This window comes from Chlamydotis macqueenii, chromosome 7 (genome assembly GCF_036417535.1).
Source record: "Chlamydotis macqueenii isolate bChlMac1 chromosome 7, bChlMac1.mat, whole genome shotgun sequence".
In the NCBI taxonomy this organism is placed as follows: Eukaryota; Metazoa; Chordata; class Aves; order Otidiformes; family Otididae; genus Chlamydotis; species Chlamydotis macqueenii.
In genome coordinates, this window is record NC_141562.1 from 10,857,464 (window position 1) to 10,929,552 (window position 72,089).

At 40.4% G+C, this 72,089-nt stretch overlaps 1 protein-coding gene across 1 annotated transcript; it reads right to left on the reverse strand.

The window, feature by feature from the left end:
- Nucleotides 1–39,273: 39,273 nt before the first annotated feature.
- On the reverse strand, nucleotides 39,274–56,400 carry TMEM26 (transmembrane protein 26). The gene is made up of 6 exons (XM_010127271.2): nucleotides 56,080–56,400; nucleotides 52,730–52,808; nucleotides 46,982–47,095; nucleotides 46,252–46,472; nucleotides 45,140–45,216; nucleotides 39,274–42,809 (listed from the first exon to the last, which is right to left on the reverse strand). Exons 1-6 carry the CDS (start codon nucleotides 56,268–56,270, stop codon nucleotides 42,394–42,396), a joined length of 1,098 nt encoding a protein of 365 aa, XP_010125573.2. The 5' UTR covers nucleotides 56,271–56,400; the 3' UTR covers nucleotides 39,274–42,393.
- Nucleotides 56,401–72,089: the final 15,689 nt, after the last annotated feature.

Below are 72,089 nucleotides of genomic sequence, written 5' to 3' on the forward strand. Positions count from 1 at the left end.
TCTATACAAAAGGAGGGGCTGGTAGTAGAAGTGTGGGTCATTCCTCAGTTCCAAATGATCATCTTTTCAAAGCTAGAAAAAGTTTATGTGTGGCATTACTACTCAGGAATGGACAGGTTTTGTCATTCATATTATCAGGTTTTTTAAAGTATTTTTTTTCATCCAGAGTTGCAGTAATTGAAACATCATTGTAGTCAGAGATTCCTGGGAATATCACCAAAGATTTTGTGTCATTATGCTCTATATGGACACTTCAAAGGTCAAAACACGCTAGAGTAGTCCGTGTGGCCAAGACATAGCACCAATCTATTTGTTTCAAAGAACAGAAGCTTGTTCTTTCCACAACTTTTGATACAGGTCAGTGATTCCATTAATGTCACCTGATAAGCAAGCCATGGCCTTTATAAATTAATGATCACATGCCCTTGGAAACTTAGTCCTCGTTTTAATCTAAAACAGAGGTTCTTTATTTCTGGGAGGGGCTTTCCCCCCTGTTTGGAAGCAGTCAGCTATGTATTATCTTTCTGCCATGGCAGTTCCTGAGTACGTCCTGGAAAAGATCAAAGACCTGTATTACTTCCTAGGTGTGATATACTTAACTATTTTATTGTGATTTGTTGGGTGGAAATATATGGTACATTCTTCCAAAAATAGATAAAAGCCAACAAACGCATAAAGAACCAGAGCATTAGAATCTCTAACCATTAGAACAGCACTGCTAGTATCAAGCAGTGAAACTGTTCCGTCTTCCCTAGTGTTCTCCATGTTTCAGCCTAGATGCTGGTAGGATTGGAAAGACATCGCTGCCTAAGAAGATGTAAATATGGAGTTTTTACTGTTTCTGCATTAAAAAAAAATACTTTTGTATCACTAACAATAATTAAAGGCAGCTTGATCCTTTGAGGAGAATTAGTACCTTTTCTAACATCTATCAAAGCATCAGTCTACCAATGTGCTTGAGGCACACATATAGGCATGTATAGCTGTGACTTTCCCCTGTTCTTAAAAACATATGCCAGTCTCACTAGGCTTATCTGTTCTTAAGAAAGGAACACTATAAAGCTGCTTTAAAGGAAAAACCTGAGTAACAGTGTATGATTTCATTTTGCAAATCTACAATCTCAAATCCTTAGTGATTAGGGGGAATTAATTTCCATTAGACCTGTCTTCTGCATAAAGAGACAGTTAAGCCATCTAACAGGCTGGGGTGGGGAAGTGAATTTAATGTTTCTGACAAGAAAACTTGGGCACAGAGATTGTTCCATTCAAGTCATGTAGAAATTAGTAAGATTCTGAAGTCTATTTCACACATACATGCAGCGTACCAAGCACTATCTCAAACCTGACATTCTGACTGATTTGGGTAGAATTTATGAATGGAGGGGTCAAATTCAGCTTTTTGATACAAGCCACAAGAATTATTGAACTCAACAGGAGTCATGTGTGGATAACGGATGAGTGGAGCACAATATTGAGGGATATTGAGTGCCCTGCCCTTAGTCTGAAGTGAGCTTGCTCTAGGACGCTCACCGTCTCCCTGTTGGATCCCTAGTCCATGTTACACATCAGCAGAAAGAACTGTCATGGTAAGAACTAGCACATTCAGATGAATCCCAACCTGACCTCTTCAGGAGGTGGAGTTGCTATTTTAAATCTTTCCTGGAGTGGAAGCTTTTGAGTTTGAAATTAATTTTTCTTCCAGTTAGTGAGGGGACTAGGAATATTTATCTTGGTTCTGACTTGCTACAAAGTTTTGAGGACATTGGAAAGTGTCTGTAGAGCCCAACCTGCCTCTTTCTCTCTCTCTCTCTCTCTCAAAAAAAATTCTTTTTCCAGGGACTGTGGCTATTCTTTGGTATTCCTCACCTAGACCTTATGGCTGATAAGAGATGGGGTAGTGTGACTTCTTATTGCATGTACCCTTTTATGCTCAGTATGAATTCCCCAAAAAGAAGTAGCATTATGCAGTTAGCATGCATCTGGTAGCTTTTTCTGGCTGCAATGTTAAATGTCCTAGACAATGCTAAATGTGTCCTGAATGTCATTTGTTTTGCTGATTGCTTGTGAAAACGAGCATCACGGGAGCTGAAGCTCCTAGCCTGAAGTTACAAGTAATGTTCTATCATATGTTTACAGAGTCATTAAAAAATAAAACAAAAATGCAACAAACAAACCAGACTGCTCTGAGAATGGAAGAAAACTGTGAACGAAATGATGGAATTGAGCCTTATGCTTTTCAGGGTAGCCCCCTGTTTACTGAATGGACTTTCCAATCCTTGATCATATCCATCTTTATTTATGCTTGATAATGCTTTATTAAAAACTTAAAGAGTATGCAAGTTAGCCTTATAATCTAAATCTGTTCTTCAGGCAAGGAAAATAGGTCTACTTTGGAAAGCTAGCCATGAAGTGTGGGTTAACCAGGCAGAGTGAAAAGGGATGCACAATCAAGTGTGTACAACTCTCTCACAAGTGGTGAACCTGACTGCTACTCATCACTCCTAATCCTGTGAGGTGCAGAGTCTTCTCAGCTCTCACTGAAACGGAGCTTGGAATACCTTGCGCACTGGGGTCATTACAAAGATGCTTTCAGACTGCACAGGCAGGTTCAGAATATCTTACAGCAATTTCCTGTGTAAGGCATTGATGAGACAATAGATCCCTTTATGAGGCTCTGTTTGACTACAGAAATGAGCAATTGTTCACATCATATTTAATAAATCCCTCGACATCCTGTTAAAAGGACCTATGTTTAGCTGAAGTCTTGGCATGAATGTACTTCCAGAGGTTTAATGACCTTTCACTTTTCGAGGTGTTCTTTATTTAAACTAATGAAAATGAGCTCCACTTAAAAGGCTTTTAAATGCCGATTAAAAATTAAATCAGCAGTTCATTATTCCCAGGTGGCCTTGTTCTAAGAGCAGTAATTCAGAGAGAGTCAAACAAGTAGTCTTTTTTAATGTAGCTAGATTTTGGGTTGGGAGGACTTTATTAGAGCTGTTTATTAATCACCAGACTTTCAATTTCTAATGCAAATGTGACTGCAAACACAAAATTTCTCCCCTCCATTTCTATCCCTTTCTTGTTAGAAACATGGAAGAAAATCAGGCACATTTCTGAAGCTGCCTTGTGCCATGTACAGCAGAGACGTAAACAGCTGTGGTGTTTTGCTAACAAACAAAATATTGACCTAGTGGGTGGCATCACATTAATAACAATAAACTGAGAAATTAGCTATAGAGAGTCTCACTTTACATATTTGATTATTTTGCTCTAGGGCTGGAAAAGTTTCAGAAGCATTTACAATACAAATCATAATGAATAATGATAAAGCCTCAATGGATTCGCTTTTTGGGGAGTTTGGAGATTTTTTTTCATTATGGCTGCTGACAGCACTGGCCTGAGATTTCAGTAGTTAAACATGATGTAAAAAGCTAAGAGAACAAAATCTTCAAGCTTATAAAGTATAATTTATCTGAAAAGCAGGAACACTCACTGCTTGAACACGAAAATTGTTTTACAGAATTTTTCATGTACTTTTTGTTACGAAATTTCACTGGATAGAGTACTTCCTGATCTTGAAATGCAAGCTTAACTAGTAAGAGATATACTTGGACAGAGCAAAATATTCATGATCACTTTGAGAAAAGGTAAGGCAGTGCATTTTTGAGAACATTTAGACATAAGAAGAAAGGAAACAGTGTAGTACCATGCAAAGCCCTGAGTTCCACCATAGATAACACCTTCCTTCTTGTTTTTTTATAGGCCATGTGACTCTTTGCTCTTTGTTACTTGTAGTAAAATGAATGCCAAAAGGTTGCTGGGTGAAATAAGCTGCAGAGTCTTAGGGGAGGTCTGCAGCACTGTTACCTTGTTTCTGCTGCAGCAGGAAGGGTGGAAAAACCAAGCCTTTGTCGGCCAAAATGTTTGAAATTACCTGCCTGGAACAGAGGCAGGGGCCTTGACTCCTATTTCTGTCTAGCAGAGTTATCTGTTAATTTGTCTGTTATGGTGGCTGCTTTAGGGATGCACTAGAAGTGTATCCTTGTATTCACACGTTGTTTGGAAAGTCTGGCCAGACTGAACAAAGAAGGAATACTGGCTCAGCGCTAGTAGGCAGGCATTGCTTCTTTGCCCCCTGCCCTTGAATGCTTTGTCTGGTAAAACTAGTAGGTGGCCAAGATGCTCTTATTCCCAGTTTTATCAACAGGAGAAGAAGAGACTACCCTGGTGATGTTATGAAGACAGGGTTGCAGAGATATGAATGTGTCCTACTAGCTTGTGGGTGATTTATGCAGTCACGCTCACGCGCCTTTCACCTCGTGACTTTCTAATGGGTTTTGGAATTGGGCACATGACACCAGGGAATGCAGTGTGTGTGTCTGAGGTAACAAGCAAACATCCCTAAATAGGATGCCTGGCTGGAGAAGTATTCAGACCTTGGGCAGTGAACCTTTAATTTCCCTCCCACCCCCCAGGTTAAAAGAATCTCTTTTTTTTTCTGTCCTTATTGGAGAAGGAACAATAATTTAATCATAGCGTGAGATTCAGCTTGAAATGTCAAATTCTAGGAATCCTTTCTGCTCCAACGCTAATGCAGAACAGATTGTAATACAGTGGTAACTACATGTCTAAAATAACAAAAACACTGATGTTTTGAAGAAAGTCCTTGGCTGATAACTGTATTTAATTATCTAATGTAATTGGAAGAAAGTTGTTTTCCAAGGTAATGAGTACGCTTCCTAAAAACTCCTACTGTTCCTTCTGGTGAAGAACCTTCACTATTGTCTGTGGAAGAAATGTGTTTGCAAAAAGAACAGTGCTTTGAAAGCAAAAAGCAAAAATCTGGAAAAGTGTATTAAAAACTACATGGATAGGGTAACCCTAGCCATCTGCACACGGTAGTATTGCTTGCAGTATTGTACCTGCAGCAGAGCTAGCATTCCACTCTTCTACCTGGCATGTAATGTTATTGGTCTTTAGCACGTGTGTAGGAGCCTATATGAAGACCTATGCCTTTTGGGACAAATATAGAGAAATGGCAGATATGCATAGACTAATAAATAAAAATGATAGCATAAAAGTTCCACCTTGAAATCCACTCCCTCTTCCTTGCTGTTTCTGATTCCAGAAAAATTCTGCAGATTTTTAGCCTTTTTTTCTTCCTTTTTTCCCCCCCACCCTCCCAACCTCCCCTCCCCGCTTCATTCTGAGTGACTATAAGAAATTGATGCTTCCTGTTCAAAGAAATGCTTTATATTCCCTCTACCTCCCCTGGAAAAGAAATGGTTGTTTTTCAGGGGAAAGAATATCTCTACAGAGAGGTCAGAACTGTGTTAGGGGAAAGAGATTTAACAGGCTCAAAAAGACGGGGAATGAGAAAATATTACTGCAAAGACTTGTGTTTTACACAGCACATCTCCAATCAGAAATCAAAGGTATGATCTTCTCCCCTCTCCTCAGCAGCTTGGTGCTTTTTCACAATTGGAGGGCACTGTTGTTCTCGTTGTTAGCAATGTTTTAGTAAAACTTCAGTACGGATGGAGATACCCCTCCAAAACTGGACTTTTTTTTCCCTCAAGAGTCAAGACTTTTGTAATTAGTTACAGTATGCGTTCTTAACTTTCCTACATGAGGACATTGCTAAATGAAAATGATTCTTGGCCCTTGCGCTAGATCCAAAGGTCTTGTGTTTTCAAGTGTTGTTGTGCCCTGCTCTAATGCGCCTTGTTTACGTACGGGAATAACTCACTGGCTCATGTGAAGCATGTCAGCTCTGCAGATGATGTATCAGGGCAGTTAGGAGCCGGTCATATTTCAGTTCACTGTACTGTCAACCTAAAGAGAGTATTCTCAGTCTCATTAGATGTCAGAAACAATCTAGTCAAAATAGCACAAAATGCTGGTTAGATTTATTCATCCTTCTCTGTAGAGTAAATTAGTCTAGTTGGAACATGGTGCTGCCTTAAGGACAGTGTAAGCTGAGCCTGAGTGTTTACCTGGACAACTGTTCCAGGCTGGGGTGTATCAGGCCAGTGACAGCAGCTCTGCTGACGGGTGGTAACGTGTTTAGTGGCTGTGGCTTTACTGCTTGCAATTGAACATCCCTTGCACATTAAGCCCAAAGCGTGATGCTGCAGCCTTCATAAAGTTAGAATATGTTCTTGCTTCCTTCTATTCTTTTGAGTCTACTCAGTGCTTATTTTGGCGTAGTTTTTACTTGGAAAAGCCAAGTTTTGGGTTTGATTTATTAGTTATATATTCCTTTAAACAATGTCAACACTCCTCTATGTGTAAAAATAATTACACTTGAAAAGCTGATGCAATAATTAAAGCTTTAGAATAATTATTTAGTTCAGGCATCCAAAAGAAGAGAAAAGACTGAGATCTAACCCTAGTCAAGCCTGGTTTTTACTGTTCATGCTATTGAAGTAAACTTTACTGGACAAGAGGATTCTGAGTGTACAAAGACATTTACCTATATGCTATGAAATAAATGCAGCCGTCATTAAAATACTCAAGAATATTAATTTTCCAAGTGGTTTATTAATATTGTGTAGGGAACAGTGAATTGGATATTGTTACTGATACTGGGAAAAGTAATAAAGAATTATTGCAAGTGGTTTTATAATCAAATCTTGAGGACAATTAATTACTTTGGGCAGAACTTAAGTTTAACTTTATTTAGCAGCAAGGAAAATCCATATCAGGCTAGGACATTCCTACTTCACTTTTTACTTGATTTAAGAGTCTGTGGAATGCCACAAACACAAGTCATATTCTGAAGTGGTAGAATCTACATTTACAGCTCTGATTTTTCTGAAAGGTGTGTAAAACCTTACGTATCTGAGTTCCTGTGAGCCTGAATAGGCTCCAGCGTAAAAATGATTGTTTCCAAAATCCATTTTGACTTAATTTCAGAAGATTGCCTATGGATCAGTCTCGTTCAGGAGACAGAATAAGAAGAATAGATTGACTTTGCCAGAACAGCCTGTTGTATCCCAAACCAGTGAGATTTTGTTTGATTTTCCTATTGCCAGCGTGGAGGATAAAGGCGTTCTTATGGAAGCCATTGTTGGCGTTTTAAAAAACAAATCCTGAGAGCAGGGAGGATCCTTTGATGAAGCTCCCAAAGTGAAGGCACTTGTGCCTGGAAGAACTGAAAAATGGTATTTGAAATAGGTCAGGCTATTTATATAAATGTAGGCAAACACACCCTCAAGTTTTCCATTGGGAAACTACAGAAAACAATCTCTTGTTGCTGTGGAATAAGCTTAGTCTCATGAAATAATTTTTAAGTCAAAGTCAAGACAACTGAAAACAAAGAGGGTGTGGAAGGAAGCTGCAAGCTTCATTCTGCAGAGGAAACAGGGATAAGATAGTGATAGTAATTCTGAGGGGACTGCTGGCAGCCCTTAGACCACAGAATCAGACTAGAACTTGTCTAAAATAACTTTTCCATAATACATCCTATGTGATCATCAAGTCCTCCACACTGTTTTGTTCTTGCCTTCAGTCCTGGCTTGAGATACTCTTGTCCAGATGGCAAAGTGGTAGGTGACTTGGAGAGCTGTTTTCCTTAGCTGAATACTTTAACACCAACCTGGAGTGCTCCTGCAAGCTCCAGTAAGTGACTTGCTGTCTCCTTTGGCTTCTTCTGTATATATGTGATCAATCGGTATTGAAGAAAGACTTAGTAAATAATTCCCTCTATCTATCTATCCTTGCTAATTCAGAAATGTTCCTCCAGCGCTTAAAGTGAATGTCCAGCTGAGATCATCCTGGAGCAGACTCCAGACATGCCATAAAGACAGCTAATGGACAAGATGCAGTAAATATCCAGCACACCAACCAATCCACAATTGGATTCCAGTTTATGCTACAAAACCTGTACTTGCTTCTGCAAGCTCATGGGTTTAATTCATTCAGAGACTGGCTTGTTAGCTGTATTTGGATTTGCTACTCAGTCAGTGTCAATATAAATTTCCAATGCTTCTGTAGAGGCATCTATAAACTATCCTGTAAATGCAGAAGAGTGAATCACTAAATAATATTCTTTCATCCATCAGTCTAGGAGTAGGTTCTGAAGATATATTGCTGGTATCTTAGGGATTGTCAAGGTGTTATTTTCATGAGAAAATAATTCCTGTCACATGTCAAATATAAGGATACAATATGTCTGTACAAATGCAATATGAGGCATAGTTATGTGAGAGTAACAAAAAAAATCACATGGACTTGAGTAATTAATCACTTGAAGGCTCTAACTCATTTCATTGCTCAGTCAAAACAAACCAAGCAAAGGTATGGAGAGTCAACCATCCTTAAAGATTGTTCAGAGATCTCTTAAACCTCATAAAAGAAAGGTGATTTACAGTAATAGAAAATCTTCAAAAAGTTGTTTCCCCCTCCTCTTTATCAGCTTGGAGATGTGTTGGCAGCTGAGATATGATCAACAAGACTTGTGACACTCCAGACTTTCTCCAGAACACTTCAAGCCAATGTCCCATTTCAGTTTTCTGCTACATAATTTGCCTTCATAAGTTAGGTGCACATCTTTAGGACTGAATTTGATGTTGTCAAAATCTTGTGGAAATATATAAGACTTGCAAATGTGGAATTTAAAAGTGATTTCTACATAGTGCTAAACACACTTGGCATTAAATGTTTTAGCTCAGATTTATTGCACTAAATTTACTACCTCTTAAATATGATGTAAGAGTCTAGGCCTGCATAATTAGAAAGGCAGAGTGTTAATACTCACATATTAAAAACATCTGTACCTAAAGTATGGGAAAATAGCAGTAGGGTAATATCTTGGCTGCAGTCTTCCAAGAAACTTAAAGTTCCCTGCGCTCTCTCCCTAATAACAAAATGTAACCCTGCTTATTCAATCAAAGGTTTGTCAAGATGTGGTTTCACAGTAGTTTCTAACCCATCACAGGAAGTCAATGTAGTTTTACTAAATCTACTGAAAGTTCTTCATGTAGTTACATTCCTTGATCCTTAGTTGCCTGGCCTTCTCTTAAGCCAGAGGATTTCTTGGGAATCTAGTTCTTTCTTCCTCCCCTTGGCGGCAGACATTCTGGCCTCAAATATATTCCCCCATCCCCTTTCCCCTGCTGCCTGTCTACAATGAGCAGAAATCTAGGCTGGGGAACCCACTGGAAAGGGGAGCAAAGAGCAAGCAGAGCTCATTCTTGACTGTGGAGATCATTCTGGATCCAGTAATACTTCCCTATGGCTTCCATGCAATCATGCTGATTCCTAGAATCTGCTCTACTCATTCAAGCAATTAACACATTAGATGTTTATCTTCTATTCTCTCAAATTAATTATTTAAGTTGCTGCTTGATGTGAAAGTTCAGGCCATTCATGTATTGGCAGTATTAATATTTAATGATCTAAGACATAGGGAGGAAGAGGGAAATCAGTATTTGTGCAGTGTTTTCCATCTCTTAAGAGAGCTACAAAATTGTTGCTCTCTTCTATGTATCCATGGATAGTACTAATGTTAATTGAAGCAAGTGGATTGGCTGGGTACTGAAATTGGGCTCTCAGTCTCATAGTTATTTCGTTCTAGCTGTTCTTACTGGTAGCAGGAAGCCAGAGGATGCCTGACTTCTGTAACATAAACACGTTAAAAATGTCAAAAATCTTCCTTCTCTGAAAAGGGGAAGTCTTTCTCTTCTGAAGTTTCCTGGTCTTGATAAACTCTCAAGTCTTTCAGGATTAAAAGTGAGGAATCCATTTCTAGCACACACGTCTTTCACAGAAATCAGTTTTTAAAGGTATAGAAGGAAGAGTGTAGAAGTCCAGTAACATATGGGGAAACCTTTGAGGCTTAAATCAGTTATGTTTATTTTCAGCAGCTCAGTAATCATTTGTCTGTCTTGAGACTGGTCTGTGTGGATGAGGTGTTCATTTCTTCATACACTCAGTCTTCCAGTAATGTAGCTGTTGTACAAGGATTCTGTCTTCCTGCTCATTAGAATCCACAAGGTGTAGCAAGCTGGATATGGATGGACTTTGTTTTTCTTTTAGTGCTGAGGAACTTTGGAGTTTAGTAGGAATAAAATTCTGTGGATGTACTGTGTTCTAGTAAATGAGAATGGGAACAGATACTAGCATTTGACAAAGCAAAAAGCTAACAAACTCTTGCCTTTACCACATTGTTTTGAGTGTCTTTGGGCTAGGAACTGTCTCCAAAGATAAAGTAAAGTTATTTTTTCAGGTTGTTGTAATCCTTGTAAATGATGAGCATAAATCTCAGAACAACTGAGAAAAGAGACAATTATCTATCTGCTATTCCTTGTGGATTAGCTGTCTGCATAAAAAAAAAACAGCTAGTAACAATACAGAAGAAAGTGTACTTTTAAAAAGGGACCTATATAAGTATGTTCATAATCTGAAGGAACTGTCTATCAGGCAGTAGGCTGAAAGGGTTCGTAATTTATACAAAGTCCTGCAAAGCCAAAACTGTGAGGTCAGCTGTTCTGTTATGCCAACTTGGATTTGTCTTTGCTGCAGTCCGTAGTTGAAGGATTTACATCTCATTGCCTACTTAACATCTAGAAAGCTAGCCAAACACCTTTGGGGACAGACATTATCTGGTTTCAGGTTTGCTCCTGTCTGAGTTTGGGGAAATCTGAATGAAAACTGGCTTAATCAGGACATTTAGAATCATAGAATGGTTTGGGTGGGAAGGGACATTTAAAGACCATCTAGTCCAACTCCCCTGCAAGAAGCAGGGACACCTTCAACCAGATCAGGTTGCTCAGAGCCCTGTCCAACCTGGCCTTGAATGTTTCCAGGGATGGGGCATCCACCACTTCTCTGGCCAGCCTGGGCCAGTGTTCCACCACCCTCAATCAGCTGAACTGATTTGTAGCAAGTCAGCCAAGATCTATGGCAGAGCTGTCCAAATGCTTCTACTGGCCAGATTTACAGACACCAGCTGGAGTGCGTTTGCTGGTTTTGTTTTGTTTTATAATGGATCTTTGGAGTAGCAAAGAGCTAGAACATTATACACCAGTGTAGATTCATGTCTGTATCAATTTCATTCAGAAAGGCACTAATGCATCTTTTCAAATTTGAGTTTTAGTATACGTAATAACTAAGAAAACGATATTTCAAACAAAGATTTATTCAAGTTAGTATTAGATGGAGTTATGCTTCAAGGGTGCAACAGAATTTTTACTCTGATGAGAGCTGGTCAATTATTCTGACTGTTGCTGTGACAGAGTTAGGTTGCTGCAATGGAGATGTGGAGCTGAATTATTCTTTACCTCCTCTGTAGAAAAGTTAACTTGGCAAAAACTTTGACTTTGGGATCATTAAATCTCGGGAATACTGGTAATGCTCAGTGAATGGTTCTGTCTTTTCCTCTCTAAGCAGGAGGGAAAAGTCAGATGTTGAAACAAAATATTTTCACAGTCAGGAAAAAGTAAATTTTGTTTCCTGAAGTTTTTCACTTCTCTGTGTATCTTGTCAGGAGCTGGGTCCACCAGCCCACCAGACTGGACCTTACCTTTATGACTCTGTGGAATATCTCCTCATGTATTGCTTTGTAGATCTCTGGTGACTTTCAGAACAATAAACTTAGGCTTTCACCAGTCTCTTCTCAGAGACATAGTCGCATTTCCCAACTGCACTGTTGGATCCTCAGAATTACTTGCTGTTGCAAGTGATTAGACCTGTGACATGAGTGTAACATCTTGGCTAATGCTTAGGAGAATTCCAAATAGCAGCATATGGGAAATTACTTCTTTTCATTATCCTGTGGTCCGTGATTAAATTCAAAGGAACTTTTCACAGTCTCTTAAAATACATCTGGTTGCGTAACTTTTGGGTGTCTGACTTAGCTTCTGGGGATCATGGAATGATTAAAAAAATTACCACTTGGGATTGCCAGTGTGTGTGATGAGACTGAACTGAACAATTTGGCCTCACACCCAAAAAATTTTTCTACTTAGAATATTGTCTTTATAGGGGACACAGCTTCCACATGAGATTTCCTCTAACCCCTGGAAAATCCACAATTTCCTTCCCTGTTTGTGACCTACATGTCAAGTTTTTCAGTGACTGTCTGGCTGAGCTGATTTGAGATGGCGAGGTGACAATATATGAATTGCTAGTCCTTCATCTTTCATCAGGAAACAGCTGGAGGAAGGAAACAGAGTGCAGTGTGTATCAATGGAATTGACGTTGGGCTGGAGGGAGCTTGTGAGCATCCTTTGTTCGTAAGGCCCAGTTTTCCTTAAGGTAATCTTCATGGGTATGGAGAGGGGCAATTGTCCTGTTAGCCCTGGGGCAATGAGAGATGACGACTAGCATATAATAAATTCTTAGTAAAATATTTCTCCAGAAGACGCATGTGAGAATAAGGAATAGAAATATATGTTAGGTACTGGAGGTCACTGGGGCCTAGGAAGTCATCTGAATGTTAAACAGGCAGCAAACACTGAGGTGACAGAAATACCTAAGCTCATTTTAACATGTAAATAAGTATTCCTTTCACACAGAGACTGGCTCTTTAATGGGAAAGCAGAGCTATAAGGATCAAATATTTTTTCTCTTATTGGGCTCAGATGTTTTCTGCTTATTTCTGCTTATTTCTGCCAAACGCACTGCATAGTTTCTTTGCTGCTAGGTTCTGCTCAGAGCTCCAAGTACCTTCAAGGCAGAGTGTCTTGAGAGGTGAGGCTGGGAGAGGTCCTATGGAGGCCCAGCCTAACTTACTTAAGGTACTGAGCAGCATTAAAGCAACCTCTCTCAGAGCGATGCCCTGATTCTGGGGGTGAATGAATCCAACTGAAATTAATGGGTCTTCACCAGTGTGGAACTGGCTGTGGGACTGCTTCACGTGACAATCTTCTGCACAGAGACAGCAATCGTGCCAGTTTCTCACACAGAGAGAAGGGGAGGGGAAGGTATCTAACATAAGTGGATGCTCTACGAATAGCATATGTTTTATATATTGGATTTAGGATGATGAATGCATTCTTTTGCACATGTTGACAGGATTTTATTTTAGACACGTGGTGTATGGTATCTCAAATTTTACGTGATTTGATGTAAAAATACTGTGTACTGACAGCTAGGGTCACAAGTGTGGTATATATGCTGATGATCTCTCAATTATATTAATTATACACATGTAGAGCCTACATATAATTATGGGAGTGCCTTGATCAAATGTATTTTCCTGCAATTTCACAGAAGAAATTTGTCCTCTAGGAACTATAACCTGATGCAAAATATAATTGCTCTGTATTTTTTGTCAGCCCTGTTAGTGAGGCTAGGATAAAGAGTACATTACTAGCTCAGTGTTCCTCCTCACATCCAGCATGTGAAAGAACTGAAAACGATGTTGTTGCTAATGTGAATAGTAACATTAGTCCCTGATTATTTTATCATTACTTTTAATAGCATGTGGAGCCATTATGCCAGATAGCTGATACAATTTTGAGTGTGGATTGAAGAGCAGTAAACCACTGATCATTCAGTCTTATCCTGATAGGAAGAACTGCTCCTACCAGGAGACCCCGCTGCCTGCCCTCACAGGTACGCGGCTGCAGCCCAAGCGCTCTCTGCAGGGTGGGTACAGTTCCCAGTGCCATCTAGTGGTGTTCTTCCTGAAAATAACGGGAGAAAGAGACAGAAAGGAATTGAATCTTCCTGTATAATTTGCCACTAGCTTGGTAAATTCTTCCTGTGTGAAATGGTTAAGAAACTGTAACAGGTATTGGTCTAAGCTCAGGTGCAGATTCAAAAAGCCTCCCTTTTTATACCCACTCATGCTCCTCTGCCCTTGCATGGGCCCTGAGGTAGCACTGGGATTAGGGAAAGGCTGAAGGAGTGGGAAATTGGAGGGATCAGAAGCATGTCAGAGTGCCTCAGGGGATGCTTATTTTCTGCACAGGTCTATGGTGTCTCCATACGCTGCCTTTCCATCTTTGTCTCATTCTTTGTTAGGAGCTAGAAGGTAGGCTAGCTGAAAAATAAAAGTCTAGGTGTTGCCTGTTTTCCTTTACCTGAAAATTTTAATGCGTTCATTTAACCTGATGAAACAAACAGCAAGAAAAGCCCAAAGCTTTTCCTCCTGCTCTTACCCCTCTGTCCCACCCATTCTGCCAAGGCCTCTCTTAAAAGCTCCCTTTTATATCTCACAGGCATATGTTTCAATTTTCACTTGCTGAGTGTGATATTTGGTAACATATGGATGAGTCGTATTAATAACTTATTGAATCAAAACATAAACTGCCCTCAATTATTGCTGGATGTGCTGTAGCCTTTGTTCTTGTGGTAGCACCTGTCCAGTCTTAATTGCACTGTGCTGTTTACTGCACCTAGGCTTTTCTCAAATGCATTAGATCTAGAAACCTTATCAGTTCTAGCTCCAGCAGGAATATCTCTCTACTCTGATTTCCTGAAGTGAATTCTCATTTTAGGCCAAGAAAGGGCTATGAAAATCTTTTAACACAAACCATCTGATAAGTCTCTTTTTAGAGCAACAAGTAATGAAAACTGTGGGATCCACTTAAGGAATATTTTTACTTTCAAAATAAAATATTGGCAAAATATAATCAAAATGTTAAGAAAACAAACACTGAAACTGTGTGTCATCATAGCCAGGTCTGCTATACAAAATATGCTGTAAATTGCTATAGTTCCCCAAGTCATAGAACACCATGAAATCTGTCTCCAGATGAGACAGGAGTAATCTCTTCTCATATGACCAAGTCAGAAGTCCTATCCTACAGTAAAGTCTATAATTTTGCCTACATTAAATCCTCCTGCCAGAATATAGTGAATCCCAGATCTTACTCACAATGAGATTTCAGCCTCTTGTAAGTCTCCCCTCACTGTTTCATGGCCAAGATGGCACGGAACTGCTTCTCCAGTAGGAAAAAATAGATTCAGTGATGAATTCCTGCCGATGCAATAAGAGCAAATGAGTTCGTTTTCTCCAGAAACACTTGACTTTTGTTGGATTATGAATTCCTTCACTGTCCAGGTAAACATCCTTAGTCCATGTCCCCATTTTGGTTACTTTCTTCCTAGTTGACCAGATTGTTCTCCTGAGAAGCTGTACCAGAAGCCCTCTGGCACTTATCCCTGCCAAAGCTTAGAGAAAGGAAGGAGCCAAGTGGTTGGTGCATTAATCCTTACAGATGTATTGCACATGATTTTCCACCAACAGGTAAATATTAAATCATTATGCTAGGACAGACTAGGGTATATAAGAGGATATACGAGCCGTTTGAGAACCCAGAAGGGAAACAAGCTGTTTTGGTAATAGAGAGACTCCTAACCCTGAGAGTCAGCTTCGAGTCTGATTGTTAGCAGGCAAATCAAAAAGGCCCAGGAGAAAGAAAAGAGAGATCAAACATGGTATTATTTAGATGAAGGAAGCTGCTCTCCTGAAAGGAACAGGATGACACTTCTGTTGGATACCAAAGAGGCAGTGTAGGTTATTGCTGCCCTGATTTTTTGCAGGATGGAGCTGCCATGTTCTTTTATTTGATAATAATTTGTACACAAAGTAAGCTATGGTATGCAGCATCCTGCTGTCAAGAGGCAGAGGTGGCATGGTTCTTTAACTTTACTCAATAGTTGTTTACTAGCTATGCCTAACCGAACACATAACAGTCCTCTAATCAGGATTAATATTTGCTTGCTTCTGTTTCCTTTTTTTGGATGTTTTATTTGAAGATTTTTTTTTTCTTTTGGCTCTTCTAAAGCTTTTTTAAGCTGTGGGATGTGGGCATTGTAGTATCTTGTTGAAACATCCCTGGGACTATATTTTAAGACAAATTCTTATTACATTAGTTTCTACTGGATTGAAGTTTCTTTGTATTTTATGCTACTAGAGCCAGTTCTTGTTTTTATAACAATATTGCTATAGTTCAGGACATAAAGCAAATGGAGTTTAGTCTAGATTTTCATTTTTAGTCTTTTCTTTAAAGCTTTCATTTACACAAAGGGAAGAGGAACAATTTATTGTTGGGCAGCAAAGTCATTTCAGCTTAGAATGGAGTAGTCCTAGCCTTAGTCTGTGAACTGACTGAAGGAGGAATATATTGCCTTCTTTTTGTGTAGAAGTGCACTCAGCCCTGACATTGGATACATTTCTGTTCTCTTTCGGTACAGCAGACATCTAAACCTGTTGCTGATTTAACAGTACTAGACAGATGAGTCTCATCTTTATTCTGCAAAGCAAGCCACTGCAGATATTTATATTTCTTTTAAAAAGATCTGGTTTTATGGGAAAAAAAAAAGCCCACACCTTTCCTTCCTCTTCCCTTTGAGCTTATTCTTCCATGATAAAGTGTTGAGTGCAGAATGTTCAGCAGTGCCGAACTCAGGCAACTGATGTGGTAGAATAAAAGTTAAAGAAATCACTTCCCCTACCTTCCCACCATTTAAGTAGTAAGAAGGCACAGTTGGATTTGGGAAATGCTTTCTTCACAAGGAAGCCTTTTCTTTATGGCCTTTATACCAATGATATTAAAAAAAAAAAAAAGCTCTAAAAAAAGTTAATTTCCTAAATACTGAAATGAACCCAAAACTTCCCATCAGCAGGCAGGTGTTTAGCCGTTTCCAGGAAAGCAGAACTTCATCACATAAAATGGTTACTTGGGAAGACAAATGCCATAGCTCCGAAAGACTTCGCTGCTTCTTTTCCCAGCTTTTATTGCTCAACATGACATCACATGGTATGCGATATCCCTTTGGTCAGTTGGGGTCAGCTGTCCCAGCTGTGTCCCCTCCGAATTTCTTGTGCACCTCTAGCCTGCTTGTGGGTGGGGCAGCATGAGAAGCAGAAAAAGCCTTGATGCTGTGTGAGCACTATTCAGCAACAGCGAAAACTTCAGTGTGTTGTCAACACTGTTTTGGTCACAAATACAAAGCATAGCACCATATGGGCTACTACAAAGAAAATTAACTCTATCCCAGCCAAAAGCAGTACAGCAAGGCTTGTGATTGCCATCAGGAGAACTGAAGGAATGAATGTCCCTGAATGCTATGTATTAACTCTCAGAATCAATTTGTATGTCCTTCTGAATGGTGAAAGATGAAGTAGGTTTGGAAACCACAGAGCCAGTTTCTGGAAGGATTGCTGCTGTGGTCCTGCTGTGCACCAAAGCTCCAGCTGGAAAGGAGTTAGCCCAGGGCTAAAACCCAGCACATATAGATCGTTCTTGAATACCATTATCAAGCAGCAATGCCTCGTGTAGGAGAATTAATCCAACTTAAGAAAAGGCATATCAGCTGCAAAGGAATAACCAAACTGAATCAAGGAGATGATCTGCTGTCGTAGTGAGAGTTTAATCTTTAATGACGAGGTCATTCCAGAGTGACTACGGTAGGTACCCATGGGATCTGAAACCCTAAGTGACAAGCAGGTTTCAAGTAATCATTTCAGTGGGCTAATTTCAGTCATATTTGCTCCTGAAATTTCCCTTCAGAAGGCTCAACTGTCAAGGCAAAATGCAGCATCTGAAAGCAAAGTTTTGAAATGCCTTTAAAATTATTTTTATCTAGCACATAGTGGTTCAGGAACAAAGAAATTATGTGCTTTCCCTGGGCTCTCTTGATGTAGAATTTTATTCGGTAGCAAAGATTGTAGTTATCGGTAGCTGTTGCTGAGGATGTTCATGAGATATTATCAGCTTCAAATACAAGAAACAACCTTTGCTCCTCCTTATTTTTGTAGGAAAAACGATAGCACACAACGATTGCTAGTCATCAGTGTGCTTTTCTGAAGGTTTGGTCATGTGGCACGCCTTAAAGAGAGAGATGCTTTTGCTTAAAGGGAATTCAAGTGTACATATATCCAAGTGTGATCTGTGGCACGGTGGAAAATAAACAAGAATTCAAAAAAGAGGTAGGACTTTTTGATTTGTGTTATCCCTGAAAGCTGTATGGATAACTAATGCTTTTTCAGGGTTTGTATGTGAAAGTTCATTTATTACAATTTCTTTTCATAGTATAGTAGATTCACTGTCTAGAAGTTGAGAGGAAGATTCCGTCAACTGGTGATGTGAATACAGGTATCAAGTGATGCAATATTGCCACTACACTTTCTAACAGTTTGTGTCTTCTGAAATCTGTGCTAGTAGTTTGAAAAAAAAAAAAGCAGGAAAAGATAATAAAAGATAATAAAAATTATAACAGCTTCTACTGTTCCTGTTTAATGTGCTAAAGTTACTAATGGATTAATGTTAGACATTATTTTACATTTAGAAGATGATTTGTTGCCATTTCAAAATCAATCTTTCCTGTTAAATTTGATCTGTTGTCAGTTTATTTAATCTGTACCACATAAACCAGCAGTAACAATCAACAAGGCGTGGATTAGAACGTGGTAAGTGTGTTTCCCAAGAGCCTTGGAAAATACTGCCAAAGCCTGAAACTCATTGCACATCTTAGAGCCTATAACTGTGCTTGGACAATGAAGCTTTCATTCAGGAGATCTTGTACTTAATTTTGTGTGTTTGGTTTTTGGAATGTCAATGTTTTGTGCATAATTAGTAAACTAACTCCTTTCTATTCTAAATTCTGCTTATTCATTCCATACACTTTAGGCTATTTGCTGAAAACCACATTTTAGTAGCTATTGAGCTGGGTAGGGAGTTAAGTTTACGGCAGCTTTTATGAAACAATTTCCCTTCAAAACCTGTGGTAACACTAAATGGCATTCGGCTCCTTTGGCCAGTCTGTCTTCTTTTGCAGATAGAACATGAGATGCAAGGCAGACAAAGCATATAGATTTATGTCATGTACACCTAGAAATATTTCCACCTGGAGAGCATGGGGCTTCACCTAAACCCCGGGGTAAAGACTGTTACTTCAGTGCTCCTCCATGACCCCCCCTTTTCACCTGAGCCTCCTGTTGTAATGCTAGCATAGACATTTTTATGGTCCATTCCCTTCTCTACAGAGGGATGAATGGAAACCAACAGCAAGCCCTTTCCCAATTAAATGGGTTTCATCAAACAGTATAAATTTACTCACAAATGAACATTTAGTGGAAACTATTTGGGTTTCAGAAAGCTTGGACCAAATGCCAGGTTTCTGGACAACATGCTGCGTACCAGTACCAGCTGGCTTGCTTGGGCTACTGGAAACCTTCTGGTGGTATAATATCCTTGCTCCAAGGAGCCTCACAACCAGGGATGATGATCTTGTCTTCATACTGAATACTCTGAGAGCCTCAGTTCAGTGAGGACTCTGAGGACTTCTAGGCTATTCTTACCACAGCATGGGAAAGGAGCTAAGAAGTTCCTTTTGTCCAAATATCCTGCATTGCTCCTAGTGTAGAGCAGCATAGGGAACCCCTGGAGATGGACAAACACATCCTCTTTTCCTCCACATTAAAAAAATAAATCCAGAATGAATGTTTTTCCACATTAAAAAGTTACTTTTAAGAATGTTTTGTGTCCGCAGGAATCTTTGAAATGTCAAACTTTCATCCTCAGCTGGAATTAAGACTTGGAAGAGTTTAAAGCACTAATGGTTATTATTATTGAGAAATAACAGATTCTCAGCACTGAGACATGATAAGCTCTGCTTTTCACAGATAGTTGTCCTGTCTGGAACCTTCCACTCCTTGATGCTTATTTATAAGGGCCCATACTAAATAACAGCCATCTTTCAGCTTCCACGAAACAAGTATTTTTACAGCTGGGAAACTGAGGCCCAAGAGGAATGTCTTTTTCAATGCCATGGCTTCAGAAAGCTTACTAGAAAGGCTGGCAGTATCTTGATCTGATCTGACTCACAATGCCTTCCACTTACTCTTCCACCCACACTCCAAAAAGGAGAGACTCCTCCCTCTCTCTAAGGAATAATGCTGGTAAAAGTTGTAAACAACATGCTCTACCTTGTACTCTTTTCCTTCTTCCATAGCTAATTTCTGGAGCCTTTTAGTGGCTCCATATTCCCATCACTTAAGTCTTTGGCACATGGAAAACCTCTCACTGTTATAAGGGAGAAGAGATGGGAGGAAGTTGCAACCACATTCTCCCTGTTACAATGAACGAAGTCTGCCTTTGGCTAAGATCTTTTTAATTCTTTCCAACTCTGGATTGTGTTTTTCTGGGAAACTTGCCTTTGAGTGCAACTGGCAGCAGTTTTTGCCCTTTGGTTCTTTGCCAAGGGATGAGTTTCCGCATACAGCCATGCCCTCAAACCTCAGGGTCTACCTGAGCCTACAGTAAGCTAACGCCTTGTGCCGCCCTACATCCAGCTCTGTGGCACTGATATGCAGTCAGGTTAAGAAAGGTGAGAGTGTAGTTCTGTAACACGAGTAGAGCATTTAAATACAGGGTTCTTTTGACTTTTTATTGTATTCATAAAAATGTTCAAGTGAAGGTACAATAAAAAAGAAGAGTGGCTTTATTAAAAGAGAAAAAATAAGTTTGTAAAGTTGTTCCAAAATCTCCTTACGATTCATCGAATGACCTGAAGGCAGAGGATTAAAATAAATGTGAAAATAGCTGAAATTCAGAGCTACTTACAAGATACAAAGAGAAAAGTACTTCTATGCATTGAAAGAATAAAATGCCCATTTTCTTTGCTGCAAAATATGCTATGGTTTGGTGTACCTGATTGGACCAGCTGTTGGGTGATGCAGTGGCTTGAAGCAGAGACCTGAGGAAAGCGTAACATGTGAGCTGGGGCTCCATGGAGAGTCTGTGACAGTAAGACACCTCTGAGTCACTTCTCCTCTTTGGCTGATCTCAGATGGGGGTGGTGTAAGAATTTGTTTCTGACTTAAGTGAGAGCAATGACTAAAATGCCTTTCTTTCATCAGTCCCTAGATGTGCAGGCTCCCTGGCTACTTAAGACAGTGAGGAGCCAGGACTCTCTCCACCCTTCCTCATGTGGAGCTTAGCCATTGGGTGGTGGAACCGTTGGAAGAACTGGCTTTCTTTTTCTATGCATTGATTTCCATCCTGAAAGCGGCAGAACTTATAAGACTCATTGCTTTGGGTTTTGGTGCTGGAGCGTTGAACATGCTGTGAGTTGTAACAGAAGCATATGCAACTACTCTTGTAGTTGATGCCTACTAGCGGAGCTCAAGTCAGAGGTTTCCCCTCAGTGTGTGCACTAATAGCATCTCCCTCCTTCAGCTTGCTGTTTGTTTTCATGAAACTTGTAGGAATTTTTCTGTTCAATTGCTATCGCAGTGCCAGGTTTAATTAACATTGGCTACTGGGTGTCCAAGTTATTAGGGGAAGAAAACGGTGGCAGCAATGCACAGGCATGCAAACATTTGCATAGGATGATCACACAAGTCTTGTTTTCTTATGTGTTCTTTTTCCTTTTTCTAAAGCCAAAATGTTTCTGAATTTGGCATGAATTTCTGGTGAGTTGGCCTGAAACTTAAATTTCTTTGTCAAATCAACTATTAAAAGATTTTCTTCCAGTTCCATCCAGCAGCCTTGGTCACTCCTCAGTGTAGGCTGGTAAACATTCTAGTGAAGAGTGGATCTCTTTTATTCCACCACGCAGGCATATAGCTCATGTTATAGTGTAATTCAACAAGCCTTTCATATCTCAGAATGGAGGCAAGGGTACCAAGACAGCACGTATCCTAGGAGAAGATTGTGCCTCCTGCAATTTTTTAAAAAAATTATTATTATTTTATTTAATCTAAAGAGGCATACAGTTGGGCAGCATGGCAAGGAAACAGGACAAAGAATTTGTTGAATTTTTTAAAAATCTACAAGAAGTTCATAAATGTATAGTGGCAACAAGATCCTCCTTTGTTCTTTTTACAATATGTGAACTTGGTGACATTAAATAGAATAAATGTGAATCCAATAAAAGGAAATGCTACTTTTATTCAGTGTCTAGTAAATCTGTTTAGTTCATTGTCAAGGAAAGTTACCGAGATTAATAGTTTAAAAAGGCTGAATAATTTTATGATGAATAACATTTCTAACTCCTTAAGCTATGTAAAATCTCAGGCTTCAAAAAGTATGTTGATAGCAAACCAATCATCTTCCCTGTTCTTTTCTTCCGCTACATCAATTGCTAGATTTTGGCTTCAGGTGCTTTCTGCAGTACAGCACTAACTAAAGACAGGGTTACAGGATGAATTGCTGAAAGCAACTTGGTAGTTCCGTAGTTCCCGTATATTGCATGCACAAGAGTTTAGTTCAAGAAACTGCAACAGAAGAATAAAAAATCTTTTTAAAAAAATTTGGATATTTTAACATTGTTAATTCCAGCTTCAGTGTTGTGTCAAGGTCTGTAAAGAGTCCAGGTAAGCTTCTCACCTGTAAAATATATGCAGTCCTCTCTTGGATGGACTACAATGGCAATTTCATCTTGCTCCAAGACTTCTAGTTCTCCAAGACATGATTTGTAGCCTTATTTACCATGAAATAAAAGTGGAAGTCTTTTGTACTGCTTCGTACACATCCATTTTCAGATGAACTCAGGAAGAGAAATGCACTTTACCCAGATTCTCATTTTTATCAACTTCTAAAAAGTTTCAGTTCCTCTCCAGACTTCCACTTCAATCAATCTTAAGTCACTTCTTATGCAGTCTTATGTGTACCAGACTCGTAAATTCTTCGTGTCTTTCTAAATAGTCTTTTAAATGCATGGCATTTGGTTTTGCTGTTGTAATATTGTCATTGGGGTTCTCATGTACAGCCATGAAGAAATGTGGTTGTATTTCCTATAGTAGAAGTCTTGGAAAATTGCATTCTAATTATAAGACTGTGGGTTTTGTATTATTAATTTGAATCTTTTTTGAGGGAGCAGTTACTACGGGGGGAACGGTATGTAACTGTAATCTGTACAATTAGGATACTATTTATTGTGATTTGCATTTGCCTCCTTCTCTCCTCCCCATATAAACCAATCCAGAGCTGAGACAAAAATAAAATGAAAAGAATCTGAGAAGATGCAGAGATCTTTTAAGGTGTCTCAGGATGAGGTAAAGGGAGGTTGTTTTCACTGTGTAACCTGTTGACCTGTCCAAGTTCCAGGCCAGATGGGATTCATGGCAAATAGAGATGAGGAAGACACATGTCAAGGAGAGTGAAACCTCTGACAGTAGAATAACTCAACAGCTGTTCTAGATCCATTGTAGTCATATGTTATTGTGACTTTCGTAGAGGCGTTCCTTTGCCTACATGTGTTTCTGACCTTTCCTTTCTGTTCAGAGCACTTGAGCGAGAAGTCAATTGTCTGTTGTTTTGTGTGACCCACTGATTATACTCTTCAAAATTGTTCCATTTGTAAAAGATTGACCATTGATGTGCAATATTGTTACATCAGATATGACCAGAAATGGCTGCATTCTGTTGCAGTCAGCTGAGACGTAAAATTACCTGTGATTTTCAATAAGTAATGTCAATTTCTGGAGGTTTGTAGGATCTTATTTTTCATGAAATTCATAGAATTTTTACTTTTTTACTCCTTGCATCTTTGTGACTTTTCAAGTTGCTGTAGCAGGTTTTGATAGACATCTAAAAATACAGAAATTGCTTTGTTGCAATCAATTACTGTCTGGTTTAAAAGTGCAGACAGTTGGGGACAAAACCCAAAAATATTACTTTGACATAGTTGGCTTTCAGCAGAAATAGACAGTCACAGCAACCAACTTTGGAGTAGTTCATAATAGTAAGAAATATTCGTTCTTGGATGGCTGGATGGGTTTGTGACCATGGTGTTAACTGAGAAAAGGGTAACTTTGGAATGGATTAGACTCATAATTAGCTCAGCTGCATTGGTTTAACTGAGGTGAGTGAAGCATCATGCCAAGAAATCTAATTTTCTGTAAGGTATGCCAAGAACTTCCTAGATGGGGGGCAGAATTTCACTTCGTTACGGTTTCATAGGAAATTCAGTGAGCGTTGCTTTTTCCAGAATGATTTAGATTTCATGTACCAAAGGCTTTCTATTGTGTTTGTACAAAGGCAATAAGACATAAAGTAAAAAAGAAAACCCACAAGGGTGCTATAGCAATATATAGGACTTTTCTTTGCCATTTATCAGGGCTCTAGTCTGATGATCTGCACTGTTCAGTGCTAGTGACACCCATAAAACCTGATGGTCTGTTGATCTCATTCGATCTGATTCTATCTCTTTCCCACCCTGCCTGGCAAGGAGCCCTTGCATGCCAAGCAGCACACGTGTGTGCGAGCGGACATGCGGCAGCAGCGCTCTTGGGAGAAGCTGCCATTTTGGTTCCAAAGTATGAGTGTAGTTAGTAAAATTCTTTGTTGCTCCCTTAAAGAGATGACAGTGTTTTAAATAATAAAATGACAAAGCAAAGACTAGAGGGAAGAGCTGTCACAGCCTAATTGAAAGTTCGTTATGCTGCTTATACCATTATCGTAAAACTCTTTATCATCTGTCTGTAAATGTGCAAATTAAAAACCCAGAGGTAATTTTGTATTTTATCTGCATGTAAAAAGATTGTGAAATTATAATCTCTTTCATAGTTAAATAACTTTAACCTGTATGGTGACCTTTGAATATGCAAATAACAGAGCTTTGTTGGATGGAATACATTTTGTTAATTGTAAAATGATAAGTGGAGAAAATCTGAAGAAAATAGGAATTCATTTTGAAGTACTCATAGTGGAAGGTTTATGTGATAAGGAAAAAGGAAACGTTTTATATTTATGTGCAGGCTCCGAAAAATGATTGTCTACTGCTGTTCAAATCTGTGACTCTGCAGCTGTAATCAAAACCAGCAGGAGAATTTCTAACTTACATCACCAGCAGCAAACTTGGTGAATACATAATGCATGCCCAGAGACTTAAAGAATTTCAATAGGCTCTTAGGTAACAGGGCTTTTTCTTTTTCTTTTTCTTTTTCTTTTTCTTTTTCTTTTTCTTTTTCTTTTTCTTTTTCTTTTTCTTTTTCTTTTTCTTTTTCTTTTTCTTTTTCTTTTTCTTTTTCTTTTTCTTTTTCTTTTCTCAGTTTGTAAGATGTCTTTGAAAAAAACTTAATGCTGTGACTATGAAACTGAGTAATAATTAAACATTTTTTTTCCGCAGGTCAGAATGATCATTTTCACATAAAGAGGCAAGAGAATGTAATGAACATGAGGAGAGAATTAGTTGCTCGGAGGCATAGTACAAGTTGGTTTTTTGTCTTTCGTCAAGACAGACATTCTGTCTTGTGACTTTCCTGTCTCCAGCCCTGCTCACCTCTCTGTGCGCGTGTGCATGTGAACATTTTAAGTGACCGTGTCTTGATTTGGTGATCTCTGGAATAATGTGGGTTTAGATTTCACTTTATACCTGGGATGTGACCAGAGACTTCAGTTTACCTCTCCAGAGGTCTATAGTGGGAGTCATAAACTGCTATATTGTTCTAGCCATTTTGGAGTGCTCCCACGTACCATTACACTCCTAGAGGCAGCAAAGTTTAAGCAAATTTCATCAATGATCTCAAGGGGAACAGTTGCAAATGCTCAATGTCATTTATAGCTGACATGCAAGAAAAGATTTGGAAAGAGCTGGTAATAATGTCTGCAGAATACAAAGACTTACTCGAGGGATACTTGCGTAAAGGTACGATTAATAGTTAAGGTAGAGGAGGCCTGTGTTCTTGAGCAATTTACTGTTGGTATACCGTTCACTGGCAGAGTTGAAATTCATGACTAGTCATAGCAGACTTCTGTATTACTGTAATAATGGTGCTTTTTAGGCAGCTTGAGCTCTGTTGGATTATATATCAGAAGGAATGACAGAATCAAATTCAAACTGTAAATCTGGTGAATTCTATTAATGTATTTTTAAAGGTAGTTACTTATTTTCATAATTTCCATATTAACAAATGTAAATTACAGTCAAGTCTTTCTTTCATCTCTCATTTTCTTTTCAGAGTGTATTTATTTTCCAATGAGCTATACCGTAACCAATTCAGACTTGTTGCTTTGAGGCTGCATTGTTTCTTTTGCAATTCTGCTCTGGAAAATCAGAAGATAAACCCCTTTTCTTTTGTCTCATTGAATCCTGCAAAACTCACTCTTTCTCACAGTAGATCTTTCTGAATACTGCTTACTCCATAAGTTTTGACAGGAAGTTAGACAGGCTTGGAATTAAGATTCCAAGGGGCTGCAAGCATACTATGTTTTGACTACTGCATATGAATATTTTTAAAAGGCTGCAAACTATGCTGTCAGTCAGAAATACATCATATGAGCAAAATGTGGTTTCTCTGGCTAAAGTGTGAAGGGCTTTATCAAGTGACATGGACATTTTTAAAAATGAAAATCCCTAAAAACAGGGTTAGTCTAAGTGTCTCAAAAGAGCTGAGTAATGTAAATCATTCTTGAGGATATTTTGCTTTAAATGCTCTTTTATAACATTCGTATGCTCCATGCCGCAAAGAGAAACCTCTTAGGTTGTTATGTTCCAAGAAGTGCAATAAAGGTATATGAAAGTAGAGAAAATTGAATTCTAACATGTAGGCAAGTTATGGACCATTTGTAGAAATAGTCTCATATTTGTACCTGCCCTGGTAATGCTTCTGCTCGGGGAATGAGTGCAGAAACTTCAGTGCTGCCATCACATAAGTCACAGCAGTTGAATTTTCTATCATTTTCTCACAAACTCTCCCCCATGGGTTTTCATTCCAGAGTTCAGTACTTCTGTTGTTATCTGGTTTTTGTAGGCATCCAGATCATAACAATATCATGAAGGATTTGGGGCAAATTCAAATGTAGGCCGGACTCTGTTCCTGTCACTCATGAAGTGCAACTAATTGGACATCAGTCCATAGCTGAAATCAATGGGAACTGCTTAGCTTACATATTTCCTACTAAATTAAACCTGTTAGAAATTATGGAAGCATCAAGGCCTTGAGGTTCACTGGCACAGAACAGCAAGTGATTACGCTTGGAAACTATCTGGGGTCCACATGTGTAAGTGCTGCCAGTTGAGGACAGCTCCTGGAACATCATGACTCTAACACACACCTTGGGGTTGTAGGGGAGAATACTGTTTCGCCTGGGTCAGAAACATACCAGGAACCATCCTATCTGCATGGAAGTTCACATTCAAGTGTCTGGAAGTGTTCAGGGGCATTATTTAATCTATTATTGCGCTTCAGTGTGTGCCAAAGAACTTCAGTGATGAAGTAGAATCTACTACATTGCTGTTAATGGAAAAAAAAAAAAATGTGTTCTTGTATTCATTTTTGTATTGCAAAGATAGAAGACTGTGAATGTTGGAAACATGAGCAGCATAATAACACATGCTTGGTACTGGGTTCTGGGGAGTATGCATACGCCAAAAACTCATTTGTAGCCTCATACTGATAACAGACTTATCCCAACAGGAAAGTCAAAGTCTGCAGACTTCCTAATCTAAAAGATATGAATTCAGTGATGTTGGTATCTGCTGATTCCTAGACATGTAGAAGGAGAAAGTCAGCTGGACCAGAGTAGGATCCTGTCCTAAGAATGTGGGAAAAACTAATTTTCCTACAGCATAAACTTGCTTTGGGTTTCTACTAGCAATAGAAAGATATCTGAGAGAATCTATTTATTGTTGCCATTCCTGGAATGGAGATGGCGAAGAGAGAAATGCAAGCAACAACTTCCCACACATCTTCCTGTTCTCACTGTTTGCAAAGAATGCCAGACCTCACTTGATCATGGCTGATTTGGACAGTATCTCATCCATCGGGAAAAAAAAAAGGAATGTCTTCCTACAGGAAACCAGGTTTAACACTTTGAAGAAGCTACATTCCATCAGCGTGCTCATTTACCTTTCGCAACAGAAGAGGTAATTGTATCTCTGAAACTGTAATGTTTTTAATATTTCCCATAAAAGGGTAGTCATATACTAACAACTCTTGTGATAGAACTGAGAAGAAAACATATTCTTCTTACGCAGAAAAGCTGCATTAAAAATGGGAATGGGTTATTACAGGAAGTTGACAGAAAAAAAATCTTTTCCACCACCATATGGTTGTGATATAACACAAAGTGTTTTCCTGCCAAGATATCATATTACAATGGCAGGCTGCCACTAGCTTCTCTCTTCCTCATTTAAACAACAAAAATATTCTAAAAGAATTATTTGGCTGAATCAGGCTGTTGCTTATACACATATACTATTGGCTAGTACTCAATCTACATGCTCAGTTTCTCTAGAGAGCCAGTCCATTTCACTGTTTTTTGTTCAGATGAGTGCTGGAAAATGGCTTATCCAGCTCAGATGCTCTAGGACATTTCTTTCTGTTCCTGACCTTAGAAAGAAGAGGTTTTGCACAGCTGCAGTCTTCTGTCCTGTTTGCTATTTCCTGCTTGAACAAATTTTAATGTTGGTGCAAAACTCAACCCATCTTAGTCATCTCTCTTTGCATCTACACTTACCAATGTGCAGCTTGGAAAGGTGCAAGGTCGCTATTCTCCAGACTCTTTGGCAAGGTCCATTTGTTCACTGCAGCTCAGACTAGGAAAAGCCTGCTGAATTTTGTCTCTGGCATGACAAGGATTTGTCATGGGATCTGTGTTTGCTTCCTAAGGCTACCTTATGTGATTAACATGTGGCATTGGATTGTACTTTCTGTGTGTCGTAATGAGGAGACTGGGAACCTTCTTTCTTGCTTAATCTCTACCCGTGGAAAAATCATAATTGTTTAATCACAGAGCCTAAGGTAGCCACGGATATCCCCAGCATCAAAGCACATGGCTAGCTGGAGATATGGATTCCATATATGGCAGTGTCCCCATTGATGCTGATGTGTATTTGGCAAGCATTAGGCCTTTACAACCATTGACTTCCTGAACTATCTACCTCTAGGAAATGCATCTGGTAGCCTTTACCTGAAGTCTTTAATGCGGACATGGTTGTATATTGAGCCAAACCTTCAGACAGTATAAACTATTACAGCTCTTTTGGCCATTGCACAGACATCTCAGATTTTCTACTTCTGGACTGTATATATCTCTACTAAGTAAAGTGCCATTAGATGTAGTTACTTTGTGACCTGAAAGCACATTATCAGTACCCCAGGACACCTGACTTCATTATTGTTCTGTCTGTCTTTATCTGCACCTTTGTTTCTGTGTAGCTTCCTGGAGATCATGGGAATACATCAAACCAGTAACTGTCCTTCAGGGGACAAAACAATATTTGCAAAATATTGAACAATTTGTCTTTTGGCAAAATAATTTCTTACTGTGTGTGCAAAGCTTGCTGAGCTCAGCCTTGCTGAGCATAAGAAGGGGTCCTATTTTCCCTGGTGTCCCCACTTCCTAACCAGCTAGAACTGAGTGCAGCCCAAACAGATGCTCATATTGCACTACAAATAATTTTTCTCAGTTTCATCTGTGTTAGTATTAGTCACAGGTCATTTCATTTTGTGTGGACAGACTGATGTGATTAACCACATTTAGATTCACATGTGTGCTGAATTGAGCTGCATTATGTTGCATGGTTTGTCAGTGCAAATGGTCTGGTTGTTGATGTAATCACATGTTCTAAATGAGATAGGTGTCTTTTCATGTAACTTTTCTCCTTTTACTTAGAACTACATTGCTTTTTATTTCAGTTCACCTAAGTGAAGATTGTTCACAGTTTCTTTTTCTCTGACAACTAATGTTGTTGGAAACCTTTGGAAAACAATGAGTCATCTTAGATATTGCATGAATCTTTGACAGTCAGATTTAAGAAATAAGGAATGATACATGGAATGATAGATGGAGATCTCCATGGTTGTTGTCTGACCTGAGGGGTTGCCATTTTCTTGCTGTAAAGAATTTGAGGAAGGTATAACCAGTATGACTTTGTGTGACCTGTAGCAGGTCTGTCATCCTCCATTACCAGAACTCTGGAAACCTCTGAAGTTGTTCTATCTCTGCAAACATGCCACTCTTCATTTGGAGGCTGCAGATTCTTTACTCAACTTCTTTGTGCATGTGACTTTCAAGAAAGGGATCTGTCACTTACTGAACTTAATCTAACAAAATATTTTTGTCTTGCAATATACTGAACTGAGATTTAGCACTTCGTCTAACGCCCCCAGTCTACAATGTGACAGCTGGTGCTATTATTATAGAAGCCCAAGTCTAGGGCTAGGCCCCCAGTGTTAAGTAAACTACAAGTGCAAAAAAAAAAAAAAAGACACTGGTGTTCCTTCTCCTGAGCATTATGGAAGCAATCTACCAATCTGTCACAAGTGTGTCAGTGTAAATGGTTGTCAAAGTGCTGTACATAATAACAGCATCTTCTCCATACCGGATAGAACTTCATCTGTAGACCCAGGAGGGGTCTACAAAAAGGAGGGAGCCTGCGGGAGAGCCTGGCAGCCAAACACGTGAGTCTCATGGATCCGCTGGTTCATTGTTAGAAGCCTGGAAGATCCACTGTGAAGCACAGCAGAGTGATGCTAAATAGAAAGATAATTGTAAGATCAAACTCTGTCAAAACCAGATAAGTTGGAGGCTGAGAGGCACGGTACGTAATTAATTCCTGTCAGAAAAGATCATCGATCTCCAGGGAGAGTTGTGTTAACCTGAATGTAAAGAGCTGCTCAATACGCTGTTGTAGCTGTAGGGCAGCATGAATATGAAACTGGCCCCTATTGACAAATCTGGAACTACAGCCTGGCATGATTCTAGAAGGGCCTGATGGCATGGCTGTGTTTGTGCTCTTCATATCTGGCCTCTATTGTCTCCCTCTCACCGTGTCTGAAAATAAGAATATAGACAAATGGAAAACTTGCTGAATCACTTGGTATTCAGGCAAGCTATGGAGCATTAAAGTTTATGTCTTGTAAAAACTGTCAAAGGAAAATAGGAGCCTTAAGTAACTTAAAGTCATTTTTAAAGTCACTTTAAAAAAATTCTCCCAAGTCTCAGACGTGTCTCTAAAACAGTGACTTAATGCAATTTTTTTTCTTCTTCTTCCCACAAGCCAACCTGACAGCACTAGTTAATCATCCTTCTTCCAGCTGTATTTGAATGCAGTCAGAGCCCAAAGTGGATGAAGCCCAGCCGGTCTGGACTGTCATTACTATCTAGGATCCCTATCCTCTTTGTTATTAAGGGAATACAGAGAAGTGGGAAAAGCAGTGGAAAACTGACAGAGCTGCCCTCTTCTGTTTTCTACTTGGGGAAAGGGTCCGTTTCCCTTTGGTCAGTCCTCCACTCCGGTTTCTCATCAATGTCTCATAGTCTCTTGTTCCAGTTGCGAGCAGCTATTTTGGATAGACTTGTTCCACTTGAAACAGAAGGGGATCTTGCCGCTGCCATTTGTCCTTCCTGGGAGACTTTCCAAGCACAGGCAAATCTGAAGAGCTTTCTGCTCTTTTGTTCTACGTTGTGCACTGGACAGAGATATCCTTGGATAATCCTCCTGTTATATCGTGGGAGTCAGCAACAAAGAAAAGAGAGCTTCAAGTCAGTAATGATCCACTAAATGCAAACTTAATTGTATAGAAAAGTATAGAAACGGTTTTCTGATCTAGCTCTTTCTGATTAGGTTATGTGACTTGTCATTCATCAGGCAGTTAGGCAACACAGCTGAATTAATAACACCCGGTGCCTCTCTTTCCCCTGCCTGTGCAGCTTAGTTTTCTGCTGAATTAGTAAATTGAATCAAGGAGCTGCTGACTGCGATCGAGTGGGCCCCAGGACCAGCAAGAAGGGAAGGGAGGGGCTCCATGAACAGGCAGCTGGGTGGGTGAAAACTCTTCCTGTAGCAAGCAGGGAATTGGATTAGTTCAAATACATATGCGTCTGTATTCTTGGTCTCTCAAATGTCGAATGTGAAGTGGGCTGCCTTGACCTGGTAAGAAGATTTTCTGTTCTCCTGTGTTGGTAATGAAGTTTTGAATTCAGAAGCTGGGTATTTTGTAAAGTTTTCCGATGTCTTTGGTCAGGCCAGACTCAGAAACAAAATGGATGGAGATGCTACTCATGACATATATGGTCCCCATAGTGAGGAGAAAGGGAAGATGAAGAAGTAGTTCGCCATCTGCTAAGTTGGCTGCTTCAGGAGGGTTTGTTCATATCTTGAATGCAGTAGAGAGGAAGGGAACCCCTTCTAATGGGATTTTGTCTTGCCTGAGAGATAATCCTGAAGGATTATCTGCAGATTTCCCGTTTACAGGATAATTGAAAGGAAGGGTATGATAAGTAGAGATGGTGAATCCTACCTGTCTTTTGCAATGTTGAAGGTATGTGGCGTTAAAAGGTGTATGTTACCCCATGGTTGTGCAAAATTGTGCTGAACTTGTTACAGGAAGTCAATTATGGTAACCCAAGGATTAACCAAGCCTTCTGCCTGCTCCAGAGTAAGGTGCAAATCCATGCCCTGTTTCTTAACTGTCCATGTACCACTATTTTCTTCCTGCTTCCCTCCCAATGCCTGTGGCCTTGTTCTCATAGCTGTGTGTGTAGAAGTAAAGAGCTTCCAAATGACATCTAGTATCATCTGAAATGTTTGAAAAAGACATGGTCCCTATGTGTTTTTGTACGTAGCTGAGTCAAATCTCCCTGTGGTGGTGTTCCTTCTCCCACATCCCATACGACTAGTTGCTTCTTCTAACAAAGGAGTATTTCCATTCACAGTAACACTGACTTCTACCAGGACATGGGTGCCTGTGCAGCATTTTTTTTTTTTTTTCTGTTCTTGTTAACCAGTGTTCCCAACTGCTGTGAGATTGTGAGATACAGTGGGTAGGCAGTGATCCTTGGGCTCTTCTCACTTTTATTTTCAGTTTCTCTGTAGCTTGAGGTCCATCTTTCAGAAATGACTGCAAGTAGTAAGGGATCCTTGTCGATGAGGTTCCTTGGAACAAGGCTGTGTAGGAGCAAGGGGATGGGAATAAATGGAAGTAACCTCTGAGGACATAAAAGGAAGGTAGAACTAAGAGGATTAACTTCCCTTGCTGCCACTATGACTCAGTAGAGGACTTCCTGACTTCTCTTTTTTTTTTTTTCATCTCTTATTTTTTTAAGCACTTGTAGAGGGCAAGATCTTACTTTCCATTAAACTGTTTAGCAGTGACTCATTCTAGAATAAATCCTTTCATGCTTTAATTTTAGTATAATGTTAATATTGTCTTTGCTGCTGCTTAGACCTATGATCTTGCAAGATGCTTATAATATCTGTTTTGCCACCACATTGTGAAAGTGTGGGTTATGTGTTGTGGGGTGGGTAGTTTTCTTTGGGTTTTTTTTTGTTACTGTATTTGTTTTAGTTTTTTCTTGAGAGTGCAAAGGGAGTATAAATCTGAGGTAAAGAAGTAGTGCAAGCAACAAAGAATTTATACTGATGACAATAAAATAACTAGTAAAGAACCTGAAATCTATAAATAGGACATCACACAACATAAATTAGATAATAGGAGGCTAGGGAGTGTAAAATACTGAAAGTGGAGAGCTCATGGTGTTTCATAACTCACAGGACCTGTTTTATGCTCTGCCTTGGATATGCTATCTTGGAGATCCAAGAGTGGCTGATATGCTTCAGACATTTTATCTTAAGACCTAACCATTCTACGAGACAAATGGTAGTTTTTCTAGTTCCTAGGAGGCACCAGTTCTCTCAGTGCAGCACAATGAAGTATGTTGCTCTTCTAAAAAGATTTGGGTTTTGTGTGATGTGAATAGTTGGTGCTATTGCATATCTGTTGAGACCACAGTGACAGGCTCTTTAAATTGCAAAATGGAAATTTGCTGAGGTTCATTACTGGAAGCACTTCCATAGAAAAGCCACTTTGAGAGCTAGCTTAGATGCATAGTCAGTTCCTGTTTTGATTCCTTACAGGCCCCGTTTTCTTTCAGTGCTTTAAAAAGAACCTTTTAGCTAGCTAAAAGGACAACTTGCTATAAGCAAGGTCTGTCCAGGATGAATTGTATGGAGGTAAACACAGAAACATCTGGTGTAAATTAAAATGTGATCAGCTGAAGATTTCCTAAAGGAGGTATCGGACTTGCTCAGTTCACTTGATTCAAACCAAGGGGCTTGATGCAAGCTATCCTATCTAAAGAAAGTGTACTGCCGTAAAGCTTTTCTGAAGAAATAGTTCTGTTAAGGAAACAATGCTGTAAAAATCTTCCCTTCACTGTTCCTGTTCATTTTAAAAGGATATAATTGCTTATACCCAGCTGATGAAGTGAAGGCAAAGACTAACTTCTGAACCATTTTATTGGTAACTGTGTTACATGGTATTTTCTGATTCCCCTGTGGCATTAAGGGCTCCAGGAAACCTTCAAGAGGTGAGAATAAAGCCTTTTTCAAGTCTTTTTTTATGATGTTGACTGTTTCTGGGCCAGGCTACTTCATGTTTCATTCCCTCTTTCTACAGTGGAAAAATTTATGTAGCTGGTCTTTTTTAGTAAGAAAATGAACTCGAAATAATCTGATGGGAGTACTGTTGAGGTAACACACTTGAGAGAAATTGAAGAGCCTGTTTAAACTCCCTTCTTGTCCAATTTTGAGTCTTTTAAAGAGTCCTAGAAAACTGTATCCAGACAGACTTAGTCTTAATTTCAAGTGGCTAGAGGTTGGCTACTGTGCTACATAGGCTGCAGGCAGAGTGTGAAGGCTGAGCGTCTCCTCCAGGAGCAGCCCAGCCTCAGTCTGCTCCTTCATAACAGTGTGCATAGGGTAAGCTTGCTAGACAGCTCTTTATTTTAAGAGTTTTTCCTTTGTGCAGTGTTAGAGCTTTGGATTTCTGTTTGCATGTTTACACATTACCTCAGCCTTTGATTGGACTGTGACATAGAACTATTATTTAAATTTCCAGCCTTCAAAAGATTTGCTTAAGTGTATTGCCTTTTGATATAAGGTTTCTCTTTCTTTCATTCTCAAATTTCAAAGGGATTGTCCCACTTCAAAGATCTCTTTTGAACATGCATACTTATTGTGGGTTATACTTATTGCTTCCTTTAATTATTTTCTACCTGTGAGGTTTTTGGGGCCATGTCTTTGCTACGTCAGTGAGGTCCAGAGTCTCCCTATGCAGGATAACTCTAAAGTTACATTATAAAGAAACACTACGTACATATATAATGTAACTTTAGAGTCAGTATTTTATAAGTAAAAATACAATTGTATCTGAATGCTGTGGAAAATAACCCAATACCTTTAGTCATACTAGCTTTCAGTTCTCAGCACTGATCATTTGAATAAAGCCATTGAAATCTGAACCTCAGTTTAAGCGCATATATTTGTCAGAAGCACGTTGTTTGTATGTGGATTCTAGGAGATGGTAATGGAAGTTTTCAAATCCTTAGGCCCCTGCATTTGTGCGTCTTGTCTCTCATCTAAAGTTGCACAATTGCTAATCTACCTAGGCTTCTCTCCTGACCATCTTTTTGACAGGTTTGTGCTACAATCACTGGCCCATTTCCAGCAGTGAGTCTTAATTTGTCTCTGTATGCAGCCATGGTATTTCTGCCTTGTCAGACATCTCTAAGGGAACTGCCTGCCTCTGTAGTGTTTGGGTTTCTCCTCAGCGTTGTCTCTTCCCATTTGTTCTAATACCTGAAAAATGATAATATTTTGAAACATCGTATAGGGAAAAAATAAATATTGCAAAGTATAATGTAATGGAATTGGGATAAAGATTTTGTAGGAGGCATATTTACTTTTTATGTGTCTTTCATAAAAATGGTTATGATCAATTATTTTAAACCTTTAAAAGTGCAAGTTTCTTTCAGTTGTAATATTCTGTATCTTGAGAGTGCAGTTTTATCCCTGTTCTGTATCTGTGTCAGCAGTCCCCACAGGGTTATGGAGTATTGTGCTGCAAGGGAATACATCCATTGTAATCAACCCTGCCTACTGCAGAGTGCGTTACTGTCCTTTGAAATCAATATTGGTATGAATTGATGGTGGTATAAGAGAGACTAGACTGCAGCCCTATCAGTTTAAACTTCGAGGACGATAATCAAAGGGAAATACAGTAGTGAAATCTTAGTTTCATGATATCTGATTTCAAGTTGAAGATCTGCAAAATTACTACTTGAGTTGTTTGAATGTGGATTGCTCTAACCTGGCATCTCTTAATGACTTCAGGATTTCCAAGCAGCCCTCTCTAACCACGGCTATCTTTTGACTCAGTTCATTCTTCTCACCTTTCTCAAGGCTACACACTGCACTGTAACACTGTAAAGGTGCAAAAATTTACATAACAGAGTGGTAAGTGTATTTGTCCTTCTAGAACATACTCTGCTGCAGCAGAAGTACCTTGTAGTGTAGAAATTGCCATAGTAACTATTCATTTCTTATTGATTAGATGGATAAAAATTCTCATAATATACAAGCATAGTAACTTGCTGGCATATGGCTTCAGGCTACCCCTGTGGCAACTCTTACTTATGCATTCTCTCCTTTTTCTGCATGTAAGAGGGATTTTTTTAATGAATTAGTATTCCTGGGATTAGACCACAAAATAGTCTTTTCTTCCAGAATGGAGCTTAAATTTTAAGTTAAACTTGATATGCAGCTCACAAGGCAGAATATTAACTCATATTGATTTGGTTTTGGATCAGGACAACTAGATTTCGCCTCAGCATGGAATCTGGAAGGAGAAAGGGGAAGGAAAGAAGAAAAGAGTTCTCCCCTTCCCCCTCACTCAGAAAGAAGGCTTAACCACTTCACAGAGCTGACCTGTAATGAGGAAAAGAGAGCATTCTAGTTTGCCAGTTGTGATAAATCTCTTTGGAAGGTGCTTCTTAAAACATCAGAATTGCTTGCATGAGAAAATGAGTCCTGTTTTTATGTTTCTCCAGTAATACTACAGACATAGCAACACTCTTCAGCAGTGGCATTGTGAACGCTTACTGAAAGCAGGATTAGGCCTACAGTGAGTTATAGTCTCTGACAGCTGTCTTGGTTCATGTGCTGCGGTTGCTGAACATGCTATTGTCTCTTGCAATCCTGAAAGATGCTCCAACAAGGCTTCTACCAAGTTTGTTGTGAAAGACAAGCTTTTTGTGAATTCTATCAAGGGACTGAAATTGTGAAGCACTTAGGCAGGATGCTGGATAAAATTAAGCCCCACACATTCCTCAAATGTGAAACATCAGTGCATTCAGAATAAAATAAAATGAAAGAAAAGCAATGCTCAACCAGTTTTTACACTGTAAATCTATTCTAAAGCTATTCTGGAATCTTCTGTGAGGCCTAGGTGTTAGCTATGATTATATCAGTTCTGTGTTATTATTCCAGGATGCTGTTAGTTCACCTGTACTGGGAGACTGAAGATTTTAGAGCAATTTTCAGTTCAGAGCTTCCAAGCTGCTATTACAGATGATACTCATGCAGGCCTGCTTTACATGGCTTAGAGGCCCTTCCCACCCCCCAAAATTAAAAATGCTGAGTTAGGGCATCACTCTTAGATTGTACCAGCTCCCTTATTTTTACCTGCCGTCTGCCAGCTTAATTTCAAACTTTGTATGATCTTAAGATTGTTTGAAGGAGTTATTAATCTGTAGGGCTACAGGAAGTGATACTACAGTTTCAAGAAGCTAGTGCTTCACAGAAAGACTGCTCAGGAGAACATTTTTTTTTTTCTCAGTAGTAGGCTACAAACAAATGAAGGAAGCTCCTTGGCAGCTGTAGATACCTTCTGTTTTTAACAGGAAGAAATAGGCTTGGCTCTTCTTTCGCCTGAATTCTTGTGTGCTTTTGTGAAGACTTTCGCAGGCAGCAGTGGGAAGTTCAGGGTTTAGTGTCTTTTGTCTGTGAACTGAGATCTAGATGGTGGGCCCAGAAAGCAGCTGGAAATGTAGATGGTGAAAAAGCAGCAGTATGTAGGGGATGAGGTACAAGTTTAGGTGGATTTTTTTTTTTTTAATAGTTACATTACTTTCCCTATCACCCCTTTAACTCAATCTAAAGGGAAAAGATAGGACCCAAATAAGCCCAAATTAGGAAAAGTTTGCACACAACTTCTTAGGGTCACCTGCAAGACAGACTCGGGACCACTGGAATTCCTGTATTAGCAGCTTGCTGGAGATTATGGGAGCAGAGCTGGCTAGCGAGAACTCTTCCTATGCTGGCTCTAAAGGGCCAGGGAAGGTTTCCAGAAGATAGCTCGTGTGGTTTTCTCAGTCATTAGTATCTATTCCATTAGGGCTCTGTATCACTGTATTTCCCTGCTGATGCAATGACCGATCTTGGGCAAACACCTCTGCTACTTCTGCCATCATGGCCCCTTTTTATTGCCTCACCATAACAGATTAGGAATAATCTGTTTTCTTTCCTCTTGCAAGGAAGGAAAGGCTGCCTTCCTCATACAACAGCATGGCAAAAGATGGAGAATTGAACCCAAGGACCAGAGGGCCAAGAACTCTTCAACCTGGTGACTTCAAGGCTTGCCTATTTTCTGTCAACACAGAACCAGCGAAACAGCCTTGTGCAGTTTTAGATGCTGGTGTTCTGTTCTAATGCTCTTTTAAAAAACTTTGTCTTTGAGGGGGAAATAATGATTGAGTAGGTTTCATTCAACTGAGGAAATCTGCATGGAAAAAGTATATTCCAGGGAGCTTGCAAAACTATTTTTTTAAATCAGTATATTGTTCAGAGTATCACATGCTTAGTGTTTAGAGCCCTAAGCTGTAAGATATTTGCAGTGTTCGGGTATTTGTAAGTATTTTACAGACATCTGCAGAGTGTTTTCATCAGCAGTCACACACACTGTATGCATTAGGCATTGCCAGGTGGGTGTGGGTATCCAAATGCATATATGTATTTGTGTGCATCTGTAAAATGCGTCCCGTGGGCAGATATTAAACACATCCTCTCTGGAATTGTGTGTGACTTGCACATTTGGAGGCAAAGGTTTTGAATAAAGAAGAACCAGCCAGAATGAAGCAGAATTTACTGCAGTTGCTGTGGGTTTTCGAAGTAATGGCTGCAGTCAGAATCTGACCTAAGTAATTAACTTACGAAGGACGGAAAGGAAGAGCAGCATGTGGAAGATGTAATTAATGGGAACATATAACAGTCAGCTCTCACATAATAAATTGGCAGCTATGCCTGAGGTAACTGCCTTTTATTTGCAAAATATAGTTGGACTTTTTAAAAAGTAATTGCACATTTTCTTCCATTTCCACATGGTCCCGGAGAACATAGTATATCACAAATACCAACAGAAACACAATAAAATCATGGTTGTTGGGGCTTCTTTTGTTGTGGTGTTGGTTGTTTTGTTTTGTTGGGGTTTTTTTTTTAAGTCTTTAGGGCTATGATATTATTTGAGCCAATGTCCCAAGGAAAGGAAGAACACATTTTAGTTCAGGAAAAGAGAAGTGGTAAAACGTTTTACTGAGGTTTAATATGGAGTAATCTAAAAGGAGAAGGCAGGAACAACCAGAATAAATAACAGTGAATGGCTAGATATCTATTTGCATAAGAGACTTAGTAACGTAATTCTCCTGACTCAAGTAAATAATGGTTAGGATAAATGTTCTGAAATCCTTGCATTTTGAAGGCCTGACTTTTCCCCATCTGAAAATTTATTGGAGACTTTCTTGAATAGCAAGCATGACATCAGTTCTTTAGATACGCCACAGATGCTGGCAGATCCCTGGGAAAACGCTTTCTACCACTTGCCTAGGAGAAAGCTCTGGAAGGCTGCAGGATGACACAAGGACTTCCCACACCCACCTGCTGACTCAGCCTGCTGGAAGAACAGCACCATAGTCCTCCCTCTCAAAATAAAAAAAAAATTAAAAAAAAAAAAAAATTAGCAAGAGGAAGGTGAGGAGGGCTTGCAACTGGGGTTTGCCACTGTGATCAAACATAGGTGCTATTAGACTTCTCAATTGCGATTTCCAGGCTCCTCGGTGAATTAGAGAGAACTGTGTGTCATTGCTGCTACCTGCCACGTATGATTCCCCTCTGCACACAGGTGGGGAGGGAGCCTACCCACCATTTAAGCACTTTGTTTGTCTGGTTGTGTTCTCTTTTTGTTTCTAAGCAATCTGTTTGTTGTCACCTCTGATAGTGGGGAGGAAAAGGGAAAAATCTATTCTATCATAAGCCTGAGGGAGGATCTAGCCTAACTTGCCTGTGAGTGAATGGGCATAGGATCTAGTAGTAAAAGCCTAGCATTGGAGTGAGTTCTTCTCACAGTAAATCTGATTAAAAGCTTTACTGCTGTTTAAAATGGAACAGCCTGAAGACCAGGAAATACAGTTCTTGGTAAAATATTCCTGCTGTAACTACTCTCTGTATTGCTGACCCCAGGGGATCTTGCATTTGCTGCAGGCTGAGCCTCGTAGACAGTTTGCTGATGAACTAAGCCCTTTAAATAGACAGCAAGTTTTAAAAAGTATGTCCTGCAATTTTTGTGCTGATTAATTTAGAATGATGTTCTAGCAAGCTCAGTACACTCCAAATTAATTAGCAAGGATCCTTGTAACAGGATAATTATCAGCAAGTGGTAAACTAAAACTGAATGTGAGTAGTCCTGGCTTGCATCAACTAGGAAGAGATGTGTTGTATTTCGACCAGCTGATTCTAAATTCACCCTGGTGTGAAAGGTTTCAAACTGCACAGCTGGTCATCAGCAGCAGTCTAGCTTTTTTACTTCCAGACTTGAATTAAAATGCCAAATGAAGTTGCATTCCACTCTCCATATATCTACCTCACAATGCCATGACGAATGATGATTGGCTTTTAAAAAAATTTCTGCTGGCCCATAATAATAAGAGCAGGAGGTGTTGCACAATATTACTAAAGTATAAATGTTAGAAAGGGCTATGAGATGTATGAGACTTCCTTCTTTATGGCTGTGCATTTTCTTCTGTCACAGTGGAAGGGCCTGATCCTGCATAGAACAGTAGCAACTCACCCATATAAGCACAGGACTGCATATTTGGGGGTTGGAATTTGTAAGAATAAACATGTCATTGCTTACCAGGCTGTGGATAAATAAGCATACGACTGCTGCAGTGGTGGTAGAAAAACTGTTTTTTATTCCCCAGACTGGATTCTGTCTTTAGGTAGTGGAGACTGTAGAAAATAAGATTTAATTGGGAATTTTTAATAAGGGAAGTTACCTTAATTAGGTCACTTCATATTTGCTAGATTTTTTTTTATATGCTTTTCTGGACTCTTAGAATAGCTGCAGAAATTTGTAAATTCACCTACCGTTTTCTGTGAGAATATAATTTGTTAGGCAGACTTTCAAAAATCACTTGGCTTACGGAAGCTGGAAGTAAGCTAAACCCAGCAAAGTCAATGGTCTTAACATTGAGATAAAATGTATTCTTGTGAGAAATTAAGCAGGCCCTATGTTGTTCACTCCAAACATCAAGGTAGTAAATGAATAGTTATTAGCCTTTTCTTGAAAATGGATCTTGACACTCAACAGACCAGACAATTTGAAGTTATTTCATGGAATCTTGTGATGCTTTATAGAATGTGAAGCACAAGCTTGAATCCTTTTGTCTACATTGTCTTGTCAAACTTGAGCTGTGCCATTTTCTTTCTGGTTAGACAGTATGCCTGAGTCAGGCCACTTATAAAAATCTTATAAAATGGAGACATTTTTAAAACTTGTCTCAACTCCAAGCACAGTGAAACCAGGAAAAAAAAGTCTTCACAAGTATTTTGGGGTGGTCTTTTGTGTTTTGACTGGTAGAAACAGAAATGTAAGCATGTCTGTAGAAAATGCCTGTGACAAATGCAGTTGTGTTCTAATGTTCTGTAGGGCTACTTTTTTTTTTTTTAATATTTGTAAGGCTTAGGTTATTCAGACCATGCAGGTCCTAAGAGACAGTTTTGTTCATGCCACTTAATGGTGCTGCATAGTTTTTAACTGAATCCAGCCAAGGATGAGGTAACATTTGAACAAGATTTTCTTAAATTTCTTGAATGAATAACGTTTCGATGTCACGGTAACTGTAGAAATCTGTCACTCCCCTTCACTTGCATGTCTGCAGGGTTGTGGCTGCTGAAGTTGCTCCCATACACAGTAAACATATTGTTCATCACACTCTACTTATAGCCTGACCATTGAAGTTGGGCTGTAGTAGAGCTAAATCCCTTCGTACTTCCCATGATGGATAGGCTTGTCCTTCTGTTTGAATACATGTGAGTACATATGTTAGCACAGCGCTGCCAAAGGTCATAACCAACGTTTTAGTGTGCCAAACATTGCTTGCTACTACAAACTATGGCTACAGAATCCCTACGGATAATAAAATAGGGAACTAGTCAAAACCCAACGTCCAAATGGATACAAAAATGTCCCATTTCTATGACTTTGCTTCAGAAATTTCCCCTACAATTTAGAAGAAATTATTGATCTCTTGGTGGAAGAGATGACTTAGGCACTCATTCAAGGTGTGTTTGATCATAAAAATAGGCTAAACCTTTCTGAAGAAGCTGTAGGAAATGCAACTTCTTTCAAGTCAGTAACTGTGCTCACTGATCTTCTGATGGAGCTTGAGATTCCTCTTTTGGAGGAAAGGCAACAAACTCTTTCATTTCGGTATCTTGGTCAGTGTTAGCATGAGTACTAGCTTCATACGGCTCGCATGGGCAGCAGCTGACTTCTCCTTTCCTGCTCTTCTGCAGAATGGTAGCACGAAAGTCTATCGTTATCACTGCCAGACGATACAATTGTAGAGTCACGACTAAGATATTCTTGGCTGTAAAAAACACCAGCATCTGATTGAATATTCTGAAGTGGCCCATCAGGATTGAACGCACGATGAAGAAGGGACCATCCTGTATGAAAAGGCTGACTCCGATGTTCCACAGTTCCGCGCTGTACCTGCACAGCAGCAGGCTGGGGATCCGCCGAGTCGATGCAGCTGGCTTGCAGCCAATATGCTGTACTGGAAATAAAACACAGTTACGTTAAAACAACTCTAAAATTGAGCCAGGATCGGCGTAAAGGGCAGTTACAATCCAAGGTACCCTGAATTCTAAATGCATTCAACTATGAACAATTCAACATAAAGCATATCCCATTTCTAGAGTCTGTTTCGGCAAAACACACTAAGCTCATATTAAGCAGGTGCTTATGTGAAAAAAAACCAACAAACCCCGCTTCCTCTTTTCTATCCCACAAATCTACTGGTATTTATACACTTTAAAACAAGAAGCAGAAGTAGATCACCTAATCTTTCTGTAACAACTTCCCCACTTTTCTCTTAAGTCAACATGCTAGGCTAATATGCGTCTTGAAGAAAGAAAAAAAATAATAACACCACAAAACAAAAACCAACCAAACAAAAACCTACCAAACCCTACCATGCTGAATGGAAACAGCGTAGGCTGTAGCATTTCTGTTTGTTCCAGGCTGTCTAAGACCTTGCTTTACAAAGATTCATCAGCTAGCCATTGCCTTTTTCATGTATCATAGTAAGTGTAAGTTGTGTCAGTGCAGGGCGATATTGAGCGTTATGGATAAGAAGAAACTGTGGTCACTACTTGCCATCTAAGACTTGAGCCACAGTTAGTTGTTCTTAGCCCACTGGATATGAAACAACTATTGGAACTTGCATGGATGCGTTCCCCTTGGCTATAAAAGTGGTGGTGGCCAGAACGCTTGTTGCGTGGCGCCAGAAGGGTTTGTGTGTGGTAAATATGGCTCCCTCTTACAAAAATGCATGTTGCTTAACTAACCTGTCTCTCAGGCAGTGGGATTTAATTAGTTTAAAAAACATAGCCACTGTGATGCAGTAACAAGTGCCAAACATTTCAGCTTACCAAAAGAATTCTATTGTTTGAGTCAACACTGAGGAGGGAAAAAAAAAAGGTGACTCAAGTGGAGAATGAGTTGTAGAATGTAGATATTTGCTGAATCCATTAGGCAAAGCTTCAGCAGCAGCAAATTTTTAAAACGTTTTTGTGCCATTGCTGTTTAATAGTCCTAACTGTAGTCCAATAATAAGTTCCTAGAAATTTCTAGTTTACGACATGTTTGATGTGTGAGTAAACATACTGATGCTTAAATAAAAATTACCGTCTGTGCAACTGAATCGAACTACCTAAAAGAAATTGTACCCATGGTAAATTTCAGGGCAATGTGTGTTCAATAACTTAATTTTTAACTGGTAAATGTAATTAAATAAGCAGAAAAAGCAATAGCCAGAGAAAAAATGCACAATGCAACAGGTTACTTCATTTAAATTCAAACAGTGCTTAAACAATCGTAGCATTAATTCATTTGGGTAGTGATGATGTGTATGGGTGGCTTGGTTTTTTTTTTTTTCCCTTTTTGTTTTTAAACCTGAGTGTTGTGCATCTTTAACAGAATATATTTTACCATTAACAGGAATTTTAGCTGTGATACATCTGAAATGCAGTGGCATCAGTTTTTTCAGGAGCTGAGCTGCTGAGCTGAAATATTTTCATAACTTCAGAGTTGAAAACAAAGCCTAGTGCTGTCCTTGAAGAAAAGGCTAATTAAAAATGCCTGGAATAATTTTTTGTTACTATTTTATTCATTTATTATTTTAATCAGTGTGTCAGCCAGTCATCAATTTTATTTAAGATGCTAGTGGGGATACTGTATCTTTGGACTGGTATAGTTGCATTGCAAACGTGTAGTGATTGGAGGTTGGATGGTTGGAATAGATGATGATTGAGGCGGCTTTCTTTATTCCTCTTGGACATAGAAAAGCCCTTTCTGCCTAGGGACAAATACCAGCCAGAGCTGGCTGAATGTTGAGCCTTGTAGTTTAAGAGAAGGGTGCAGAATCCCAACATTACATGGTCCTTTAGGTTCCCTGTGAACAGGTAATTTATCCTGTGATAACCACTTCTGCGCTTTTGGCTGTGTGTCCCCCCTAGTTAACGACAGCCTGCCTCTCCATAGGGTCTAGTAACCTACACAGTTTGAAGCCACAACATAATCCAAGACCAGGTCTAACTCAAGAGCTCACGTAGTGAAGCGTAAGGCAGTAAGAGGCAACTGGAGCAGATGCTCTAATACACTATTGTAATGCTGTCTTTTCCTAGAAGTAGAGAGTTTCATGAAGGAGATTGGAAGTTAGCCAGAAGTGTTTCCTCAAAAGAAACCACAGTGGGCTTTCTTCAGAAACCATAATTGTCATATGAATTGCTCTCCATAGCCTGTAGCGTGTGCACAGCGACAAGATATGCCAGGAAAAACTTAAAGCATTTGTTCCTTTTTTCTTGTCTATGTGCAAGTACTAACCTGCAAGATCAAGTGGAAACTGTAACATACTCCAGGTCCATACAGCAAGAATTGCATTTATGAGAGCATAATTCTTCCTATGGGAGGGGAAAAAAAGTGATAATAGTGAAGATACAGTTTCCTTACGTGATAACAAGAGTTTCCTGTAGTATTTTGAATGTCATTTAAAGGGTGGTTGAGCAAAACAGTGATTGATGAATGCATGCTCTTGAGATGAAAGGCTAAGGAAACCAGAGGCACCTTTTAGCATAGAATTTTTGTTGTTCAGGCCACATGTTCCAGCTGTGTAATTACACTAAATATCTGATGGCAATGTTATAATGATAAGCATATGGAAATAGACTCTGTGGCTCCAAGAGGAGATACCTTTACTGTCGTAGTGATTACACATTCCTTGCAAGCCTAAAGCTTCTCTGCCAAGTGGGAAGGACCTCTTTTCCTGCTGCAAAACCTTTTCTAAGATTTTTAATTTTTTTAATGGCTATAAGAGAGAATGAACCTCTTCTGTGATTCTTTTTCTTTATGATGGATGTTCACAGCTCATTTTTCAGTGCTGTGAGGGGGAGATGGGCTTACTTTCTGTGGGAGAGATCACAGTGTTGAAAATTGACACCAGACTGTGCCATTCCCTTTCTTCTTATCTTTGAACACTTTATTATTCTATCATGAAGAAAGTACATATGAGAGAACCAAAGAAGCAACTTGGATAATGAATTACTAAAGCAAACTGTAGTTGCTTTCTTGCTAGTCTAAACCAATTCATTAACCTGGAAGAGTTACTGTGTATCCAGTGTTTCAGCTCTTGCAGCTGCAAGAACTGATGCTGCGTGGCAGTTATGCTAGTTGTTTGGCTTTTTGTACCCTTTTATTGTGATGGATGCAACATGCTTCTCTGCTGGCAACAGATGAGTGATCCCTAAGAAACTCATAGGGCTGTTAGGTCTTTTATAGAGAGAAAGCTGAGAGTAGAAAATCAGAGCCCTTGCACATAGCCTTCTGTTATCTGTGGGAAATGAAGTTCCACTAGTCTGAACACCACAATCACACAAACAAATCTTCAAACAAAACAAATATCCTGCACTATGCAAATTATGTTGGCAAATAGTCCTTACCGAACATCTTCAATGTCCAAGGTCTCACTAGCAAATTCCAGTATATCTGCTGCTGTTCCCACAAACATGAGAAGCAGCTGAGACAATTGATCCCGGGTGATTTCAACTCCAATGGGGAGAAGCCATCTCCCAACCACTAGCAGCAGTAGGAAAGTCTGGTGAAGGGCCAGTGTCCATACAGTCTCACAGATTGTGGAGAGCTGATTCACAAGGACTTTAGCCTGTTTAAAAGACAACAACAATAACTGACTGCAATGTCAGTCTCCTGAAGTTATTGGTACCTTCAGAGACTCTATTAATCCTTGAGCCTGCTTTTGTTCTCCTTTGCATTGTAGTAAAGTAAATAACTTCTGTGTGGCAGGCGTAATTTGAAAAAAACCACATTTAATACAAACTTTGGGTAATGAATAGCAAGTCTTTCTCTGTATACTGCTCCTCATTTTTCAGCTGAGCATTATCCTTTGCAGAACCATCACCCAGATACTTTCTAAATTCAGTTACTGAGATTTGGAAGAGTATGGTAGGAAAGTCTCCCCTTCACACAGAGACGTTTCCTGACAACAGTAGATAGTACGCAGCACACTGTAGGCCACTTCCACAATGTGGTTTTCTGAAACTTTTTTTTTTTCTTGATCACTGTGTGAAGAGCTTGCCCAAATAGACACGACAGACCTCTCTAATTGCTCTAATATACTAAGATCTCTACTAGGAATAGGAAAAGGTGTCCCACCGTCTGAATGATGTGGTGACCTGTTCCCTCGCTTCCATGACTGCTGTCTCTGGATTGATTGAAGTCCGGGTTGCTGACATTCACCTGAACTGCTCCGGGCTCATTACCACAGTACTGTTGTGAACAAAAACATCACACGTGCATAAACATCCCGCACAGGGAGCAGATGCACTCTGCAGCTGAGAGAGTCCTGTTTTGCTGGACTGCAGAGGGTTCCCTTGTAAAAATCAGTTGATGTTTACAAAGATATGTGCGCACTCTGAAATTCCCCTCATGTTTAGGAGAGAGGAATTCCCCTCATGAGGAGGGGAGTGATGTGCTGGGAGGTCCCTGAGAAAGTGTAGGATTGTACTGTAGAAGAGGATGTAAATTCAAAGGCTGATGGAGCGAGTGACACCTTTGTGATGTTCAGACCGCACTCTGAGTGCAGTCTGCCTGCAGCTCTCCTCAACAGGCTACTGGGTTTCCTACATAGTCTCTCTCTCTGTCTAAAACAGTAAAATAGGATAAAAATAGATCATGGTCAGTCTGCTGGTTTATGTTCATGGTCAGTCTCTGAATTGAAACTTTTTCTCAAAATACCTGGTTCTTGTGTCTACTATCCAGAAAAAGTTCTCTAAAAATGCTATTGTTTCATTCTCCTGTATGACTTTCCTCATGGCTGAAATTAATAGTTGGGGTAGGATATTGAGGTTGTGTTCTCTGCCCTTCCCCACCCCCCTGCTGCCCCAGCTCTGCCTTATCCTGCAAGGAAATTCATAATATGAGAGCTGAGGTTCAGGAATAATGAAGAAAAATGGGCCTGTGTTGTTGCCTACCCCTGCAGAGTAGAAAACCAGGTATTTTTACTTTCTCAAAATACCCAGTGCTCTGAGAAATCAAATGTTGGCTGAAATATACTGTTACTGCAACTGCAGTAAACCAGTGGTGGGACTATGTCCTGCCTGAGCCCTTCTACCTTCACCCCCAAGGTTGGCCCCAGAGCAACTGGGGTGCGGTTCTAAATTCTGTCTTTGTAACAATCCCTCACCATCTCTCTTCATTGTAATAAAAAAAAAGGGATAATTAGAAAATCAAATCATGCTGTTATTAAAGACTTTTATCCTGTCCTATTTGTGCCAGGGAACACCAGATGATTTGCATTTCTCCACTGGGCCCCCCACCATTTTATTTCACAGAGAGTGATTTTCTGCAACAATTGGAATGTGTTCTAGTGCATACTGAGTAGCTGCGTTCAGCATAATGCCTGCCAATATAAAGGCAACATTTTCCAGCAAACGTTGCTTTCTAGCTAGCAAATTTCAGATTCCACTCTGATACTTTACGTGGTCTCTGCTGATGTTGCTCAGTATCTGGGTAAATGCTGCCTCTTGCCTGACCTTGTAGATAAAACTCCCCGTGGTCTGAAAAATCTGGGGAAAAAAAGTCAGTGCTTGTTGCTCTTATAACTGGTGGGAAAGGCTCTTAAACTGAACGCTTGCCTTGTTTGGAAAGTGTGTGAGAGCGTTCAAAGACTGACACACAGATGTGCGGAACGTGGTATCTCCATTTGGAGGAGGGAAGTTTAAAGTTCTGGGCACGGAGGCAGTGAGATGGAGGGGCTGGTGCTCTGCCGGCTACAGCTGTGTGGGGCTCATCTCCCTGAGTTAGCCCTTCAGCCAAAGCAGAGACAGAACAGCCTGTTCAGCAAATGTTTAGAATGAAATTTAACTGGTGCTCTGGAGAAGCCTTTTCATCTGTTGATTGTAGAAAAAGTCTATGGAGACCAGCCCCTAAGGTCAAACTGAGGAACCCCCACAGGCAGTGTGACATAGTCTGCTAAGGAGACCATGACCTAAAAATATGGCGTAACTGGGGTAGCCAGCCCAGAATATTAAGGAGCATCTACCTTGTAACAAGTAGCCTGGGTAAGGCAAAGGCATTACTAACTCGTGCTGGAGAAAGGCTAATTCACCTTGACAGCCTTTCGTTTGTCATTAAATCTGTGTTTGAGCCCCCTTGCCCAGTCTGGCAGGGGTAAGAAGAAGGAAGCCATGAACTTGCATTAAACTTCACATGAGAGTTTGGGAATTTTTTTGTTTGTTTTTAAAGCCCTGTTGCTCAGAGAGGAATTTGCTGAATTTGAGGTTGGACCCGTGTAGGACAGCCTGCTGCATTTGCTATATGCGTAAGGATGGTGGAAATTGCTTCCCAAACACTGTGAGAACTCCCATCAACAAAATGGAGTAGCTGAAGGACGGGAGTGAAATGGGGGGTGATTGGGTGCCTCTCAGCAGATGCCATGGCTCTCCCTACACCAGTAATACAGAGCAGATAGCTTTCAAGGCTCTGGAGTGGCTGGTCCACCTAACTGCACACAGGGCAGAGGAGCTGCCGGAGCCGGTTCTAGTGGCACGAAGGTTCAGAGAATACTACTTTAAGGAAATTAATTCACTTTATCAGTGTCTTCTGTAGGTTCCTTAGATGTAATTTTTGCAACTACTCCCAGCTGGATGGGGGATTACTGTTTCAGTGCAAGACTCCACAAGCTCTGAACACCGTTCTGGCCGGGTCCATATCACTTCTCAACTGCATGCAGGCAGGAAATGGAAAACTTTATCTGCAAAGCCAGTGATTTAAGTAGATTCCTGATTTTTAATTTAAGTATGTTCATATCTTGTTTTGGTTTGTTTCTCTCTGAATATTTATTAAGTGGTGATTGTGGTGGTGACTCGCTCAAAAGGTTGGAGAAGAGCCTTTATTTTCATCATATATATGCATGTAAATAGAGCTGATGGTGCCAGGCATATTTGCCTAGCCAATTATGTATGTGCAGTGACTTAATGGGCATGTGACAAGGAAAAAGTGAATACTAAGTGTCACAGGCAGTTGATCAACATGGTTTACCTCTTTACTGCTAGAGCCCCGTTACTCCTAGGTATTGAGACTGTGTGCATAGCTAAACAAATGCCTTTTTTTTTTTTTTTCACTGTGCAAAAATAAAACAGGAAGAAATTGCACGCATTTTGCATAAATTCCAGCTTGATTTACTTCCTTTGTTTTTTCTGAAATGAAGCTTATATTCCTCTGATTTATAAAACATCTAATCAAAACAGAAACTGTGTTGCAGGCCACATACTAGGACATCACCATGTCATGCAGGGAGCTAGCTGTCAGTGCATGGGGAACTCCTGAAACACTGAACTAATTCAGCAAATTTCTATTTGCATGTTATTCACAATCCATTATTCCCAAATAAAAATGAGGTTAGCTAAAACTTCTCACAATGGGTCCAGCATTGAGATGGTAAAATTGACACTTGAATACCAGGGCAGCGTACCCTCAATTCTGTTAACGCGCACAGAGGCTGGCAGCCTGTGTGCTCTGTGGAAGAGGCAAGCCCTTCCCTGAAGCATGCCCTCTTCCAAGCAACAGGTACCCTGCTTCCTCGCTGCAATTCCAGCCGTTCACGCTGGAAACAGTGCTGCCGTCCCTATAGCAACACGTGTGATGTCAGAAATTCAAAGCAACCGTGACTGCTGCATTTTGCTCATATAGGGAAGCTGAAATGTAAAAGAGGGAGAAGAGATGCCTTCAGCTGTTTTCCAAATTGAGGAAGGTAATGGGTATGGGAGGGAAGAAAAGGTGAAAGATATAAGATCACTTCTAGAAGAGTGATAAACTAGAATTTTAGCTGGTGAGAGAATCCTCAGAATAAGGCTGAGGGAATGGGCAGTAATATTGACTATTTCATTAAAATGTTCAAGTTAAGGTAGTTAAAAACATAATTACAAGGTTTAGCAAGTATGTATCTTAATACTGACGGGAAGCCTACACTGAGTACAGCACTGGTAGTCAGGTGAGCCCAGCAAACGGTGGTCAGTCATCGCTTTGTGGCAGTGATGCACCAGGCAATGCAAAAGGTAACAGGTATTTGTTTATCTGAGATCTTATGCATTATGAAGAAAGAATGCTTGGTTTTTTAAATGGATTAAAAAGTTTTAATTTTCTTGCCACTCTGTTTTGCAGACAGACATTTTTTCACTCAGTATAGTTCAATTTACTTTATGGTCTCGCCCAAGCATGTATCTCATCCCCAAATACTTTACCGCAAAGTGGTACTTTCTGTGCAGTCAGTATTTCACTGCTGATATATGAATGGTATTACTCATGTCCAGTTCTGCAGTAGTCGGAGGCAGAATTGCCTCTGTCTTTGGAGGAGAGACTGCATGTTAGCACATACCTTAAATAACAGTATCAACACAAGCAGCTGATGTTTCCTGTTAGACATTGAACATGAGATTGAAGTTCTACTGCCTTTAAAATCACAAACTTTTTTCATGGTGGATACGTTAAATGTGTGGATCTAGCAACCGCATAATTCCCCATTCTGTTAGTATTTTAATAAGGAAAATCCCAGCAATTCTTTAGTATACTAAGTAGTTCTAGTCTGGGTGCTGCATTTGAGATAATTTGTTAGGAGGGCTGCTCCCCTTCTGGAGGTATTGTTTTTGAATTTATTTGATTGTGTGTTTCCAGAACCCTCTTCCTATCTCTCCAGGTATAAACTAAGCTGTTAACTTGATATACTCCCTCTTTAATTCACAGTAGCAGTATATCAATAAGAACAAAGTATGCCATGTTCTAACATCATTTTGGGAAATAAACTGCTGCCTTTGACTACAGAATTAGCCTGTTTCTTGGACCAGATTTAACTATGACGAATGTTCTCAATATCCACATTACCTGTCTGTGACTGTTTAAGGAGATTTGGTAAAACAAGAAGACAATAAATTCCTGCTGCTGTATTTAGAAAAAGCCTCAGGCATTTTCAGTGTAAACACAATTCTGAATATTTGATTATGCTTCTGTGGGCTCTAACAATATTTCAAGGGAGAAAATGAGGCACTATGTCTTCTTAGTCTAATTTATGTGTTTTCTTCTGTTGCTTTTTGCTCTTGTTCCTATCAGGCCCTGTTCTGTGGATGTAAGGTACTGCATGTGTGCAAATGCTGGGACAGACAAAATCCCCTTTTCTCTGTGTGGAAGTGCTATGTGGACTTGAAAGCAGCCTACAAGGGGAGGTGCTTCACTTGGCATGGGCTGCTGGGCTGAGGGCTCTGTCCTGGCCCTAGCTGACCCCAGCTGCCAAAAGAACAACTGCCTTCAAAAATTTTATTGTGTGCTTTAGTCTTGAATTGGAATCCAGACACCTCCCTCCCAGATTACTATACAACATAAACAAAGAAAGGATATAAACACTGACAGACAAATTACCGTGTCAGCTATCTGTGGTAGCAATCTGTGAGTATTCTCCTAGGTTGCAGCAAACATGAGGTAATTTGAGGACCCCTTGCACTGATACCTGTCTTAATTTTGGCTCACTTGGAGTTGTGATATCTGCCTGTAAGTGCTGTGAAACTCAAACTTTATTTTACAAAGGCCTCTAAAGCAATGAAATTCTTTCGTCATCCTGAGCAAGATTCAAGCCAGTAACTGGGAGTGAGAAGCTGTTTTCAAACTTCTAGTCCTCGGTTCCTCAGCAAATATAAATAAAATGTCTCATTTTTAGCTAGGAATGGTGTTCATTATTTGATATTTCGGAAATGCACAGTAACCGTAGTATAGTTGTAGCTGGATTGGGAGACCTACCAGTATAAAATAGAAAACTGGAACAAGACCTGGCAGATTTCTGTGTGTATGCCCAAATCCAACCCATCAAATAATGCATCAATTTCAAACTAGTCCGTCTTGTTTCATAATAAATACCTGAGTTCCATGATGAATTTCTAGTAGCCATAGTGATGGTACTATGCAAATCAGATATAAAAATATTGCTGGTGAAAACCTGTGAAGGAAAAGAAAAGATAGCTTGGTATTGTATCACATCGTAAATACCATATAGCCTGTCGTTACCTGCATGGAAAACTGTCTTGTGCCTCATACCATATGGGACATAAAAAATAAGGTAACTGCAAATAAGAGTTGCTGTACTTGCTGAATTCCTTACGCTCTCAGGATTATGAATCATAGGTCTATTTGTATATCCATCTAAGATCATGTACAGAAGTTTATTGAAAATCTCTTCTCAAGAACTAACCAAAGGCCCTTTGCTGTTTGTATTTCCATCACGGCATTCTCTCTACTAAAAATAAAAAAAAAAGCCTCTAGCTAACATGCTCTTTCTGATTTCGTGAAGGGTGAATTAATACATTGAGTCATTGCGCTGACTGATGCTGGGATAAAGGCTGTTGATAGCAATCCTGTGCATTGACACAGGAAAGGTAGAAATAGCATCAATTTGCCTAAACCAAGCATTGCTTTAGTGTGAGATTTCAGTGTAGACTAAAATAGTTTATGAAAATGGATCTTGGCCTTGTTTGCCCATTTGTGCTGGCAAGTGTATAATTCTTTAGGATTTCTGTCTCTAGTTCTCCTCTCCCTGTCAGTCTTCTATATAACTTATGATGGTGAAGCATTACAATCTTCAGCTCCTTGAGCTGAGTTTATTCAGAATTACTGGAGAGGTTTCATTACTCCTTCTGCAAGCACTGATTTTTGTGAGTGTTGCTGATGTTTTCTTATTAAACACATGACAGTTTTGTTTGTGGGTTTTTTGGCAATTCCTGTCTTTTTGGAGTAGGAATGAGGTCTGATGCCACTAATGTTCCACCTAGCTCTGCCGTAGTGCGGAGTGAGCATCACTGCAATGCTGCTGAGATGCACAGCACCCTTTGCATCACATATACCTTCTGGCCCAGGACAGGGCAGTGGAATCAAACTCAGCATGCTTGCTTGATTCCTTACATCTTGTCTTTGACACCTTCTGCAGTGAATTTAAATTGCTTGTAAGTATGTAACTGTGGCAACATTTTGGTCCAATGTTGTTGCATTTGTTGTTTGTTCCTATCTTGAATGTACCTTTATTTATGTAATCATGACTTTTCCAGTGGAGACTAAGTATTGAGGAAAAGAAGAAAAAAAAACCATGCTGCTCAGGAAAATGACTGGGTTGCTGCGCTGCTATGAAATGTTTCAAACAATCCCCTCTAAATAAGGTAGTCCTGGTTTGGTTTTTTAGGGTTTTTCTTTATTGTTCTTTTTTCAGGGGTGAGGAAATGTTTGTTTGGGTAGTCAGGTTTTTTGTTGGTGGTTGGTTTTTTGTTTCTTGGGGTTTTGTTTGTTTGTTTTTTTTGAAGTTGGTGGTTGTGTAGGGTTTTACCCTGTTTTCTTTCCAGAGAGAACACATCTCTCATTTGAATGGGAGAGCTAACATATTTTACAGTATTTCCTGTAGGATTTGAGCACATGAAAAATCCATCCAGCTGGCAAGGTAACAATACTGAGCTAATGATACCAGATCAGGCCAGGAGACTTCAGGGGCTTTAAGCCTGCCTTTATTTCTGAAAGAGCAATCTAGAGGAAATATTACATGGCCATGCCCACAACAATACTTTTCTTTTGACATGTGCCAGTTAATTTTTTTTTGTGCTGATATAATAAGTCTTCTGTAAATAAGGAATGGAGAGAATATGAGGCTGTTGGAGGTAGGAGAGTCCTGTGGCATAGCCTGCCCATTGCCTGGATCAGTGACTGTCGATGTAATTGTTTCTGTAAATGCAGATGATATTCCCTGTTCTGAATGGGAGTGTTTTCCACTGGAGCAGAAAGTTGTCCTGATACGAACACATGCTGGCTATTTGTCTACAGTTCTTACCTATAAATGTATTTTCCTGTGCTGCTTAAAGTGCTGGACCACATCCACTTTCAAAATTTCCTTCTAGCTAAATTTAGTCCAGTCTTCTAACACATGTATTCATCTAAACTGAATCTGCTTTCTGTATCTATTTTTCTTCAGATTTTCCAAAAGCTGCCATAGCAAGTTTTCTTTCATGAAGTTTCTGCTGCTGCCTCCTCTCCCCATTGAATCAGGTCTGCTCACCTGTCTCGGTCTCATAACTGTCCATTTCGAGCTCTGCTGTTGTTAAATTTGCTTGTGTCCCAGACTTTATGACTGCTTTTATTACATTCAAATTTAGAACATGGAACACTTGTGAGAATTGTCACATAACACTGCTTCTCTTATAATGAGTTTCACAGGTTGCAAGGGCAGGAATGTAAGATCACTGAAATACTCCAGGGCTTTTTTTCTTTTTTGTCCTGGATTTGTCTCAGGGCCCGCATGTAGTTTGAGGTTTTTAAAAATAAAAGGTCCTAGTGAAATCTTGACAATAAAATCATGACCACTTCCTTTTTACAGAGCATTTGTTTTGGCTGAATGCGCCGTGATGAGCTGTAGATGACTGCAGTAATTCTTTAGATGCATGTAAAAGCCCACGTGCTTGGGCAAACTCTGCTATGACTAACTTTTTTTTGTCCATTTCTCAGGCAGCCCTTCATGCATGAATGTTCCCCTCTGGAACAGCCTCTCAAATTGAAATCCAAATATTTAAGCCTCTCTTGCTGTATTGTGAGAGCGGTTGCTGCTCATCTTTTTTTATTTGTCACTGGGTTTAGGTTCATGCACCAGCGTGCCGTTAGCGCTGCTGCAAATACCAGGGACAGGGAATGCAGCCCCAGGGAAAGAGATGCAACCCAGGGCATGGCAGGATGGGGTAAGAGATGCTGGGTACCTGCATGGCATCGCCTGTGTGGGCCCCCTGCACCCTTCTGCTCCTCACCTCAGTCCCTGACCCCCCCGTGGCTTAGGAGGTGCCCAGCCACACTGGGAAGGGGGTGCATGGCCCCAGCCTCCCCAGCCCAGTGGATCGGCACTTCTGGGGCAGGTACCTCTTGCCCGCAGCGACATTTCCCACATTTCTCAGCTGTTAGCATGGAGACGCACACGCAGAACTGCACAGAGTGACTCCCATGTAGTCTGCTGCAAAACTGCCCCTCCTGAAAGCCCTCCGGCCTTGGCAATGGGCTAGCCAGGGCTTTCCCAGTTTCCCAGCCTCATCCCCAGGTGCAGCAGAGGAGAAAAAGCAATCTCCTGGCAGCGACAGAGCCGGGGCAGCACAGCTCTGGGGCAGCAGCAGCCGAAGGCAGCCTCACGTCTGCGGCAAAGCGCATGCAAAGAAGCACGAAGGGCTCGGCCGGAGCCGGCGGGGTATGCTCACCATTTGTAGCCTCTGCCTTGCTTAAACTTGAGGGTGAGCCCCGTCTCCAGGCATAGGAGGAGATTGAGCAGTGCCAGCAGCCAGTACTTGGGTTCTTTCTTCGCTGCGGTCACTCTCCAGACCCCGATGAGGGAGTGCAAGACAAAGAGCAGGCGGGTGACCAGAGCATTGAGCAGCACCATCGGCTCCATCCTGCCCCGGCCCCCTCCCTTGCTCCCTGCACCGTGGGGGGCCGCCGCTTTTTAGGAGCCCTGGGAAGTTTCCCTGGGAATCCCTGGGAAGGCTGCGTGCCGCAGCCAGGCACAGCTCTTCTCCCCTTCCATCTCCACAAAGGGGCCCATTATAACAAAAAGACACGGCATTGCCCCTCCCCCAGACTTCCTGAAAACTTTTTAAAAGGAAGGGAAAAAGAAAAAAAAAAAAAGAAAAAGAAAAAGCACTCACGCTCCCAGGCTGTAGTGGTTTGCAGTGCTCAGTACAGCTCTGACCGCGCCGAGGCGTGAAGGGTTTCCCTGTCCCAAAATGTAAGCAGCATCGTTAATTTGAGTCTTCCTTGCTTTGCTGCATTACTGAGACTGCAAACCCCTCTTTCCTCTCCTCTCCCTCTGAAAGACCTAATTAATATTTGGGAGCTTTTAAAATTGTTCATTGAACATTGCAATACAGAAAGCAGAAACTGTGTATTTCATTCAATACTGCACAGGGTTAAAAATTAACAGAAGTTAGAAAAGCTAACCAATACTAAAATTTAGTCAAGCTACTATGTTGCATAGCCTGGTGCAGGACTAAGAAGCAGCCCCAGTGAGGAACTCGGAAATCGTGCTGGAATCTGGGCTGGCACTGATGTTACCGATCAGGCCAATAGCGACAGACATAAGAAGTGCATAGAAGTTTGACTGTTAGGTCAGTTTTACCTCTAGATTGACCTTTATCTTCTGTGGGAACAGTTTATAATGTACAGAGTATGTTTAAAAATGGCTTTGATGTTTCTCATAGTGACTATAAATTTTATTTGAATTTACATTTGGGTAAACAAAGAGAAATTTCTTCTTGGTCAACATTGTCACTGTGTTGCTCAGGTTTTGTGTTCATTTACTGCCAAAGCACTTAAACTGAGATAAACCATTGTAAAATACAAATGGAGAATCAAGTCCATGTAACCATGTGGCGCTCCCAAGGTCCTAAGTTCCTAGCTGAATTAATTTTAAATATCCTGTTCTACTTTAAACACAAGGAAACACTCTTGTAAAAGTTGTGACCTTTATATGAAGATGCTTTTCCTCAATTGCCAAGATCCAAGTTTTCCTCACTGCAAAACCAAGCCTCTTTCTCTATGAACTGCTGAAGCTGGTGCTGGCCAGCTGATGTCCTTGAGGGTGGGGGGAGATGGGGGAGAAGGCTACTTAAAAATAACTATGCCCAGAAAAAAAGAAAAACAAAAGGCCATTCCACAGTATAGATCACTCGCTCAGGAAATGCCTGAGTAAATAAATGGGCTGTGCAGCGTGCCTTTTTTGAAGCAACAAATTTGAGTTCCTCATGCTCAGAGGAAAATTTATTCCAGTCAAGGGCCTGCTACTGATAATCCCCCGCCAACAGCCACCATGCCGTATCGTGCCTTGAGCGCTGTTGGTTCACAGCCCTTCCGTTGGTGTTAAGGTCAAACCTTGTTGAAGAGGAAACAGGGAGCAGGCAGAACTGAGAGATTGTTTAAACAAGATACTCCTCGGCGGGAGTGCTTCATGTCCAAGAAGTGACACAAGAGAACTGGTATGTCTAATTGTTCATGGAGATCCTAGTAGCGCAGATGTCATAATCTTGGAAAGATGATGATCAGTGGGACATGCCCATGGTATTGTGTATTCAGGAAGGATGCAGTGAGCTTTGCTGATAGCTAGTAGTTCTGTATGGTAAAGACCCTTTGGAGCTGAACTGCCTAACAAGGTAATGTCATCAGTGAACAATCCAGACTTGCATCAGTGAAGTCCCAAACTTTAGTAGGAAGAATATCTGTTATTGACTCTGTCTAGCTGACCAGTGGACCACGATGGCAATGAAATAGGATGAGTAGAGGGAGGAAGCAAGTACATATGGATGACTTCAGTTATTCAGTCTAGAAGACGCAAAAATTACATCCAGACTTGACAGAGTACATTTTTAGATGTCTCTGGCTATTTTGCGGAGCAGCTGGATCAGGAGCCCATGAGGGTAATGCTTGGCTTTAATCCTGAGTAGTTTACAGGATATGGTGTAAAGAGTAACGACTGAAGAGCTCCCCTGAAATGGGGTTCTTATGTGCTTGGACTCGGCATTCTCACAGAAGAAAGACAAGCCAGAGTTCTCTACCATTGCTGTGCTCAGCTTCAAAAAGGAAACTAGACACAGATCAGGAAGCTTGTTGAAAGTTAGACAGATGGGGGACCTAGCTCTTTGCAGGGAGAATGGATATTGCTTCTGTAAATCACATAGGAAGTGCAGAGAAAATAACCATGTATCAAGGAAAAACTTGAGAAAGAGTGAAAAGAAGCCAGCATTGGCAGGGTAAGTGAGATTGCAGGAGCAAGAAGGCATCCTTCAAAAAGCTGAAGTGGTGTCCAGGTGAAGAAAACTGAAAAGATTATAAACTCTGGCAAGTTAAATGTGCAAACATGATAAGGCTGGCTGAAGGAGTGGGAGGGACAATTGACAAAAAGTATAACAACTAAAGTGTCTGGTATCTGTTCAAATACATCGTGAACAGGAAGTCCACCAGGGAATTGTTGGGTCATTGGATGGTCAGGTGGCACAGAAACCCTCAGGGGGTGATAAGGCTGTGCAGGAGGAACTGATTTTGGAGTCTCGGCATGAGTACAGATGGGATAGCACTGACTCCTGCAGAAACGCTTACAGAATTAGTGGGTTTTTCTTACGATGTTATACATACTAGTGTTCCATAATTTCTGTTCTTTTCATAGTTTCTACGAATTTGCAACTTACAGTTGTCAAGCTAATTGATCGTGGACTAGGGAGTACTTGAGGGAGAAACTTTGTGTTTACCTTGTTCTTGTGCTCTTTCCCTGAACGTGGAGGGAGCAGACAGTGCAATAGATGGACTTTTCTCTGACCTGAAAGGGCTACACTAGTAGAGTAGAGACTTTCTAGTCTCTAATGAAATTTACCTGGAGTGAAAGGAGGACACTTCATGTATATGGTTGGTTGGTAGCGTTGGTTGGATCCAAACTCAAAGCAAGACTCATCTCTGTGTAGCGCTCTGTTAATAATACACCCTCTCCTTTTTTTATGTCTGGAAACTTTGTTCATGTGGATGCTGAGAAATGTCTGTGTCTGGGAACCTTTGAGAGTTGGATGCTTCCAGATGAGCTGCCATACTCTTCCAAATCCTGGACACGGTTGCATGAACACATGGTAGCGTGTGGGATTTTCATCCAAGACACCTTGGCAAGAGCTACTGCATGTCTCTCCCATATAATAGGCAATTGCAGCATGACTGATGCATTTGGGAAACATTAAACCTTATTGTGCCCCTGGTACTAGTGACCTTCTGCAGGAACAGAAAATCTGGCATTTGAAAAAGCTGTACCACAGAATCATTGCATGTGCATTTATCTAATTTCTGCTTTTAGACCGAGTCACTATTTCACTAAACAGACCCCATAACTGTCAGAAGTTAGAAATTGCACCAGTTCCCAAGAAGAAACTAGAGCTGGAGATGGATCACAAGCTGAATGCAAGTCAGCAGTGCCACGCTGTTGTTAAATGGATGCTCACAGCATGTAGACACAGAACTGAAACCTGCCGAGGGTCTGCTCTCCTCCACTTGGGAAGGCCTTAGCTGGAGTGCTGCCCTACTTTTCGTCAATGAAGGAGAATCCAGTGGAGAAGTGCAAGAGTGTTTCTGTAGTAGGAAATTAATAAATTGCATAAACAAATAGTTCATTTTTAAATAGCAAAAGTGATGTTCTTGTTAGGGCGCAATGCTTATAGAATCAAAAGACCGCTGTTCAAGCACCTGAAGGACTCCAGTTTGACCAGGAGTACAGCAGCTGGAAATCCTGTGAGGAGGAAGTCCAGTTCTGGGGGTTTTGCTGACGATGTGCAGTGGTTTTTTGGGGCATGGAGCTCTGAACAAAGGAGATTGTCTCAGAATTTACTTCTGTTGCCTATTTACAAACTGGAATGTTTTGCCAGTGAAATTTGGGGGTAGTGGCTGTTTGCCATTTCCAGTTCAAGACACTTTGAACTTTTGATTTACAATGTTCATAAAGAAATAATTATAGGATATTAAGAAAGTAGCTGAAAGAGACTGGGGATGTGAACGGGTCACAAATTCAATGTGAGCCAGCAATGTTGTTCCGCTCTGAAGGAGGCACGCTGGGATGTGTAAACAGACCTGTAACCTGCCAGATGTGAGTTATTACTTCCGCCTTCCTCAAAGCTGGCAAAAACCTCAGCTAAACTACTCTTCCAAGATACACTTGGAAGAGAAAACTGATGGGTCAGTGTCCACGATGATGATGACTGCTGAGGGGAAGAAAAAGACGATGCTGTGATTCCAACTAGAGGAGAGAAGACTTAGGAGAGATGGAAGGGGCCAAGTGTTCAGGAAGCTCTTGCAGGGAGGCCCGGAATAGCCTCTTTCCCGGTCCCAAAGCACAGGGAAGGAAGTGAAAGGAAAGAAGGATTGCAATCGGGTGTCTGGAGACGTATCTTGCTAGGAAGGACAGTGAAGCACTGAAATAGATTGCGCAGAGAGATGTCGAATCTCCATTGTCGCAGGCTTTTAAGCACAGATTAGGGAAACATCTGGGAATGACAGCAGTTCAGCTGATCACGCTGCGAGGCAGAGGGCTGACTAGATCATCTCTGGAGATTTCTCCAAGGCTTACCTCCTAGGGCTGTAAGGTTTATTTCTTTATTATCTGATCACTGTCTTGAGTCTTTAAGGAAGTTTCTTGCTTAAATTCAATCTGCTTAATTTTACTTCCAATAGAGTTCTTAAAGAGGAGAAAATTGTTCTGTTTTCTGAGCGCTTGACTGCAAACTGTGGATAATTGTGACAGCCTTATAGAGAGATCACAGCACGTGGCAATTAACATGCATGTTGAAACAAATGGGAATGATTCAGTTTTACATGTGGAAAAAAAAAATCTATCTGATTTTGGCATAAGTGAAAGCCTAACTCGGGCCGATCAAATGCAAGAGAGGAAAGCCAAATCTTTCAAAACATGGTATGTGGTAGAAGGTACTAGCTAGCTTAGTAAGGGTGTGAAGGAAATGAATAAAGGAGTGAAAAAAACAGAGTATAAAAAGATTAGTTCTCCGGTAAAGAGGCAATACGATTGCAGAAGCATTAAAATCCCTGCAGGAGATTTACTGAGGACTCTGCCCTGGATTAGAACTTGATATAAAATAACTTAACTGAAGTCATACAATTTCTGTGCCATTTGTAGCTGAGTTAATAGCATATGTTCCTGGAGGATTACAGTCAATGATTAAGGAAATTAGGTTTTGTTTGAATTTAATTTAGTTGTATAAAGCTGCTACAATAATTTACAGCTTTGATATTTAATATTTAATAACCTAGATCTTAAAAGAATCTGAGATATAGCAATGTCATTATATATTGAAATATTATCCCCATAAGTCATTTATATTTGCTAGTTGATAAGAATGTTCATCAACTAGATGGGCTCAGCAGGAGCTATTTGATAAAAACCAATGCAGTTTTACAGGTGGTAGTGGGGAAATCTTTCTATATCTGTTATCCAGTAAATCATAATTCACTTAAAAAGAACTTTGCTGTCTCAGTTTCAGTAATCACAAGAATATACTTCTTGGCAGGTTTTTTTTGTCTAATTTCCTAGCTTTTGGCTTCATGAACATTACAAACCCTGTCTCTTCTTTCTTATAAGCCTGCTTCTGCCCCTCCCTCCCCGCTTCCTTTTTTTAAAAAAAAAAAAAAAAAACAACTTTCCTGAGTCTCCCATTTAGCAAGCCATCCTACCTCTGTTCAGAGGAAAGGAAGCATGTAAAAGAACATCCCCCTCTGAAAATCCAGCCTCCAGTATTTTCAGACACCTTTCTATTTGCCACTAAGTTTATAAAAGCCCCAAGGCGTGGTCTAAGTCCCACCCAATACCCACACCACAAACTGCAGAATCCAGTCTCAGGAAATACTTGCACAAGGTTATCACCCAAAAAAATGCACCGTACAAAGAAGAAGAACAACAGTGTTCCAGTGGCCAGCCTGTTCTCACTTTCTCTTTCCCCTCTATAACCTGGACATAATTTTCACTCCATGCTTCCCTTTTTGTGCTTTTAGTCATGTTTCTTGTTCTCTACAGCCCTTCCTTGGAGGATGGGGCCCAATAAATGGTTGGCCATTTTGGATAGCTACCACCTATTATGGACCACTGCCTTCCAAGTCATACATCTGATTCAGGAGAGCAAGCTTTGCGTGAACTCCTGTTCGTTTTTAATGCATTGTGAGTACAGCCTTGTAGAGAGGCAGATTAAAGCACATACAGCATGGCATTGTCAGTTGTTGGTGGGCACGGGTCTACAATGAGCACGAGGCCCCTGGCCACTGTGTCGGATGGTGAGAGCTGGCAGAGCTCCACTGACATCAAAGCTTCTGCAGCCCCAAAATACGACGCAGAGAGGTGTGTTTTACCCTCTCTTTAGAGCTAGGGGAAAGCATATGATCAGTTTATAGCTTTCTAGACTTATCCATCTTTTCTGTTGGTTTTATAGTTCATAAAAAAGCCTTCTGGAAGGACTATTTTTTTTCTTAAAGAACCAGGAGGAAAACTTCCCCCAGTTTGAAGTGTTTTATTAGGATTTGTAACTCCTCCAGTCTGGGCTCTGTTTCTGAGAACGTGCAGGAGTTCTGCAGCGCTGCGTGTTTCAAAGAGGAATAGAAGCAACCTTGTTCTGCAGGCACTATTTCAGCCATGGTTGAAGCGGGATAGCTAAAGTTACAAACATTGAAAAACTATAGCATTCGTCCTCAAAGAGGAAAACTTTCTTTTTTTTCGGCTAGGAATCATTTGAATGGTCTTTCTAGTAATTCTCTCTGTTTCTGTCATATAAGAATCATGTGATGACCACACAGGAAAAAAGCTATTCAAGTCTGGGGCACAATGAAATGGTGGCTGGGTACAAGGCTCCTGGTGCAGCTATTGCTGGTGAAAAGGCGAGCTCCCTTCGCAGACGGAACACTGGGCACGCAGGCAAAATACATCAGACTTTGTAAGACAGTTTGTCACATTTGTAAACTAATAGCATTGCTTTTGTTTATGCTGTGGGTACCTTTGCATGTTATCTTACAATTAAGTTCTTCCTCCACAAAATACAATCATTGTCTCACTACAGCTTGATTTATTTGGGTGTGGTGTCTTGGTAATTACAATCATATACCTCTGATAAACTCAAAGCATAAGTAAGAGAGTTTGATCAGTTGGCAAAATGTTGACTATGTAAAAAAACCCTGTAATATTAGTACTGGGTACATGGGAGGTCAGATCTCTCACAAAGCCAGGCTGTATCTCATCGATGGAGTCATAGAAGGACAGTGGCTTCTCTGCACTTCTGTGTCTTTGATGGGGTGTTTTTATATTTTCCATGATATGAAGGCTGTGTGTAGACTTTTACCATCATCACTCAGAACAGTTAAACAATGGTACTTGGCTATGGTCCTAATAAACCACTTCCTCCCTGGGAGTATTGGGGTCCAGTGATGATCTGCGTAAGTCTGTGTGTATATGTGTATGCGTATATTTCATCTGTCCCCTGGTATGTGCTCAGGATTTAATGAAGATAATAATACTGAAGCTGTGTACAAAACTCCTTAATATTTCTACAAGCAAATTTGTTAAGCTGGCTTTTCAGTCTCTGTGTTGGAAAGGACTGAAAGTCTGAACTGTACCACAAAATACAAGTTGGCAGACTGGGAAATTATCGCATGAATGCAGACAAGGGGAGGGGGAGTGTGTAAAGAAAACAACTCTCCCCTCCATGAAGAAAAACTCAGTCACAATCTCCTAATCATATTCGTCATCACTGCAGTAGAAATATAATGGCATGGGTCTTTATCTGAGAGCAAGGCTTCCATAAAGCTGTCAAGATGCTTAATTATGTTCTTCTGTTGCATTTCACTGCCACAGACCTCCTAAGTAAAAAAAAATAAATAAAGTAGTATCATTAGCCATGCTCTTTTTGAACTGCAATACTGTACTTTCTTTCCTGTCCTCCTGTCATCAGGGAAAACTTTCTAAGGACAAACATTTCCACATCTTTGTTGGTTGCAAAATATATTCAATTTTACAAACAAACTTCTTCCCAAAGGCTGCAGTTTCTGAACAAACCATCTGCTCAATCATTTTCTTTTCTGGCAAAAAGAGAGGCTGAGTGCCAGATTTTTTTTCCTGTGATGTTTACCCATAAGTTATTAATATCTATCTGACACCCGTAGAGATTTTCAACTTTTTTCTTTGAGTAAAACAATATTGTTGAGTTGTCTGACAATATTAAAAAAAAAAGAGTATTGTTTCTGATCACCCTCACCATATGCCTGACAATGCCAGCTTGTTTATAAATAATGTCATCTGTTGCCTCCTCTTGAGTGCTTTATCCTGTTGCCTGTACTTCCCTTGTCCTTTGAGACATCTGTCTATGCTGGTCCTGGTATACATAATGACTTGAGAGACTTGAGTAAAAAGAACTTACATGGTGTAATAGGCACATACAAATATCTTCTGCCGTTTATGCTCAGCGGTGTCGCAGTGTGTTCCTAATGGTCTTTAAACTGCCTTGAAGTCAAATGTCAATTCTGCGTACTGCTGATGGGAAAAGTCATACGTGGAAATGCCAGTTTAAAAAAAAAAAAAAACAAAACCAAAAAAACCAACCCAAACAAACAAACAAACGAACCAGCACAACAAAAACCAGCCTAACTAATGATCCTGGCAAATGGCCACTAGTTCTTGTGAATTTGCTGAGTCTGCTAAAACTGTGTTTGAAATAAAAAAATCTACTTGACAGGAGAATATTCTGCATCTGATACGAGATAATCTACTCATTTAGTGTTTTAACAATAACTTTGTAGAAATCCAAGCCTACCCAAATATAGTATATTTTTAGAAATCCTACTTAATTGGGTTTTTGTCAGTGATTGAATGAGAAAACAGGGGCTCTTCTAGAACAGGAGACGTAAGATTCTGTCACTTGAAAGTCCCTTTCAGTGTCCTAAAGAGAGAGAACACAGTTTTGACATGCTTGTCAGAGGATCTGAGGAGAGTGGTAACTTGATCACAGATGGAGATTTTGTTATTTTGTTTGCACCAAGTAAAACCAAAATCTTTTAGAATAAGCACATTAAAACGTGGATCTGAGGGTCAAGCCCAAAGAGAGCTGCACTATTCAAGTAGTTCTACAAAAATGGGTCATAATTACAGTTATATCAGCTAGTCTGTGTGTTTTGAGTTTTGTGTGTCTGCTTCAGGTATCTGTGATATTTTTTGGGGAGTGTGTGTTTATTTGGTGGGGGTAGGAACCAGGGAAAAAGAGGAGGTGAGCCAGGACAACGGAGGCCTGATCAAGCTGTCCAGAACTACTTTTATTGCACAGAGGTAGTATAAATCATATAGTAAAGTACCTTAGTTTGAAATGCAGCCCAAAATGCCTAGAAGCTCAGGATCCTGATTTACAGCACACTGAGCTGAAAATACTTTGCCAAGTCTTTCATTCCTGCGGTGAGTCAGGAAATATTTAGTACTTTTCTTGAGAATATTGTGAAACCTTGGGCTTTTCTTAAAGTATGTATAACTCTGGCAGGAGAGAACTTTAACTCTGAGATTCAGTAAAAACCTTTATTCTTTAAACTCCTAGAATGTGTGGAGAGGATCTGGCTCCTGATCTTTGTAGCAAGGAACGTTGCCTTCTGTGACCCTGAATGGCCATGACTGTTGTGGAAGTCAGGTAGTTAATGCTTACTCAGCTGTGGTAGAGGTACAGGATTACCGGACAAAGTGAGACAGTGGTGCTACAGAAATGGAAACGGAAGTCACTGTGCCAAAACTGAAGCGCCAGTATGACAGTGAATGGCACATGAGCATATGATTTATAAATTGTAATTTGGCTTACTTTGAGAAAAACATAATATGTGTAAATGATGGCCACAGTCTGAGATAACGATGTTGCGGTATAGATGGATGGTACAGTAGTTTTAAACTGCTCCAGTTTCTGCATGAACTTCCTATATACATTTAGCTGATTAACTCATCTTTATGGCTTGACAGGCGTTCTTTTCTCTGAACTGTCTTATGCATGTTTGATGGCAATAATTAGCTACAAGTCTGTGAACTGTCATGCACAAATGAAATGGATTGTTTCCAAATATAATACATTTTAATATTGAGAAGGTCCCACCAAAAAAAGCACAGCTGTGGGTTTTTTTTTTTCTGTTACTCATTGTTGTAATTATTTATGGGCTTGTTTATTACATTGATAGGACAGTAGGAGGAGGACTATACTGGTACCTCTCACTTATGATTCTCATGTTTTGTCATTGTGTGTTAATAGCTTTCTTGGGACACCATTTTATTCTGCACAATATGCTTAATGAAACTATCCCAAACTGGTTTACTGCAGATCACACATTCAAAGGATTAAAGGGGAGTGGGACTGTAACTTGAAATGAGATGTAAAGTTGAATAAACTCCCTGGCTGTTGCTACACACTCTGAGAAGTCAGAGGAGAAAGTTCTTGTACCAGATATAGAAATTAGATGGTGTTAGTGTGTCATGAGAGGTCAGTCGTAGCTAAATTAGGAGCACGAAACCAGGCACAACTTAAGATATGCCGAAAGAGGCATCTATAAGGGAAGAAGTGAGCCTGGTCAGTAAGAGCTAGACTCCGAAATTACTCATGTGCAGACTGTTGCTACAGGTTCAAGAATCTTCCCGTGTGAACTTGTAATAACAGTCAGCTCATGAGCTTGATGAGGAACCAGAAAGGCAAGACTGGGCTGAGATTTCCGATAAGGCAGAATTGAAACAATTGGAGATAGTGAAGGGCAGATTTACAAATGTAGCAGCGGATGAAAAAGCGCAGCATTGTTAGGATGATGTCAGTAGAGAAAAATGAGTTAATGTATCCAGCAATAAATGCAGTACATTGTGCAGTATCCTAAACAGACATACTACATACTCTGGAGGATGTGGATGAACTGTCCACCCATTCTTGGAAACTCCACAGTTTTGAAGTCCTACATACCAAGGTTTCAAAACTGAACATTTGAAGAATGAGGCATTTGGGAACTGCAACCAGAGATGCATTATGCTGTAGATGAATATGTTTACAATCAAAGAATTGCATGAAATAAGAAAAGAAATGGAGTAGGCAGAGTTGATTTCTCGTAATCTGGAGTCCCTGGCTCTTCCTTTTGTATTTTGAGGCACTTACCCAAAAGAAATAGAGAAGTCACAGGATTACTGATTCAGTGATAGCAGAGATGTTTTACAAACTCAGCTGGGGCAGGGGTTGGTGTTCGGTGCTGTTTGGGGGTTGGTTTGTTTTGTGGGAGGTTTGGGGGATTTTTGCATGTGGGGGTGTTTTGTTTGGTGGGATGTGGTTTTTGTCTGGGGGGTTGTTTGTTTGGTTTTTTCTCTAAACTCACTCACTGAAGTCATCCTTTTCCATCTTCCTTGTCAATAACATAAATAGCTTTTTTAGTACCAGGTTTTAAGAATGTTTCTTTCAGTAGTGCACCTGACCTCTTCTCTTTAATCTCTCAATACCAGAAGTTAGTGAGGGAGGAGGTTATGCCCATGCTTACTCTTGATGCCATTTACCTCTTAATTAGTAGGAATATCACATTCCAAAAGGAGGATTCTCTTTGTTTTAAGAACAAGATATTTAGTCATCGTTACCCATGTATTGTACACTAATAAAACCAGTAAGAGCAGAAATGTCACAGTAAAGTATATTAAGTAAGGGACACCTCGTGGAATATGGAAAATATCATAATAAGTCAAAATAACTAGCCTTGAAAAACTGGCAACTACTACTGCTATAAATACAGCTGCAACAAAGAGGTTAAAAAAGATGTCTCCACAGGGGTGTTTACAGGTATTTTAATACTTCTGCCACTACAGTAACTACATGCCATTCATGGGTGCAGCCATAAAATCTTCACATCTGAGAAGAGCTAAATATGAAATATCTTATAATAACACACACAAAAAAACTTATGCATCTTTATTTTGCAAGGTATTTATTGTATTAAAAAGCAACATGCCTTAAAGTATAGGGACTGTGTCCCCGACAAACTTGCAGGGACTTAAAATGGTGGCTCTGAGTGGGTTCATTCCATTTCTTGCATTAGCCTCCAAGGGCAAGCTTTTAGTGGAGTTTTGATCTCGCTTGTATTTGCACGTAAACAGCTTTGAGCCATTGCAGCAGGGTGGGCAGAGCTGGTGGCTGGGTGTTGCTCAGGGACCTGTTCTAGACATGATGTCTGCATGAGCAAAGCTACCAGGATAGGAAAAGCAGCTGTGCTGTAAAGCTCTGGCAGATAAACCATTGTTATGTCATGAAGGTGTCTACTGGATTGAAAGTGGATTAATGCATTGTTTTGTACTGGTCTGAAGCCACTAAGGAAGGAAGCTAAACATCAGACTAAAAATAGGTTGATGAACCAAAACAGTCTTCTGACTCCTGAGGAAACGTAGACCAGGAAATGCCTGAAACTGTCTGGGGCAAAAGGGGAACAAAGCGCATGGGTGTGGCTTTACCATTTGCCAGGGATCACCCCAGGTTTTCAAGGACATACCTGTAAGCCAACATTACGTGTAACAAAGTCATCAGTTACTGTGAAACCACAGGTGGAGCCTGCACTGCTAAACCAGAGACCGGTTTTCAAATACTTTCTTATAAATAAAATACTACTGACCAAGTTTGAGATAACGTAATTGAAGCTTCATATTGCAGTCTTAGAACAATCTGGATTTGGGCCGAGAGGTGAAACTGAAGGTGCTTTAGTAAAACTGTGGGGATGATCCTGTCAGGGAGGGCCTCACTCTGGGCTCCGACAAGCGCTCCCCAAGCTTAACCAAGCCAGCTAGTCGGAGGTGCACACTGGTGAGAGGCTACACCTCCAACTAGAGCAACCTCTTCCCATTCCAATCCTTGTCCAGCCTGCAGAGGACTGGACTAGGCCATACTATGGAGAAGACAGACATCCTATTTGTCTTTTCCTACATATGACCAAACATGCTGGCCCAATACCATGCCATGGCACTGCAATGTGGCATAGTTAGTTTATGGTTGAAGAACAGATGGGAGAAGCTAAACTTAAGCAAGTTGGCACTGGCTCCAGTTAGCTGACGAGAGTGTTTGTGGATGCCTGTGTGATGAGACATCTTTGTAGGGGAGCTCAGCAGTACCGCCCCGTAAAGCCTTGTGAGTCTCAGAAGCTCCAAAGAGTGCAGGAGTCTCCTCACCACCATGAGGTCCCAGAGCACATCAAGTCCATCCTTCCAGCATGCTGATTTACTATTTGGCACTGAATCTAGCTCAGCTCCTCAGCCCTTCTATTCAGAGACCCATGGCTTAGGCTCAGGCCTGCTAAAAGGCAGCTGACAGCTCTGTGGTTGACAACTTTCTCTTCAGACCTAATGAAATCTTATGATCAAGATACAAGCCTGTGCCAGAAAGCAGACATTCCAAAGAGGGCAGTGTAAGACCATGTTATAAACTTCCACAAGAGCTAGGGACCCTCACAGACATCATATTCTGCTCCAAGTGCAAAATACCTCTCTTTGATCCTGGTTCCTCTACGACAAACATATAGCTGTGTGCGGTTTTCCTTTTAATTTCCTACCAAAACAAAACACTTCACTGCAAATGCTTTTCCCCTTGAGGGACGAGAGTACTAATGACACATGACAGATGTTAGTCATGGTTGCTTCGTACGCTACTGGAAGGCACTTGGGTGCTACAGAGATGTTTATGGCATAAGAAGTTTTACAATAATGCAACTGGAGCTTACATTAGTATTTAAAGTTAATCACTGGCTTTCAGGTTTTTAGCCACTGAGTTGGCAATTATTTTCCAGCTATGTGAAGGGCAGATCTCATGCAGGAAAGTAAGTTATTTTTTCTGCCCAAGATCAGTGCATTAGTAATAGATTATTTATGTTCAAGGGAATTTGAAACCCAGTCCTTAATGGCGAGGTATGAGAAGTGCATAGTGCAAGTGTGTGAAGAGGGAGAGAAATTCAAAGAGCTACTGAGGGAAGCGAGTCTCTAATGTTCTTCCCTGGCCCACTTGCAGTGTTGCTAAAGACGCTAATGGACTTCTATTGTGCATGTATCTATTTTGATAACCATAAAGCAGGGGAAAAAAAGCATTAAGTTGAAGTGCTGCTTCTCCAGGGTATTTACTGAGCTGTCCTACAAAAGCCAGATCTGGGCTCCTAGCTTAAACACTGGCTTCAGATATAAAATTCTAGATATTATGCACGTGGCATGACCCTCGTCAGAGAGGAGCTGTAGTTTTCACCTATTCTCACAGTCAGCTGACAATACCTAGGTTTTGGTTTTATTTATTGTAGGCTGGGTAAATGCAAACCCAGGCAAGATCCTTAGCATCCCAAAGGGAAGTTCCCATCCTAGTCACAAGGTTCAGCAATTTTTATATACAACCTAGGCTGTACTGCATCTCTCTCCCAAAACCTTGCAAAAGAAGACTGCGTAGCTACTAGCTAGCAGATTTGGACTGTCATTTTGGTTGAATATGTATAGCACAAAGTTTTGCATGCCTCAGCAAGAACATCTGTTTGGCAGCTGCTTCTGGTTTCAAATCAAATACCTCACCACTATTACGAAGAACGGCAGATGAGTGGAGTTAGCTGTGGCTTGCTTCCAGTTCTGTTGTGTGATCAGCTTACACACCAATGGGACAACCAGTAATGCAGAGAGGACTCACCAGCTTGGCTTTTTAGCTGTCAGATAATCCAGGACGTTAAATTCTATAAGAAAATTGTGTACATGCAGAAAGTATTTCGAAGTGTGTTTGAACTGACTGTTCATTTTCATGTTTTGAGGAGGTGAGACCTCATCCAGTGTCAAGGAAGAGATCTGAGCATTTCTCAAGTTCAGCAAACATCAAAGCAGGTCTTTAAATGCCTTGTGGAAAATCTACCTGCTCTGTATAGAATGATACAGTGTTTGCTGCTGCTCTTCTTATCTGTTCTTTGTAAGAAGAGCTATCTCTGTAAAATGGCATTGAAAAAAAGGACTTGTTGCTGGGAATATTTTAATTTTGACTTGTTGCTACATCCACAAGGGCTGGCCATATGAACACGGGATTTCTCAGATCCCAGCTTGTAGGCAGCCCAGGCAAGAGCATCTCCCACGGCTGTCAGCAGGGTTGTGTTGCCCTGGGGGCTGCTGGCTATGCAGGGCAAAAGCGAGCAGGGTGCTGAACCCAATGTCACCCGGCCTCGGGCACAGGTCAAGCCCAGCTGCCTCCTGTGGTGGAGCTGTAGGGTTGGAGAGCCCCATTAGGGCATACCCTAAACTCCTTTCTTTAGGTACTGCGTATCTCACCAGATCTTTGCCTGCCTAACACCAGGAACAAGGGGAAATACAAGGCGGGGAGATACTAGGGAATGAAGGATGGTTTAGAGAGAGAGGGAGGAGCTGGGCTGCATTCCCTTCATATTTGCTGTACACGAATATGAACCCCGGTGCTGTTGGTGCAGAGTTTCAGATACCTCTCAGATGGTACGTATGAAAATGTAGCAATTCCTGGCATGTATCATGCTTTGCTTGAACAATACAATATTAAATGGTTTGTGCAATAATTGGGAGGAAAGGCATTTTTTTAAAGAACAAGAGCTGATGTAGCTGATTTGCCCAAAGACTTACCGAATAAAAAATTCCATCGTTCAGTTCTTTGGCGGTTGTAAGCAAGCGTGTGTTTGTCTAGTCATTTGCTAACAGCCA

What these genes read in the sequence shown, in the direction of transcription:
- TMEM26 (XM_010127271.2), bottom strand. Translation starts at nt 56,270, where the DNA reads ATGGAGCCGATGGTGCTGCTCAATGCTCTGGTCACCCGCCTGCTCTTT. An exon ending in AAATTCATCATGGAACTCAG is followed by an intron (nt 47,096 to 52,729) that starts GTATTTATTATG and finishes TGTTCACAACAG; the next exon opens with TACTGTGGTAATGAGCCCGG. An exon ending in GTCACCACATCATTCAGACG is followed by an intron (nt 46,473 to 46,981) that starts GTGGGACACCTT and finishes TCTTTTAAACAG; the next exon opens with GCTAAAGTCCTTGTGAATCA.